This window comes from Vicia villosa, unplaced genomic scaffold, assembly GCF_029867415.1.
Source record: "Vicia villosa cultivar HV-30 ecotype Madison, WI unplaced genomic scaffold, Vvil1.0 ctg.001383F_1_1, whole genome shotgun sequence".
Lineage (NCBI taxonomy): Eukaryota > Viridiplantae > Streptophyta > Magnoliopsida > Fabales > Fabaceae > Vicia > Vicia villosa.
The window spans coordinates 313826-385914 of NW_026705601.1; the positions used below are offsets into that span (position 1 = coordinate 313826).

Below are 72089 nucleotides of genomic sequence, written 5' to 3' on the forward strand. Positions count from 1 at the left end.
CATTTAAGGGTGAAGATGGAATTACACAATTATTATTTGTATTCTTCATAACGGTCAACAGAAGATGGGAGACAAAAATGGTACTATAGTACTGTCCTTGCGCCACAAAACAAGCGTAGTGGAAGGAATATTTGATTTGTAGCATATACTATTTCTCTCACGTAAAAAAACCCTTGATCTTATCTTCTAATATTTAGAGGCTTCATAATTTAAGTTGATGAAGCATGTTTAGAAGGATCAAATGCTGAATCAAAGTCTTCAGAACCTTGTCTTTAGAATCTTCAGAACTTTTTCTTCAGAACTTTGTCTTCAGAGTCTTCAGAACTTGGTCTTCAGAGCTTATGCCAAATGTAAGAGCTTGAGAATCTTCAGAAGCTCCCTTATCAGAGTCAGAGTCATAAGCCATTTGATGAGCATTCTATTAGAATCATAGTCAAAGAGCGTTCTAGAACTTGACTTGTCTTTAAAAAGCACACGCTGTAATCCTTCATGGTTAGAGTGTGTTGATTCTAGAAACTGATGACATCGCACGTCATACTATTAGAGTCGTAACATGTAAGTAAAATCTACACACTAGAAAAAAACCATTAGGGCACAAAATTGTTCTCTAAGAAACAGTGTATTATTATCATCAAAACTAAAGGACAGATGCAGAACCAAATCTTGTTCTTACAGTCTTATGTTATGTTCATCTTCGAATTGAAACATGTAATCGCCAAAAGATTATGCAATAAAAAGTATTGTGATAAGTAGTCAGAGTCACAAAATATACAAAAAGATACAACTATCAAATCAAAAATATAAATAGGCCCCTAACGGGCTATGTGTGGTAGTCGAGATAATATTGTAAAAACCTTACCATCCGGGTTTACCAAACCCATGAGGTTATCCACAATAACTTGTACCTCAGCATCAGAAACCCTAGCATCAGAAGACCCTACAGTATGTGGTATGATGTGAGGGTGTGATATAGTTAAATACCACTCCAGGTAACCATACTCACATTACGAAGGGTGCTGAACCCTCACTGTGTTAGATCTAATGTCACGGGCATAGCTGATGATGTGGCTCTAAAGTCATCTATCAATGCCCCCTTCTAGAGCCTCTAGAACTGGTCGAGGGATTCCCTGGACATAATCATACTGTCACAGAAACCTCTCTGGCAAGTGTCTAGCCACTGAGGTCTCCCACCTCATATGCCCTAAATATAAGGAAGCGTCGTCGAATGCACGTTCGGCCTAGTGAGTTGTGTATGGTATCCAGATGACATAATCTACTGTCAAAGCATCAAACATTCTCCTCTACTCTGTCTTTGTAACCCCACCATGAACTGCTTGCCTAGCCTTCCATCTCCTCGCTCATGGAGAACTCCCTGGAGAATGCTGCACTCTCCTGTCACAACACTGGAGAAATAAAAACTAATTAATGTCGCAAACAAAAGTTAAATAAAAAACAATTAAGAAATGCTCGTATACTAGGAATAGACTTAAATAACTAGCAAGTTGTCTGGTCTCTGGCACAACCACAACTTCAAGTGTAGTATAAAGCATGGTCAACACGACTACTTCCCATGCCCGGCATGGAGTCTCTAGGCTACTAAATATCCACAGGTATCGAACATCAATATAAACACCTAACTAGCTTTGTTCGCAAAGAGAGTACATGCCATTAGATGAAGCATGTACGCAGTGGCGGAAATCTCATACCTCTTTGCCTCCACAAGTTCTTGGTACCTGTCCCGCAGCCAAGACATCTGAAGGTGAAGTCCCTTGTTAAAATCATACTCTGCTAGCACGACATCCTCAGTGACTTGCAGATCCTCTACAACCTGGAGCAATGTTGTGGTCTGGTTAATGACAGGACCAGTAAAGAATCTACTGGAAATCGGGAGATGAAACAACAAGGAGTCATCATCCAAAGTGATAGTCATATCCCCAAATGAAAGATGAAAGGAAGATGTATTTGAGTGCCACCGCTCAACAAAATCAAACAAAATGGAGGCGACGAACATGGACAATGAGCAGTCAGCAAACTTCATGAGACTAAACTAAAAAATAATATGCATGACCTACTCAGGCATCGGACACTGGGGGAAGTTCTTCAACTTCGAACCGTGGAATACAACCTTCAGCGCCGGACGTTCCATTAGGAAACAAAGTTAAAAATATTATCAGTAAACTTTCAACACATCACCGAACCATAATAAATATTTTGAAAATAAAAAATATAACATATATACCTCTCCCTTCCATACTCTATATGCGACATGGTCAGTATACCCTGTGAGCACAGATCGGTCACTAGGTCCTCCCAGGAAGGCTCCATTTGTGTGAACAGATACCTCTGTAGAAGCACGAGTTCTGGCGTCTATATCATTAGGAGTATCATCATCATTGGTAACAAGAACCTCCACAACAACAGGAACCTGCTTAGGCGACACATGAACCTCCTCAACAGCAACAAGAACCTGCTCAGCCGGCATAGGTACCTCCATAGAAACAGGTACCTTCACAGGAGCAAGTACCTCCACAGTAGGAGAAACTCTAGTAGCTCGTCATCAGGGTGCACGGAACTGGGCATGCGCCTGCTCTACCATAATTTCTGAAATTTTTGTGAAAATCTCTCAAAATTCTCAAATTTTCATGAAATTCTTCTGGTAATTCTGAAATTTCTGATATTCTACTTACTTTTTTCGAATAATTTTCTGTGTGCACGTAAAATTTCCGACATCAACCTAGAGATTTGAAATTTTTAGTTCCTAAACGTGAATTTGGCAAAATGGTGAAAACTTTGAATAGACATAATGATCTTTTCATTCGTTTTTGGGATGTCAGAATCAACTCAGAGGGTGAAAAATTAAATCCTCCTTTTTTTTGGATCTCTTGTACCTATGTATGTGAGGTCTCGTTCTAATGTTATAATTCTTTGGAATCTTTTTGTACACTCATATACCTTCTTAGGGACCTCTAGCAAAATTCGTTTTTTATCCCCAGAGTTCGAAGGTGCATCTCCGAACGCACCAAATTTAAAATTTTTGGTGTTTTCGGAGATTTCGTAGATGCATTTCCGAAATATCCAAATATTTGGTGTTGAGATTTTTCGGAGATGCATTTTCGAAGTAACACAATATTTTTTTTAAATTAAAATCAAGGTGAATCAATTGTATTAGTAGTATAATTAATTGTATTAATCAAATATATACCATTATAATCAAGAAATAATAATAATTTGTAAATAACAATGATCAACCTAATAAATATTTAAATCAACACATTATTCTCATATAAAATTAAGTAAAGAAAAAAGATAATATAAATTAAAAATTATAATTCTAATAGGAGGATATTTTTAACATGATAATTTCATTAATTAACAACATTACTCTAATTTTTTTGTATTGATTAAAGGGTTCTTCATTGCACCCTTAATACAAGAGATTTTAAATTTATTTGAAACACACCAAATGCATAATGTATAATGTTGTAGTCATTTAAAAAATAATTACTTTTATAATTTAAAAAAATTTGTGACAAATAAATTATTACAAAATTAAAATTTTATTTAATCTCTTTATTTCTTATTTATAACAATTTGTATTTAAGTTATTCTTTATTAATAATATCTCACTTTAATTATGTTATAACTATATTATAAATAAATATCTTTTCAAAATAAAATTTAAATTAGAAAAATATGGATATTGGTTAATTCGGATCCGAAAACCCCTGAAACTGAAATATTATGATACTTCAGATATACACATGCGAAGGGTATTTTGGATTTTTGAGATGTGTTTTTCACCATATATGGATGTACTAAGAGATTATCTAATTCTTCTATGGTGGGCCAAATTATGGCAAAACCCCTTTTCTTGAGGAGGGTGATTGAATATGAAGTTATTAGACGATTAAGTTAAAAGGGAATTTTATCATAGTTGGGCCTTTATTTTTAACCATTAGGTCTTTATGTTACTACCCACTAGTACTATTATATATGTACTCTCATTAAGAGATGGAAAAGAATAATCAATGAAATCAAAGAAGTTTATTTTTATTAGTTTAGTTTATCTCTTCCATAGTGTAGAATTTTAAAGTTTTTTTAGGGTTTGATAGTATTCTCTTTTAGAGCCTATCAATTGGTGCTCTCATTCTTAAATTCAATCTCTCCCATTAAGTATTTCAACTTCACACCCCCACTTTACGAATGGAGCATTTCTCCAACCTATCCCACAAACCACTCTCTTACATCTCCTATCAATCCCTTGTTTCCACATTTCTCATGGGAAATATTTACACCTTGTTACACTCATGTTGGATCATCATCACCAAGTTTGTATCTAAATAATGGGTATTCACCACATACACTTAATCTTAACCCATATTCATCCTACTCAACATCTCATTATTCATACCACTACAACAATTATCGCCAACAACTACAACCAACAAACACCTTCACAATCAATCATAAATATCAAACCCACTCTAGTAATAGAAGATATTTTGAGAAGCATTTGCAAGTGTCTCATCCCTATTTTAAGAAAATATCTCACAAAACCATATCACCTACATCTCGTTACCAACAAAAACCTAAAATTTCTTATCCAGAACTAGAAATCATCCAAAAACTGCCACCACTCTCGAAACCACCTGACATCACCTTATCTCAATCACCACAACCAAGCAAAGTCGTCAGGGAAGCCGAGAGCAATGTTGTCGAGGTTGAAAATGAAACCCATTTTAGCAATGTTGTTGAGGCGATTTTACGATTCCTCTGAAACCACCAGATCAGATTGGTTTTGGGTCTTTGTATTATGCAACAAGTGAGTCAAGAAATTATAATGAAATTTGACTCTCATATGTTGTCCATAATGTATTTGTTGAAATACCCCTACCAACCATTTCCAAGGCTGCTAAGCTTGTCAAGTCTATTAAGGAACTTTCAAATGTCAAAGAGGATGTTTATGGAGCTCTTGATACATATGTCGCTTGGGAACTAGAATTTCCTTTAATTTCCTTTGATTATGAACAAGTTAGTGATAGAATCAATTTAGTATAAAGCAGAAACAGAAATGAACACAGTATGAAAAATAGGGAAAATAGCTTGATTATTTAGTAGCTTCTACTAGAGTTCAAATGAGATCTAGTAGGTACAAGAGTAGTACTGAAATAGCAACAGAAAGAAAGAAAAGAAAATGGATTTAGGCAGCTTTGAGAGGCCTATTCTCTCCCTAGGGTTCAGTAGCAAAATCTACCATACTGTCACAATGATTATTCCTTCTATTTATGACCAATCCTAAAAGCTTTCCTCCACTCACAGCATGACACCTAGCTCTGCCATGTGATGTGTACTAACAGAATTTGTTTTATTTGCCAGCTGTCGACCTGTCCACTCCTTCTCTCTCTTGCGTGTTCTCTCATATACTTTTCCAAATCTACCAATTCTCCCCCCTTCCAAATTCTCCTTGACCTCAAGGAGATATTCTGGTAAAATTCAGATTTCAGCTTGCTGACCAATTCCCAAGAGTTCTCAAACTCTGGTAGTTCCTTCCATTTGACCAGGGCTTCTAATTCTCCCTGTTCATTCTGTCTAAACTCCAATATTTTCTCAGGAATGGGTTCCAAATGCCATTCCTCATTAATGCAGCTAGGTAGAGGTTGAGTCTCCACAGTAGGTGAAACAACCTTCTTGAGCAAAGTGGCATGGAACATAGGGTGTACCCTAGTATCTTCTGGCAATTTCAACTTATATGCTACTGTTCCAATCCTCTGAATTACCTCATAGGGGCCATAATATCTGGGACTCAATTTCTGGTTTAGTCTCTTGGCTAATTTCTTCATTTTATAGGGCTGGATTTTCAAAAACACTCTATCCCCCACCTCAAACTCCACAGCTCTTCTATGTTTGTTTGCTTGGCTCCTCATCATATCTTGAGCTCTAAGCAATTGCTCTTGGAGCCCCGTCAACATTACATTCCTCTCAGCAATTAATCTATTAACCTCATCTACTGCTGATGGATGATTGTCTCCTCTTACCAACACAGGAGGAGGTCTCCCATACAATGCCTCAAATAGTGTAGTTCTCAAAGAAGCATGGTAGTTAGTGTTATACCAGTGTTCTGCCCAAGCTAGTCATTTGGGCCACTGTTTTGGTTTCAGCCCAGTGACACACCTCAGATAAGTTTCCAAGCATCTGTTGACAACCTCAGTCTGTCCATCAGACTGAGGATGATATGCACTACTGTACTTAAGTCTGGTTCCTGCTTGTTTGAACAATTCAGACCAAAAGTGACTTAAGAAAACCTTATCTGTGTCAGAAACTATGGAATTTGGAAAACCATGTAATCTAACTACCTCTTTGATGAATATCTCAGCAATGTCCCTAGCTGTATAAGGGTGACTGACAGGTATAAAGTGTGCATACTTGGTCAGTCTATCCACTACCACCATGACTGTATCTACTCCTAATGCTCGAGGTAATCCTCCAATAAAATCCATGGAGATGTCACTCCAAGTCTGAGTAGGAATAGGCAGAGGCTGCAGCAAACCCCCAGGGCTGAGTGTTTGATATTTTTTTCTTTGGCATACCTCACAAGCTTGGACATAATCTTTTATAAGTTCTTAGATAGCCAGAATGTCCTCCAATGGCAGTATCATGAAACTCTTTTAGAATCCATTCAATCCTATGGGATTGTCTAGGAATCACAATTCTGCCTTCATGATACAATCTGCCTCCCTTTAACATAAAGCCTTTTTGACTGGAGGGATCAGCCAAAATTGCTTGTACTATAGCCTTCAACTTCTCAACCTTCTTTACTTCTTCTTCTAACCCTTCCCAAACTTCACATTGGATGTGTAGCAACGTGCCCTAAAATTAATGTTTTAGAGTCACCACCTATTCTGAAGGGCGAATAGGAAACCCTACGCAGTTTAGAGATCGGGGTAAGTTATTATAATCAGGTTGAGGGAAGGTGTTAGGCACCCTCAACCCTTTCCTATTGGCTTTGAATCTAGGGTAACAGTTTTATGGCTAAATTTATTGAGGTTTAATAGCTAAGAAAGTGAATAGGGGAAAAATTGAGATTTTAGGGAGGGGGACTCGCCTTGGTTATCCAAGTGCCTACGTATCTCCTTAGGGAGAATCAGAGTCAACGTAGTTCGGGCACAGGGTTGTACGCCTTAGAATTTGAATTTGATATGGTTTTAAGGCTTTTTGAATTGCCTGGTCATAGATTTGAAAATCGCAGTTGAATGGATGAAAATCCATAGTATCGTGGTTTAGTGTATTTTGAGATTTGGGCGTACAACCCTGATTTGATATGGCACCGTTAGATGCGATGACCAATAGATTTGATCAGTATAGCTAACGGATTAATGGGCATTGCTGGTTACTCGGATCGATAGATTGATCGTCGCGGGCAGCAAATTAAATGTGTTTTGGATTTTATGTATTTTTTATCTCTCGTCTAAAGCGACTAGTAGGTTTAGTCGGGTCGAGGAGAGAATTAGTAAGAATTAATTAAATTATTAAATAATCAAAAAGATTATTCCTCGTCTACTACAACTAATAGATTTAGTGGGTTCGAGGAGAAAATTAAATTAAGAATCAATTATATTATTAAATAATCAAAAATCATTTCTCGTCTAGTGCGACTAATAGATTTAATCGGTTCGAGGAGAAAGTTAGATTTAATCACCAAAAGCAAACAAACAATTAAACAATTACAAACTCAAAATTAATTAATTAAGTTCTATTTTTTAATTTACAGGGGTGTATATTTGCTAATAGGCAGAAAATTGGGGAGTGTGTATAGCATGGGGTCTGGCCCATTAAGTTTTTTAGTCTGTTCTGATTCAGCGTGACACAAGCACACGCGTTGGAGTGTGCCACGAAATCAGGAGCATTGGATTTAGATCTAAGCTAATCGTATGGTCTGTATGTAAAGATGGCGCAGCGCATGATAAGGAAGTGCACAAAGAATCATGTTCTCTCATGCCAGACGTGTGGCCATAGGAGGGCCACGCGTATCATCCTTAGCATATGTGTGTTTTTTTATAAAAACCCAGAACTGAATCCCTCACCCCTTTTTTTCCTTCCCTTTTCTCTCTCTTCATTTCTTACCCTCTCTCAATTCTCTCGTTTCTCTCTTCTTTTCCCAGACAAACCCAGAAACATAAGAATAGCCACCGTGAACCACCACATACCGCCCCTCAAACCACCCTGGAAACCCAGTTTCCGATGAATATTCATCGGAATATTCATCACCATCCCAGACACACCTCCTAACCTAACCCAGAAAGACGAACCCCAGATGAAGATTGTTACAATCTTCATCTTCTCCCGACCTCACCTTCCTCAATACAACCCAGAAACACACATAACTCATGAACGCTAACCCCCAAACACAAGAACCCTAAGAACCCTAGGATTCCATGATGAACCTTAACCCCAGTTAAACCCAGATTCAATCAAGACAAAAACGCGAACATGCAATGATTCAACAATCGATCTTAAGCTAAGTGGCAAATTCGGTTACCTTGCGTTTTTGATTTCTGGAACGTGTAAGCTCCGAATCTTCTTCTAATCCCCTTCTCCTTCTTTCGTTTGCAGGTATGAAGACGAAGCTTCTAGTGCTGGGTTCGAGCGGCGCCTCCACTTTTTTTCCAGAAAAATCCCCCCTTCTGTTCTTTGTTCTCTCTGATTTATAGTTAGGGTTTCGATTTGTTTTAGGGAATGTTAGATTAGATTTAGGTTATATTGATTGTAAAGAAATCTTTGTAATCATGTTATTGATTCAATAAAGATTATATGATTTGATTTGATTTTGTTAGAATTAGATTTGATTTTTCTCTTTTGAATATTTGATTTTGTTATGAATTGATTGTGATTCGATCAAATTTCGTTGAAGATTTCCTTGCTGGGATTTGATTCAGATCATGGGCCTGGGTTCCACTTGGTTGAATCTAGGGTTGCCGCGGCGCTTGGAGGAAGGAAAGAGACGGTGAACAGGACCGGGTTGGGTCCTGGGTTTGACCCGGTCCAAAGATCCGGTCCACACGAATTTAGCCCAATAGCGTTATCATTGTTGGCCCAACAATTGTTATCCACTAAGCCTTATTACTGACTAATAATAACAATTACCCCTAATCTTATTATTATTATTAGTTAATCCTAATAACCATTAACACTAATATTTACTTAATATTAATAATCCTAATACTAAATAATAAGAGTTAATAATAAAACACTAATAAAACATAGTTAGTAACAATGGAATTAATAATAATAATATTATTTTTAAAGAATAAAAAAGATAAAAATGATTAGATAATAAAAGAACCTAATTAAAATCAATATGAAAACCTTAATGAAAAAGATTAATTTTTACTAATAATACTAACATAATTTAACTCCTATTTAATTTACAAATAAAAGGTTAATACTAACTCTATTACTAATAATGGTCCAACTAATAATCTCTAATAAAAATGAAAGGAATAATGGAAATTAAATAGTAGTAAAGATGAGAAAATAAAAAAAACCTTAGAATGAAGTAAATGGGCCCAAATATTTGGGCCTGAATATTTGATAATTACAAGTCTTTATTTAATTAAAGGGTTTTCATGAGAGGTCAGGTTTAACAATAGATATGTTAAACCCCATGGCTCTTAATTTTAACACCCTTAGTAAATAAAAAGATGCGAATCGCATCGGGTAAATTTTGGGGTATGACAGCTGCCCCTATTTAATTACCTTGGATTGAATGGCGTGAGAATACGCAGGTCTCACGCTTTTCGGATCGAAGAGTTATTAAATAATGGAGGACCCCTAAATTTACCTTGCAGTTAGTGTGAGAGAAAAAATAATCGCCTCGCTAAAGCGTGAGACTTACATAGCGAGGACTTGTAGTTAGTTGTGATCAGTTTGCTATAGTGCTAGCAAAGCTTTTCCCGCACCAATAGGAGTCACTTGCCCTGATTCGGACAAGTTTACCTGTATAGAAAATCGTTTTGTAAATGCGTATGCATTGTAGATGTATGAATGCTTACACATGTAAATGTTACGTGTATGCAAATGAATATGTATGTATGACAACTCCAACGCCTTATCTCCTTATCACCCATTGAATTTGCTTAACCTTTTTGAGATGTTTGCGAACCTTAGTTCGGATTGAATTTGAGGGGATATGATGTACTGTCTTTCATAAGGTTTCCTGAAGAGATTTCCTGAACAGGGTAGATCTTTGGCAGATATGAAGGAGATTAGGCTTTAAACAAAGCTCGAGAAGAATTGTCTTAGAGAAGACTGACTGAGGAAATTCTTTGAAAGAGCAAGATGTGTTTTTTTTTTTAGAAAAGATTGGATAATTTTTGAAGAATATTACTTAAAGAAGTTGAGATATGTCTTAAACAAGACTAAACTAGAAAGGCTTTTATGAAACGTTTTAAACAAGATTACCTAGAAAGGCTCCTAAAAAGATATGAAACGTCTTAAACAAGATTACCTAGAGAGGCTTCTGAAAAGATATGAAACGCCTTAAACAAGATTACCTAGAGAGGCTTCTGAAAAGATATGAAACGTCTTAAACAAGATTACCTAGAGAGGCTTCTGAAAAGATATGAAACGTCTTAAACAAGATTACCTAGAGAGGCTTATGAAAAGATATGAAACGTCTTAAACAAGACTGTAAGGCTAACTTGGATATGTCTCAAACAAGACTGACCTGGAAAGGCTCTTAGATGGGAGATGACATGTCTTAAACAAGACTAACCTAGAGAGGTTCCTTGAAGGGATATGAAATGTCTTAAACAAAACTAACCTAGAGAGGTTCCTAGAAAGGATACGGAGTGTCTTAAACAAGACTACAAGGTTAACCTAGATATGTCTTAAACAAAACGGACATAGAAAGACTCCTAGAGAGGATAAGGAAGGTCTTGGCGAAGCCTACCTAGAAAGGTTGATAAGCGTCTTGGAGAAGACTACCTTGAAAGGTAAAAAAAAAAAAAAAACTTTGATTGTTTTTTAATTGCCTTTGAAGAAAGGCTCGGAATGAAGCATCGAAATTGTTAAGATTAGATCGTTTAAACGATTGTATTTGCACCGTGTTTGGATGATGATATCCTTTTGACTCTAGAGTGACCTGAAAAGGCAAATGTTGATTTCATGCAATGTTATGATGCATGTGTCATGTAATGAGATTCTCAAAATAAATGAGAATTATGTATGTACGACAATCCCACATTGTAGGTTGTGAATAATACAGGCGTAGGAAGGCCAATTATGCAGCAATGCTCCTTGTGTGATACTAGCGTGATTTCCTCAATATCAGAAATTTTGAGAGACGCACCATTTGACTTGAAGGAAATATCCTTAGAGGGAACTCGAATATTACCATGTCATGCCATGAACCTGATATACACTGCCCCAAGTATTTGAATTCTTGAAAGATATGCCCCAGTCAATAGGATCATTGATTGTATGCCCCTGTTTAGGAGAATCCCCTAGATGTGGTTCCCCCCGGTTCAAGGATCTTTATTAGCAATGATCGCCTTTGATTAACCCAATCTCCATGATGCTAAGTATTGATTCAAATGTGAAGCAGATGCTCTTCAGAATTAGTCATGCGTCTTGGTCGTGTCCGATGGACAAAAGTTCACTGAATACTCAGAATGAGATGATGTCTTCTAGGAGATTATCTGAAGAGGTTCCTGGAAAGGATATGAGATTGTTTTGAACAAGATTGTGCTTTAAACAAAGCTCGGGGAGGCACGTTTGCAAAGAAGGTCAAAAGGTTGTTCCTATAGGGGATTATCGTAGTGTTTCAGACAGAACTTGAGAAAATACATTTTGAAGAAGATTACCCTAGGAAGGATAGGAGACCGTCCTAAAGAAGACTGTACTTTAAACAAAGTTTGCCAAGGTTTTTGGAGGTATAAGAGAAATCATGGACATGTCTTAAGAAAAACTATCTGAAAAGATTGACGGGTGTCTTAAAGAAGATTACCTAGAAAGGTTCTTGGAAAGGATGAGGGATATTTTAGGGAATATTACCTGAAAAGGGTAAGGGATGTCTTAAAGAAGACTACATGAAAAAAGTTAAGAGATGTCTTACAGAAGACCATCTAGAAAAGGTTCTTAGAAAGGAATGTGTCTTAGAGAAGACTATCTGAAAAGATTTCTTAAGATGACGAGAGACACCTGGAAAGGTTTGTAGAAAGAACAAGAGGATGTGTCTTAAAGAAGACTATTTGAAAAGTGGTCCTAGAAAGGATAATAGATATTTGAACATGTCTTAAAGAAGACCACATGGACAGATTGAGAGATGTTCTATAAAAGTTCCTGGAAAGGACGTGAGAGTGGTATTGACAACATTTGATACTGAGTGACCTTTTGCAACGTGCCCCCTAGTAATGGACTTGCCCCATGGGCTATTCAGAGTCCTTGAGAGATCCCATGGATCTTGATTAGATTGCCCCAGATAAATAGGATAACAACGGGCTATGCCCTGTATATACAGTAGCCATCCGAGTCAGGCGTAAGAGATATTTCTTCTTTGATATGCTTTTAAAGTTATTTCGCCTGTCAGTAGGATTTTTAGCCATTAGTCATGCCCCATGCGACTTCTCCCTGATGTTAAAACATTGGAATCTATATAGACCAGTGTGCTTTACGATGAAATTCATAAGATACGAATGCATATGTCTGTCTTGAAAGTTTAAAAACATTTTTGAGTAAAACAAAGTTTTTTTTTGTAAGAAAGTGATATCAACTCAAGAGTTATAGTAGACCTTAAGGAGTCGGGATACCTTTTTGTAACGGTATGCTTTCGAACTAACCATGTTTCAGTTAGGACTTTTAAGGGTTGTAACGTGGCCTTGGTTCAGGGTTTTAAGAAACAACAGATATAAGGCTCAAAATTTATTTAACCCACCCCTTTCTTCGTGATGTTCTCCAGTCCTATGCTCAGTTAACTATGCATCTAAGCTCCAAAAGACTTTGGATATTGTAATACTGACATTTATGATGGTTCAAAAACCGAAGGTTTATCTGCAAAGGCAGTCATTCTCCTTTTTGTAATATCTTCCTTTTGTCGAGGGTATGTAGTGACCTCTTTCTTTTTTTTTACTTTATTATCCCTAATTTTTGTCTGCACTGTTTACTTACAACTACAGTCAACGGGATGCCCCAATTTTGCCTAAGTCTCCTTAATAGGTTTTGACTTAGCAGGCCTTGCATTGTTTTTTCTTTTTCTTTGCGGACAGTGACTGCCAGGCTTAATTATGACGGAGAACCATCAGCGATTATGTTCAAGGGAACAATTTGGAATAATCAAGTTAACTGAACAGCTACCCTATCCCAGGTTATATTTTGAGGGTTTTTATTTTGTACGTGAAGGGAAACTCCTACTTCTTAGGCTCGAAGGGGTTGACGAGGGATTAACATCCTTATATCTCCACTGTATTGGAATTGAAACAATGCCTGTACATCGCCAACACGGTCTGTTTGAAAGCGTACTGTATGAGATTGTGGTATCGTTTTTGTCATTCTCCCTCTAAAGGTACACATCTTTGAACAAAAGTTGAATATCACAAATAATAAAACCAAGTAAAAACACAGTTTTGAATATAGCTAAAACACTAGGAATAAACCAAGACAAACGTAAGCAATGCATTAATGATTATTGTAAAGTACATAGCGTATACCGCAAAACCAATGTTTAAACAAATAGAAAAGAAATTGCGAATGAAAACAAAACTAATGATCTAAGAAACCCTCCTTCTAGCCACTTATAGCATTAGATTTGCGAGGCAGTTCGAACTCAATGAGCCCTTCTTCAATTAAATCTTGGATCTTGTGCTTCAATGGCCCACAATCCTCTGTATCATGATCAGGACTATCTGAATGATAAACGCATCTAGCATGATGCTTGTACCCAGGAGCGGGGTTAGCTGGAGCTGAGTATGGAGGCAGCAGAGTTACCAAGTTCTGACTGAGCAGATGTTGCAAAGCTTGAGATAGTGGCATGTGCAACGGGGTGAATGATCGTTTTGGCTTTGACCTCCAAGTGCGTTGGCCACCCTGTTGTTTTTGCTGATCCTTCTGTTGTAGTGTCGGGGTCTAATTAACCAGGATTGCCCCCACAGTGTTGGGTTCCTTTTTCCCGTCATATGACTTCTTTGCGTGATAGGAACCTGAGGGTGCCCCTTGTATCTTCCCATTTTTTATCCCATTTTCAATCCTTTCACCAATGACTACCAAGTCCGAGAACCCTGAAGATATGCTTCCGACCATCTTATCATAGTATGGTCCTTGCAAAGTGCTCATAAATATGTCCACCAGTTCTTTTTTCATCAATGGAGGTTGGACTCGAGAGGCCATTTCCCTCCACCTTTGGGCATACTCCTTGAATGATTCATCCTTCTTTTGTGACATATTTTGTAATTGCATCCGGTTGGGTGCCATGTCCAGGTTGTACTTGTATTGCTTCAAGAATGTGTTAGCAAGATCATTCCAGCTTCGGATATAGGATTTCTCCAATTGCATGTACCAGTCAACAGATGCCCCGCTTAAGCTATCTTGGAAGAAATGTATCATCAGCTTTTGATCGTGGGCATAAGCAGCCATTTTTCGCACATACATGCGCAAGTGGTTCCTCGGACATGTGAGTCCTTTGTATTTCTCGAAGTCAGGAATCTTGAATTTGTGTGGGATAGTCAAGTCTGAGACCAAACTCATTTCGAAGGCATCCACATCGAAAGCATCGTATCCTTCTACCACCTTTAATCTTTCCTCTAGCGCTTTGATATGTTCACTGTCCTTGAAATCTTCCCTAGAGTTGGGATTAGACTGCTGCGTCTGAGGTGCTTGGTCTGTGTTGTCCACCTCTTGTACTCCGTATTGTAGATTCAGGTAATCATCATCCTTAGGGACATTGTTAGCAGGAATGCGAACCGTTCGGGTTGTCCCTTTAGTCTGTGGAGTGGGGACAAATCCTTCTTGAGAGTCCTCTCCCTCCTCTTGGGTCGTAGCGACCTTCTTAAAAGAGTGAGCCTTTTTCTTGTGAGGGTCATAGCCTCGAACATATCCTAACAACGGGTTGCCATCATTCGGTATCTCCTCATACTGGTTTTGAACCTCCTTAGCCTTGTCTTGCTTATCCTTGAGATCTTTCATGAAGCTCAGCATTTGGGTCATACCTCCTTTAACTTCTTCTATACTAACTTTCAGTTGATCCACCTCCTCACGAAGAGCGGCTTGATTCTGTTCTAGCTGATCCATTGATTTCTTTTGCTGAAATCTTGTCCGATAAGACGGTCGGGATGTTAGATTATCCTTCCCAATGGTCTCTTGCTCTGAAGGAAAAAGAGAAATCTTCTTTCAATGCCATGAAAATGATATGCATGTCATGAGTGATATGTTTTATTCATGTTTATGTCTTATCCACATCCATTGATTAAATATAATAACTCCTTTTTTGTTTCTCATTATTTTCGTGGATAAGACATGATGCAAGAATGCACATGATGCATGATGAATGCCACAGTTATACGATATATATATATATATATATATATATATATATATATATAATAATGAAAATGTATAATTAAACACATAAGCACATAAGCCTTAGGTTCATAGGTTCGATGTAACGGCTTAAGGTGCCTACCCTTCCCATTGGTATGTTCTAGAAGGTCTCATGGGATCGTTCGTAGCCGCCGAGACTTTTTGTCTCTTTGGATTTTGGAACAACTCATTGGTCCATGAGGTTCGAATTTTAGGGGTTGGTTCCCAGAGAGATCAGCTAAATATCCAGTCCAGCCCTCAACAAGGTCGAGCCTCGTATCAGACCTTCCCGAATATCTAACCCACTCTGAGTGGAATTATAATAAGACTCGTAGGCGATGTAATTCCCCTCTGGTCTTAAATATAATTCCCACGCTTAGGTTTTAACGTAATTTGTAATCCCAGCAGAATACGATAAAACACAAATATTCAATTAATAAAAAATATTTAAATAAATCGATATAAATGAATGAAATTGTGAATGAATAAATAAATAAATAAAAATTTAAATATTTAAGTATAACACCCTAAATCTTAGAAATTGTAAATAAATATATAAATATTTAAATATTTAAATATAAAAAGAAATAAACCTAAATCCTACTCCAAAACCTTAATTTTGGCAAATTTGCCAAACCCTAAAAAAGTTCGCCAAAACCTAAAAAAGTTTGCCAAAAACCTAAACCCTGTCAAAACCTAGGAGCATAATAATTTACAGTTTTGTTATCACTATTCCCCAGTAGAGTCGCCAACTGTAGCAACCTGCCCTAAAATTAATGTTTTAGAGTCGCCACCTATTCTGAAGGGCGAATAGGAAACCCTACGCAATTTAGAGATCGGGGTAAGTTATTATAATCAGGTTGAGGGAAGTTGTTAGGCACCCTCAACCCTTTCCTATTGGCTTTGAATCTAGGGTAACAGTTTTATGGCTAAATTTATTGAGGTTTAATAGCTAAGAAAGTGAATAGGGGAAAAATTGAGATTTTAGGGAGGGGGACTCGCCTTGGTTATCCAAGTGCCTACGTATCTTCTTAGGGAGAATCAGAGTCAACGTAGTTCGGGCACAGGGTTGTACGCCTTAGAATTTGAATTTGATATGGTTTTAAGGCTTTTTGAATTGCTTGGTCGTAGATTTGAAAATCGCAGTTGAATGGATGAAAATCCGTAGTATCATGGTTTAGTGTATTTTGAGATTTGGGCGTACAACCCTGATTTGATATGGCACCGTTAGATGCGATGACCAATAGATTTGATCAGTATAGCTAACGGATAAATGGGCATTGCTGGTTACTCGGATCGATAAATTGATCGTCGCGGGCAGCAAATTAAATGTGTTTTGGATTTTATGTATTTTTTATCTCTCATCTAAAGCGACTAATAGGTTTAGTCGGGTCGAGGAGAGAATTAGTAAGAATTAATAAAATTATTAAATAATCAAAAAGATTATTCCTCGTCTACTACGACTAATAGATTTAGTCGGTTCGAGGAGAAAATTAAATTAAGAATCAATTATATTATTAAATAATCAAAAATCATTTCTCGTATAGTGCGACTAATAGATTTAGTCGGTTCGAGGAGAAAATTATATTTAATCACCAAAAGCAAACAAACAATTAAACAATTACAAACTCAAAATTAATTAATTAAGTTCTATTTTTTAATTTACAGGGGTGTATATTTGCTAATAGGCAGAAAATTGGGGAGTGTGTATAGCATGGGGTCTGGCCCATTAAGTTTTTTAGTCTGTTGTGATTCAGCGTGACACAAGCGCACGCGTTGGAGTGTGCCACGAAATCAGGAGCGTTGGATTTAGATCTAAGCTAATCGTATGGTCTGTATGTAAAGATGGCGCAGCGCATGATAAGGAAGTGCACAAAGAATCATGTTCTCTCATGCCAGACGTGTGGCCATAGTGGGGCCACACGTATCATCCTTAGCATATGTGTGTTTTTTTATAAAAACCCAGAACTGAATCCCTCACCCCTTTTTTTCCTTCCCTTTTCTCTCTCTTCATTTCTTACCCTCTCTCAATTCTCTCGTTTCTCTCTTCTTTTCCCAGACAAACCCAGAAACATAAGAATAGCCACCGTGAACCACCACATACCGCCTCTCAAACCACCCTGGAAACCCAGTTTCCGATGAATATTCATCGGAATATTCATCACCATCCCAGACACACCTCCTAACCTAACCCAGAAAGACGAACCCCAGATGAAGATTGTTACAATCTTCATCTTCTCCCGACCTCACCTTCCTCAATACAACCCAGAAACACACATAACTCATGAACGCTAACCCCCAAACACAAGAACCCTAAGAGCCCTAGGATTCCGTGATGAACCTTAACCCCAGTTAAACCCAGATTCAATCAAGACAAAAACGCAAACATGCAATGATTCAACAATCGATCTTAAGCTAAGTGGCGAATTCGGTTACCTTGCGTTTTTGATTTCTGGAACGTGTAAGCTCCGAATCTTCTTCTAATCCCCTTCTCCTTCTTTCGTTTGCAGGTATGAAGACGAAGCTTCTAGTGCTGGGTTCGAGCGGTGCCTCCACTTTTTTTCTAGAAAAATCCCCCCTTCTGTTCTTTGTTCTCTCTGATTTATAGTTAGGGTTTCGATTTGTTTTAGGGAATGTTAGATTAGATTTAGGTTATATTGATTGTAACGAAATCTTTGTAATCATGTTATTGATTCAATAAAGATTATATGATTTGATTTGATTTTGTTAAAATTAGATTTGATTTTTCTCTTCTGAATATTTGATTTTGTTATGAATTGATTGTGATTCGATCAAATTTCGTTGAAGATTTCCTTGCTGGGATTTGATTCAGATCATGGGCCTGGGTTCCACTTGGTTGAAGCTAGGGTTGCCGCGGCGCTTGGAGGAAGGAAAGAGACGGTGAACAGGACCGGGTTGGGTCCTGGGTTTGACCCGGTCCACACGAATTTAGCCCAATAGCGTTATCATTGTTGGCCCAACAATTGTTATCCACTAAGCCTTATTACTGACTAATAATAACAATTACCCCTAATCTTATTATTATTATTATTACTTAATCCTAATAACCATTAACACTAATATTTACTTAATATTAATAATCCTAATACTAAATAATAAGAGTTAATAATAAAACACTAATAAAACACTAATAAAACATAGTTAGTAACAATGGAATTAATAATAATAATATTATTTTTAAAGAATAAAAAAGATAAAAATGATTAGATAATAAAAGAACCTAATTAAAATCAATATGAAAACCTTAATGAAAAAGATTAATTTTTACTAATAATACTAACATAATTTAACTCCTATTTAATTTACAAATAATAGGTTAATACTAACTCTATTACTAATAATGGTCCAACTAATAATCTCTAATAAAAATGAAAGAAATAATGGAAATTAAATAGTAGTAAAGATGAGAAAATAAAAAAAAAACCTTAGAATGAAGTAAATGGGCCCAAATATTTGGGCCTGAATATTTGATAATTACAAGTCTTTATATAATTAAAGGGTTTTCATAAGAGGTCAGGTTTAACAATAGATATGTTAAACCCCATGGCTCTTAATTTTAACACTCTTAGTAAATAAAAAGATGCGAATCGCATCGGGTAAATTTTGGGGTATGACAGGATGGTGGTGATGGTGGCATACAACATCTGCCTAGCTAAGGAATTTGCTGCACTGTTTTCCTTTCCAGGCTTATACTTCACTTCAAAATCATACCCCACCAATTTGGACAACCATTTCTGTTGTTCTTCCCCCATGATCCTCTGCTCAGTAATAAACTTGAGACTTTTCTGATCAGTATGCACTTTAAAATGTCGTCCCAGCAAATATGGTCTCCACTTCTGAATTGCAATCACCATGGCCATTAATTCTCTCTCATAAACAGACTTTTGTTGTGCTCTAGCTGATAATGTCTGGCTCATGTATGAAATTGGTCGGCCTTCCTGCATGAGAACAGCCCTAATTCCTTTTCCTGATGCATCAGTCTCAAGTACAAATTCCTTCTCAAAATCAGGTAATGCTAATACTGGAATAGTAGTCATTTCCATTTTGAGAGCCTCAAAAGCTACTTGAGCTTCCTGGTTCCATAAGAAACTATCTTTCTTCAACAGCTGAGTCAGTGGCCACGCAATTTTTCCATAATTCTTTACAAACTTCCTGTAATATCCAGTTAGTCCTAGGAAACCCCTCAGTCCCTTCAGGTCCTTAGTACTAGGCCACTTAAGCATATCTTCAATTTTCTTTGGATCAGCAGAGACTCCATCCCCTGAAATTAAATGTCCTAAATATTCAATTTCCTGCTGACCAAAAGAACACTTTTTCTATTGGCAAACAGCTGTTGTTCTTGGAGCAAGGACATAACTGCCTTCAAGTGGTTTTGATGTTCCTCTTTGCTCCTACTATATATGAGGATATCATCAAAAAAACCAGACAAAATTTCCTCAAGTATGGCCTTAAGACTTCATTCATTAAGGCTTGAAATGTTGAAGGGGCATTTGTCAACCCAAAGGGCATCACCAAGTATTCATAGTGCCCTTCATGAGTTCTAAATGCAGTCTTAGATACATCCTCCTCCTTCATCCTGATCTGATGGTATCTAGCCTTCAAGTCTAATTTGGAAAAAATCATAGCTCCCCCCAATTCATCCAACAGTTCTTCAATGACAGGTATTGGAAATTTATTGGGGATTGTTACCTTGTTCAGGGCCCTATAGTCAGCACAAAATCTCCACCCCCCATCTTTTTTCTTGACTAACAGTACAGGGCTTGAAAAAGGGCTGGTACTATGCCTCACAATTCCAGCTTGCAACATATCTTTAACTATCTTTTCAATCTCATTCTTTTGATAGAAAGGATATCTGTAAGGCATGAGGTTTGGAATGGCAACATCCGGTTTGAGTCTAATGGCATGATCATGTGCCCTAATAGGTGGCAGCCCTGATGGTAAATTGAATACTTCTTCAAAAGGTCTCAATATCTCCTCCCACTCCTTCTGCTCCCCTATTGTACTCAGCATATCAAATTCCATGGACTGCAAATAAAATCCCATGCCCTCCTCCTTCAAACTCTTGAAAATAGATTTCCATGTGGACTGCCTTACACATAAAGCAGGGTCTCCTTTGATCTCATAAAGCTGACCCTCCTTCTCCCATTTTAGGCTTAGCTCCCCAAAATTGGCTTCAATTTTTCCCAAACTAGCTAGCCATTCCATACCTAATACCATATATGTACCACCTAACTCCATCATAAAGAAATGTTGGTTGAAATTCACTCCTTGCATCTTGAATCTCAGCCCTTCACACACTCCTTTATTTCTCACCCTATCTCCATTTCCCACTTCAATCACATAAGTAGGGGTCTCCACCACCTTCAAAGCTAGCTCTGCTGCAACTTTTGAATCCAGAAAGTTGCTAGTGGCACTTGAATCAATTAAAGTAAGCAGCCTTTTATCTTTCACTTCCACCCACACCTTGAAAGACTTATTGGAAGTAAATCCATCCCTACTTTTCATGGGCAGTTGCAAAGTTTGTAGCTCCTCCACCTTCTCCACTATTGTCAATTTATCTTCACCTAACACTTCTTCTTCACCTTCTTCTCCACTACTCTCCTCACACAGTTTTAAACACATATGCTTAAACTTGCAGACATGTTCCCTATTCCACTTATCTCCACACTTGAAACAGAGCCCTTTTTTACTTCTCTCTTCCAACTCTGCAGGGTCCAGCCTTTTTCCTTTTCCCTTGTCATTTCCTCCTACTTGGTTCTTCTCATGATCCTTCTTAGATCCTCCAGCCTCAGCAGGATCTTTCAGCCTGAATGTGCCTCCTCTATCATTCCAAAAACTCCCCTTCTTTGTAATAACTTCATTTTTTTCCTCAATCAGCAGTGCTCTGTCCATCAACTCAGCTAAATCCTGACTTTCATGTAGTTTCAACTCAGCCTGGATCTCATCCTTGAGTCCATTCAGAAAAATGGAGTCTAGCATGATTCGTTCTTCCCTTCTTAATGGTGCCACCATCATTTCAAACTTTTCTCGGTACTCCCCTACTGAACCTTTCTGTTTCAAGCTCAGTAATGGTCCTAAGGGATTATGCAATAGCCCTGGTTGAAAACGTCGCATCACAGCCAGTTTAAATTCATCCCATGTCCTCAATGGTGTTTGTTCCTCCCACCATTGGTACCAATGCAATGCTCTCTCTTCCATCGCTAACATTGCTACATCCAGTTTGTCTTTGGTCCTAACCTCATTCAGCTGGAAATAGCGTTCTACCTTCACCAACCATCCATACGCGTCCTCCCCTTTGAACAACGGAACCTCCAATCTCCTACGATTCCCAAAAATTCTGGAACGACCCTCACCTCTATAACTCTATTGCGACGGTGACGTGGCTTTGAATCGCGCGAGAGGGAGCTCCGGTCACTTCCGTCTTTGTCTTCCTCATCGTAATCGCCACCTCTTCGTGGTCGTCCATTTCTTCCCTGATTACGTCGCGGTTGCTCAAGAATCAACTGACGAATCTGCTCCACCGTGACCTGCGGCCTCGTCTGTTGTTCCATCACCATCTAACGAATTTGTTCCATTGTTCCCTCAAAGTTATTCATCCTTTGTTCTATGGTGTCGATCCTGTTTTCCATGATACTCCTCGTTACTACCATTCACGACGCAGCTGGAAACCAAGGCTCTAGATACCAAATTGATAGAATCAATTTAGTATAAAGCAGAAACAGAAATGAACACAGTAGGAAACATAGGGAAAATAGCTTGATTATTTAGTAGCTTCTACTAGAGTTTAAATGGGATCTAGTAGGTACAAGAGTAGTACTAAAATAGCAACAGAAAGAAAGAAAAGAAAATGGATTTAGGCAGCTTTGAGAGGCCTATTCTCTCCCTAGGGTTCAGTACCAAAATCTAGCATACTGTCACAATGATTATTCCTTCTATTTATGACCAATCCTAAAAGCTTTCCTCCACTCACAGCATGACACCTAGCTCTGTCATGTGCTGTGTACTAACAGAATTTGTTTTATTTGCCAGTTGTCCACTCCTTCTCTCTCTTGCGTGTTCTCTCATATACTTTTCCAAATCTACCAGGTAGTAATTTCAAGAGAAAGTTAAATCATGATTTCTCTATGGTTCTATATGGCCGTTTGTCGAATGTCGATGGTGATTTTCATCTTTATGGATTTACACATCAGCCTGACTTACATGAATTTTATCCATCGGGATTGGATTTAGATTGTTATACTAAGGAGCCATATTTACGTGTGCTCGAGGTTGAGGATTGGAAGGATCTTATGGCGACTAAGCTTGAGGACTTACTAGTGAGTAATTTGGATTCGATTTTCAAAAACCTTATTATTCTAACCGATGAAGAGATACCCACACCAGAACCGCCTGATGGAATATCGATTGTGACGTCAATGTGTGGTGAATCAATGGCTACTGTCATTAAGGAAACTCTTGACTCCAACCCCTCTTTCTACTTTGATTGGCCACTGCCTCCTTGGGGTTTTTCACTGCCACTTTATAGAAAACCCCTCTGCACTATAGTTGATGATCCGGGTATCGTCAATGGGGTTTTAACAGTCGTCGACACAATCGGTTTCTTAAGTATAATCTACGACTTTGCCATCATCTTTGTAAGTTCAAATATGGGTTGTTCTTTATGCTTTATGAGCTTCAACACTGTAAGCACTATCATGGTTATAGAACTTCTCATGAAATGGGAAATATTATTCGAGATAAATTCACAACCATCATCCAAAGAGATAACTCAACCACAATATCTTTTAAATAATGTTTTCTCTATTTCTAGTTGTCTTGTGACTGCTTTTGCCATTATGCAACCCATAAATCCTATTTTTCATGAGTTACTTGTTACATATACTTGGATGTATGGGGAAAACTATTTCTTCTATTATTAAGCTATAAGAAAATGCAAGTTTTAGCACAGGATGGAATAACTAATTCAACATGTGTTGTAGGTGAATCAGTTGATGTTGTTTTCCTTGTTACTGAAATACTACCCACTTCTACATGTGATCCATATATTAATGATGCATGTAGTTATTGTGATTTGTCTACAGATCTCTTTATGCTCTGTTATGCATTTAAAGAGATATGTTATGAACTTTATGGTTCCAATTTCTTCACAACGGCAATTTTCTTCCCTGTTGTTGGCTTGGCCGATGTTTTAACGACCTTTGCTGGCCTCACCTTGGACTTCAGTTTCACAACTACCTTGGACTTACTAACAACTTTAGTCTTCCCAAAAGTAGATTTGGTCTTAGAAGCTGCGGTTTTTCGGCTTGGCAGCTATAACTTTGGACTTTGAAGCAACCTTTGGCTTGACAACAACTTTAGCTTTTGGCTTAGCGACTAGCTTCTACTTCTTAGCCTTTACCTTTGAAGTTGGCTTTGCCTTTGACATGGAGACTACGGGCTTTTTCACAGCTACCGAAAGCTTGAACAAACTTTTACCCTTAGCGGGCTTGCTAGAAGCAATTTTTTCTTCAAATTATGGAGATACAATTTCTTGAAGGTTGAAGGAAGCTGTCTGTATTTCTCTGTGATAAATTTTGCAATCGCGTATTGGCTTGATTCGTTCTTCTCCTTCAGCGACAAAATTGTGTTTTTGGAGGCGTGTCCATTCACTACACCAACTATTGCACAATGGTTTGAACATGTCATTTGTCTCTTTTCTGCACCTAATGTAAAGTTGATGTGTGGCTTTGAAAGAATAGCAATGGTTTACCACCAAGAGGTAACAAATATTGTTGAGTGTCTCTTCAACAAATTTCATGGATGGTCTTTTGCTTCCACTCTTTCAAGTGATTTACTACTTTTTGGAGAAGTTTTTAAATTAATGGATGAAAATGGATCAAACATTCTGCATCTTTCTAATAAAGCTAGCACCACTGTGTTTGATTTTAACAAATGTGCTTGCTGCATTTTTCAATGCCCAATGCTCCTTATCCTTCAAATTGAGAAGTTTCTCTTGGTGAAATGGAGCACTTGTAGGATTCTTGAACCCCTTGAGGTTACTTTAGGGGACTTTTTGGTTCTACAGTTATTTTGTACAAGCTTGAGGATAAGGTTGTTTTTGAAGATGTGAGTAATGATAGAATATGAAATTATTTTTAGACAATTAAGTTAAAAGGAAAATTTATCATAGTTGGACATTTATTTCATATATTATTTAGATGGACTTTTTAGCCATTAAGTCTTTATGTTACTACCCACTACTACTATTATATATGTACTCTCAGTAAGAGATGGAAAAAAATAATCAATAAAATCAAAAAAAATTTATTTTTATTAGTTTAGTTTATCTCTTCCATAGTGTAGAATTTTAAAACTTTCTTAAGGTTTGATAGTGTTCTCTTTTAGAGCCTATTCATATTATTCCATTTATTTAATTTTTATGTGGTTGGGAAATTGTTTTTACTCGACATGATATATATAGGTAGGTGGTAGGTGATGTCTTCTAGAGTTGTGATATGATTAGAATTCTATATGTATTTTAGAATTATCATTGAATATTTTTGTGTTTGTTTGGATTCATATTTATAAGGATGATGGCACCATCTCCAACTCCAACCATGGTATGGCCTCTAATATGGCCAGTCAACAGAGAATATGCAAGAGGGTGGAGACGACAAACAATATCCCTCTCTTGTAATAGGGTTATCACATTCGGGTTAATAGAACATATATGTATAATCATTAAGATACTAGAAAATGTGATTAATACAATTTAATCTCAATATTTTAATCTTACTACTAATTCACATAGTAATCTTATTGCTTTTTTTTTTTTTTTTTTGGCTTTATACCACCGGTTTAGTCCGGTTCGGGGGCGAGTTCTGGCATCAAGTGGTTCCATCCCCCTCCCGATCGCAGTTGCGGGGGATCGAACCGTGGTTCTCCCTACCAAGACCAGCGCCAATCACCACTGGACCAACTAACGATTGGTAATCTTATTGCTTTTTAACTTTTACTTAATTTAATAAAACAAAACCTTATAATTTTCATTTAAGATTATAATTATTGTTCAACGGTATAATATCTCTCAAGTCTATGTAGATATAATAAGAGTCAAATACTTGTATTAAATAGTTGTTACATTAGTACTTCTTCCCACATTCTAGAGTTGGAATATAAAAGTCTTTCAACTTATAATTAGTGTTAAAACCAATTAGCGAAAGAAAAGAAAAATTGATTAGTTGATTTATGACTATTTCTCGAGTAGTCGTATACTTGTCTATTCATGTGAAGAAAATTGTGTTCTTGGAAAGTTTAACTTTTTATTTCCAAATTAAGTAATTTCTTCTATCACTTTAAATCTAGACTGAATTTAAACCTCACATATTTTTTGGTTAGTTGACCACTATGCCCTCATATAAAAAATTTCCATATGTTTGAATTTGATAGTGAAAGAAGAAATGAAACATTGACTATATTAGTATATTGGAAGTAGTAGTTAAATAATACATATAAAAAGTTTAGTGTGCATTGTAAGACACATTGATTTGGTTGATTAAAAAAATGGTTAGGTCATTCATCATCAAATTGTCAATGTGTGACACACTTTTTGGCCTAAATTACTAACTCAACAAACCAATATCATGGTTTGAATTTAAAGGATGTTCAATATCGCTGTTAATCAGTTTTATAAATAAAGATTAGTTAAAAATATCATTATCTTTACTTTGAATTTTTCATAATAAACTTAGAAAGGATTCCAAACAATTTGTATAGTCTAGATGCACACTATCATTTACATTGAAAACAAAAATTGGACTCTGTCAAGTCAATAGTGGACTTTTATTATGGAAGTTGTGTGACAATGAAATGTGTTTCACAAAATAATTATTAACAAAAAAAAATGAAGAAAGAAAATTTGTGTATAATAACAAACAATATACAAGAATTGACACTTTCAAAATTCACAAACGCGTTAAGCGTAAGGAAAAAGTGATTGTGGAAAACAATTCACTCATAAGAAGAAACTGTGGTAGTAGAATTGGACCCACAAAGAATAGGTTCTGCCAAACAAGCCTCAAGTGCTTTTTCCAAACTACTCACAACATGGCTCATGTTTGGTCTATCTCTCCCTTCTAAACGAACACAATCACAAGCCAAGTAACCTACAAAAGCCACACCTTCAATCTCAAATGGTGTTGGTGGTGGCAACTTTGGATCCAAAACCCTATGAATCTCATCTTGAACTATAAATGGTACCATAAAATCAACCACATTTCTTGGCACTCCATTTTCATTTTTGTGTATAGCTTTGTAGCCACTTAAGAGTTCTAATAAAACAACTCCGAAACTATAGACATCGCTTTTCGTTGTTAAATGTTGTAGCCTATAGTATTCGGGGTCCATGTAACCTACGGTCCCGGCTCCTAGAAGTGAGAGATGTGACTCTTCGTCTTCTGGGCCGATTAATGATAATCCGAAATCCGAAACTTTTGCGACGCATTTTGAGTCTAGTAAAATGTTTGAGGATTTAATGTCACGGTGAATGATCGACGGTGTAGCGTATCTATGTAGATATTCTATACCTCGGGCCGCGTCTAAGGCAACTTTTATACGGACGCTCCATGACATGATATTCGAGGTTTGAAACTTGTGGAGATGGTCGTTTAAGCTTCCGTTGTTCATGTATTCATAGACTAAGATTCTCTCGTGTTTGTCTTCGTAGAAACCGAGTAGTTTTACCAAGTTTTTGTGGTGGAGTCTCGATAAAGATTCGAGTTCGTTCACAAAGGCGTTGTCTTGGTCTTCTTGTTTTCTCGCGACACCGAAATGTGCAGAAGAAATTGAAGTTGATGACAATTCAGCTCTTTTTATAGCGACTTCGATTCCTTCTTCTTCGAGTTTTCCATGGTACACCGACCCGAAACTTCCAACGCCGATCTTGTTCTGTTCAGAGAAATTGTTAGTGGCTTGAATTAGTTTTTGAAGGGAAAATTCCTCCAAAAGTGTGCCTCCGTTTCCCATGCTGATTACATGGCTTAACCGTTTCTCAAGAATCGGGATGCCACGAGGAGGCTCCGATTCGGTTTCGGGATCAGGATCGTCTAACCTTCCAGAGTCATGAACTCTAGACTTGCATCCCAAGTCTTTGCAGTGTCTGAAAAGAAAGTAAGATAAAACCAGTAACAACGAAATGCATCCAACGCAACCGATCACGAGAAACGCCACCATTTTCCCGCTCCAAGTACTACTTTTCGACGAATTTCCAACCACCGGAGACGGAGGATTCGACGGCGGTGATGACGGAATCTCAATTATCGGTAAACAAGCTTTACAAATGACGCCTGGCGAGACACAAAGCTTAGCAGAATCCGATAAAGGCCCACACGGACATCGACTCTTACAAGGTCCTGGAAGCACATTATCAAACACCTTGAACGCATTTTTCGACTCCTCGAAAACCTCATTTCCCCAACAAAACAAAGAGTAATTAGAAGCTAAAACACCACAAAAAACACTTTTTTTAGCCACAATTGATTCAAAAAAAGCACTTTTTAATCTCGATGGCATGGTGAAGTTATTCAAACCCCAACATTGAACTAACCCATCATACCCAAGAGCACAACTTCTCTTCTCTCCCAAAGCCAATCCAATGAATCTCCCTTTTGGTTTCTCACCAACCACATCACCCCAACAATCCAAACCACCATCACTAGAAATCACACAAACATGATTCGAACCGGCTTCGATCACCGAATAATTCCCACCGTTCTTTGGTTCATTTCCAACTACTTCTTTGTTACTTCCTTCGCAAGTAACAGAATTCCCTTTTCCATTTTCTACTATCCCACATACAAAATTCTCTCCAACTGCAATACTTGAAAAATTCAAGCTTAAATTGAATGAACTGAAGCTCTTCCATTGCCAACACTCGACGCGTAAACCGTTATTCGCTTTAACAAGACCACAAACATGGGAATTTCCGCTATCTATGTCTTCAATGAATGATCCATGATAGATTCTTTTAAAGGGAACAATGGTGGAATTTGAAGAGTTCGAGAATCTCCAACAACCTAAGATGGAATTTGAAGAGTTTGATGATGATGATGTTAATGCACATAGAAAACCATTTCCACCAACAATTTGAGAATATGAAACATTAGGATTCACTTCAAGGTTAATAGTAGTACTAGGAGGAAAAGTACTACAATTGAGATTTGAGTGTTTTTGTTTGTTTTGAGGTTGTTGTTGTTGTTGTAAGACACAGATTAAGGTTTGGTTTGAATTCGAAGAGTCAGAAATTGAAACAGTTGAGAGTGTGTATATGTTAGGAAGAAAAAGAATAAAAGAAGAGAAAAATAAAGAAATGAACAAGTGATTATAGTGAAGAGCCATGGAAATTATTGTTAAAAGAATTCAATAATTTCATGGTGTGTAAGAGAAGGTGATTTGAGAAGGGTATTCATAAGATGAGGTTTTTGATTATTAATGAGAATCTAAAAGCTGAAAAGTTAATTTTATAAACGCGGTTTCATAATTGAGAAATGGTATTATTAAGAAGTTTTGTTCATTTGTTGAGGACTTAGGACTAAGACTAAGTCAATATATCGACTTTTGTATTCAATGAATAATAACGTTATTTCCAACTCAAAATTAAAATAGAGACACATGAAAAACCACTGTTTTCTAATAAAGAGACCATTGATGCCAAATATTCACCGTCCATTGAGTAGTTATTATATTATTATGTGTTTCATACATGCAAAATAATTAATACTAATTTGTAAGATTTTAAATTTTATAAATTATTGAAATAAAAAATAATTGTATATAATTTATGAAAAGAATTCTATTGACAGTATTAAACAAAAATTATAGTTTAAGAAAACATGAATAATTAAATAATTTTGTTATATATATTTGATATGAAAGATGTATAGTAATACATAAACAGAAAATTACCTATGCAAAGAAATGTTATTTAATTTGTTAAAAAATATAAATTATATTTTAGAGTTTTTTATATTTCTAATAATAAATATATTTGAATACATGAATGGAAATACTTTTATTTTAAATTCACATCAAATTATTTTTTATTTTATATATATATATATATATATATATATATATATATATATATATATATATATATATATATATATATATATATATATATATATATATATATAAATTTTATTAGATATACGACTGCATTCAATCTGTTAAAAAAATAAAATCATTTTTATAATTTTTCAAATTTTAAATTATAAATTGAATTTTTAAATATATCAATTTCAATAAATTAATTGTTAGTTTTTTATTTTTAAAACTAATATCAAATTATATTTTATTTTTAATTTATATCTAATTTTAAAACAAATTCTCTGGTCCTTTAATTTTTGTTTATAACAAATTCTCTTTTTATTTTTTGTCAATATCAAATTGATCTTTTGTCATTCAATGTTTATCACGATACTCATTTTCATATTATATTGATTATGAAGTACTAAAATATTATCAAATTTTAGTTATTTATGAATACTAAAATATGATAGAAACCCCCAGGATTCAACTTCAATTCCACTCTAATCACTCCAGTGTTGGGAAAAAAAATCAATTTCATATAAAATTATCCAATAAAATATATATAGTGATAATCACAACAAAACAAAAACACAAAAACAAATACAGTGATAATTAAAAAGTAAACTTCATCAAAATTACTAGATAAATATTAATTATTTTATCTTCGATTTAATTAATAAAAGTAAACTTTTGACTCATGTAAGAATACATAAAAAAAAATATAGGTAGAAAATAAAGGATGCATAAACACAATATTTAATTTTATCTTAATACGTTGAAACAATCATAATTTTGAAACAAAAATTAAAATAACTTATAAGAAGGAAGATTAAGGATGAAGGAATTACTATATTTGCTGATGACAAGAAGTCAATTACAAGCCATCATCTTTATCATATTTTTAATTTTGAAAAACAACCTTTATTATATTTTAATTATCGCATATACTATTTACAAATCATGTTTATGCATATTCGTTGTCGTGAACATAAAGGGTCAAGACACACATACTTGGATTGCAATGTATGGATAACATAAGCCATAGAAACTTTCATAATATCTACAAAGAAGATTCGCACAAAATCTAGTGTTTCTTTTTAATTTTTTTAAATGACCAAGTAAAATTGAGCCTAAATGCCGTAGGAAATTAAACATGATTAAGTCTAAAATTTTACTGTTAGCACAATGAAAGTAGGATATATCTCTTTATAAAATGAATATTTAAAGGAGTACAGTATGAGGCTTAAAAATGATTGTTACTATGCAAGTCTACTAATTTAGTATCTCTATTCACTAGTATGCCTCTTTATACAAGCGAATTAACATTGAATTTTATTTGTTAATTGGAGCTAAAACTTGTGGAATCCAACAATAGCTTGTTGATGTAGAAAGTGATTGAATGAAAGATCTTCTTTTAACTAAGGAAAATGATTCAATTGAAAAGTTTTAAAAAATAGTATAGCTTAGATATTCTTTACGCGCAATTGCTGAAATTAATCTATCGAATTAGTGACAACAATAATAAACGGAAAAACACTCCTTCAAGAGAATTGAACACTTCTGCGTGTCCAGAGCTAGGTTTAAACCTAGGACTTTGACTAAGTTGGAGTATGCTTCGTGTGCAACTCCAAAGACTAATCCTTCGAGCAAGTGACAACCACAATAGATAGCAAATCTCTTCCCCAAAAATATAACACTTTCGCATATACAAAACTAAATTCGAACCCAAAATCTCTGGTTAAACTAAAAAGATCTCTAACCATCTCTGTTATTTTAGGTACAGACTAAGTGCGAACTATAAGAAGTTATTTATTTTAATACAATAATAACTACAATAGCTGACCTTTGAACTTCGATTACTGCCTAAACTTATAACAAAGTCAACAAAGAAAACATGAATACACACACAGTTACTAGTAACTTGAGAAATTATACAAATGATTTGTTAAGATATTCAACATGTAATTGCTAGTTATTATACTGATAGTTACATGAAACTCAGAACAGAGGTGGTTGAAATTTAGTAATGTTTGTGAAGTCAAAGATTCATCAACGATACAATAAAATACAACTAATCTATTTTCTATTTTGAAAATTTTGACATTAGTTGTTTAAAGTGGGTCGAAAATACTATATTATTTTCAGTTTTCAACATAAGAGCTTAACATATGCCAAAAAAATATATTAAATGCTTAACTACTCTTACCACCTCCCACAAACAATCTAATAAAAAAAAAAGTAATTTGTGAAAAAAGGTAGGCACAGCTCTGCAAAATACATTATATTAATGAAGGAGTGAAATAATGACTTAAATATCACAAGAACATAACATTGAATGGATGATTTTCCTTATTTTTTTATTTTGCTTCTTAAATCAAATACATAATTTCCAGTGATAATATACAGAAAATGGTAAAGAACACAACATACAGACCAGAAGTAACACGAGGAATCAAACCAACAAACTACGACTCACTACATCCGCCGTTTTCTCACTAATAATAACTTGTACAATTTGAGGCGGATTTTACTATCACTGAAAATGAGGTCCAATACAACACTGTACTATCGAGCTAACGATGAAATGAGGCTTATTTTGACTCTTATAACTGATTTAAAAAAATAACTATAAAGTTGTAAATCCATTACCTCCATCAAGACACCACCATGGTACATCAAAATGTCGAACGATGATCTTCTATGCTACCATAGATTCTGAAGATGATTTCCTTTGCTCTAAAAGATTTGTAAGTGCGGCATCAATTTGAGTAAATACATTCTCCTGAGAGGCATTTCCGTTAATCTGTAAACAACAAAAGCACCTTAGAAGTGGTTTATCGCACACTAAAATATATGGAGCAGAACCTGCTGAATTATATATATTTCATGTGTCTTTGCATTTATGTTAGCAGGAACTTATTGAACTTGAATAAACTGTCAAATAGCAACGATTAAAAGAATTATAGAAACACGAACACCAAGTTTAAATTAGTTAAGCAACAAATAACTGTCACCCCATACAAATGTTAAAATGCATGTATCCATAAAACATTCTCTATTTTATCGTTAGTTCAAATACATAAAAGTCAATTAATTGCATGTTCGTTTACAGAGAAAATATTCTTGGCTTCCACTTGATTAGTTTAAAATGAGGAATTAGACAAAGATAAAATCTAATTCGGGTTCTATTTAGTGGTGTAATGAGTCAGTAAAAAACTGTGTTAGTCATCGATTTAACTAATGCCCCTTTCTTAGTGTCATAATATGATTGGAATTCATACAATTCCTTATTCAGTATAAGTTGACAGGTTGTACAGTAAAGATAACAGCAAATAGTAAGGAAAGACAAGAAATTGAAATGAAATTCTTGATACATTCATCTGTTGAGTCCGAACGTTACAAATATATGAATTACATATTCGTATTATGCTATATGCAATACTTTATGAACAATGACAGATTTTCAGCATATTTATTCTCCAATCATTTTATCTCCTCATGCCAATCTTCTGGGTTTTCTGGATGCTCTAACTGCCTTAATTTTAAATCGGTTATATTCTGTTTTATGATTTATAGATCATGCTTTGTCGTTTTCTGTAGTATGACTGTAGATCAAAACTGAGGTAGGAAGGAGGGTCATGTAATAATATTAGAAATATGTGGATGAGAAAAGCAGCAATTTGCAGTAAACCAGTGGGAGGAAGAATGAACAGTGAACATGACATGTGAAAAGTATGAATTAGATAGAAGGATAGAACTCTTGGATAAGTGAGACAACTATAGAAAGATATGAATATTTAAGATTAAGGATAGAAGCAAGAACAGTGGCAGAGCTTCACAAAATTTTATGGGAGGCCAAAACAAATTAAAAATATATGAATATTAAAAACTATTTCCCTACAATATCTAACGGAATCAAAATTGGTCAAGTGGTTGCGAGAAAGTAGTGACACTTAAGATGCGTGTTTCTTGAATGAAAAAAATAAGGATAAAAGCATGTGATAGTTTTAAACAAAATATTATCGAAACAATAGATCCAACGGCTAATAGTTAATCCTCTCACCTCTTACTTGATAATGCCACCTATACAGACATATATATTGCACAAAAAACATATAGCATAGAACAAAGAGTGATTTCCGTATTTGTTTTTGTTTGTGCTGTGTGATGACCACCAAACAGATATACTACAACACAAATGTCTACCCTGGTTTTTGCTTATACTACAACTAGTCAGAGACCCGTGCTTCCGCACGGGTGATTTTTTTTCTGGTGTAGTATTTTTGTAATGATATGAATAATATAAATAAAAGGAATTATAAGCAATATGCATAATTAAAAGGAATTGTTTTACTTGAATAGAGTTTGAGTTTTATTGATTGCTCTGTTATACTCCCAATTCTTTGAAAATCGAATATCCATAGGAATCGTTTTGAAATTTGAAAATAAATACTTTAGTTTTCAAATAAAAGTCATTATTGTTTAAAATAAAATAGGCATTGTATTGAAAATGACCCTTAAGATTAAACATTATTATCGTATTTATGTGCTAATTTTGTGTGTAATAAAGAACCATATAAAAAAGAGCATGTGAGTTGGAGAAAAAAATAAAATTTTAACAAATGCAAATGTAAAATTTTAAATATAAATGAAAAATATGAAATAATTTACTTAATTGTAAATTTAACAATAATTATATAGAAAACAATGATCCACAAAAAAATGTTTAAGATAGGTTAAGAACACAATAGCAAAATTGGGTCAGGTAATTTAATAATTGACGGTCCAACAACAATTAAAAGAAAATGATATAGATCACTATGGTTTAATTATAAATGAAAAATGATCATATAAATTCAATTATATTAAATAATCATATAAAAAATACAATAAGATGGAGATAATAAAAATGAAATATTAACATTTAAAAATAAAAATTATCTCTCAATTAATAGTAATTGTTGATTAAAATAAAATAGCTACTATGTTGATAATGACACGTGAAATAAAAAAATAATTTGATGCGATATAAAATATATTTAAAAACAAATGTAAAATAAACAATAATCATGGAAATTTAATTGTATTAAATAATGATAAAAAATCGTGAGATGGAGAATTTAGTGCAAATAAATTTTGGTGAAAGGGTAATTTAGGCAATTTGGTCAATCTATTATTAATGAATAGATAGTAGATTAATTGTATTAAATAGTGATAAAAAATCGTGAGATGGAGAAAAAAAATAAAAATAAAGATATTATCTCTCAAATAAAGACAATGATTGATTAAAATAAAATAGACATTATGTTGATAGTGACCCGTGAGATAATAAATAAATAAATAAATAAATAGAGAAAAAAATTAAAATGAAAGTAAGAAAGTGTGAAAAAATGTGAGAGAAATTTGAAATTTTAATTAAGATAGAGAAAATGTGTAATGATTGATTAAAAAAAATTAAATATTGAGTTGATAGTGGCCCGTGAAATAATTAAATATTTTTGGGAATAATAATTAAATGATCGAATATTAATATTTTTTGCGATAATAGATAAATGTTGAAAAATTAAAATGAAAGTATGGAAAAATGAAATGCGAAAGAAATTTGAAATTTTTAGTAAGATTAAAATTTAAAAATAGATTATTAATATTTTTTGTGATAATAAATAAATTAAGAAAAATTAAAATGAAATAAGAAAGTGTGGGAAAATGAAATGTAAAAGAAATTTAAATATGACTTCCATCATCCATGGCTTACATGTGATGTCATCATTCATGCAATAAAGTTGTAGGGAAAATGTTATTTAATTCGGACCAATGAAAAGCTAACACTTGGTGCATCCATTCAATAAAGTTGAAAGAGTGAATACTTAATTTGTTAGTTACAAAAATGACCTTTTATTAGTGCAAATAAATTTTGGTAAAAGGATAATTTAGGCAATTTGGTCAATCTATTATTAATGAATAGATAGATAGTAGATGGAATGTGCAAAAGCACCATTGGCATCTTGTCCATAAAAACAAGATATGAATGCCCTTAGAGCTTAGGGCGTGGACATCCATGCTTTCTGTTAGAATATTATAAAATATTCTAAACTAATATAAAAGATATTATACGATATTTTATAATATTCTAAGACTTTCTAATGTGGTGACAGATTGCTTATTCCATATTGGTAGCATACAGTACTAACAAACACGATTGATTGGTAATTATTCATTAATGATATCTATTACACAAACAACAAATAAGATTACTTTTGCATGCAGCATGCATGTCTCTGTTGTGTGGACAGGTGTACGGGGATGTGTGACATAGAGATAAAGAGAACAAGTTAAGTCATAAAGCATACCTTAATGGTTATATCTTTAAACATGGAAAGGACTGCCTCCACATTTTGATGATGGGTGTTCAATCGCAACTTTACCTAAGTCAAAAGCAAACAATAGCGCAAATAACTTTCAGTTGTACTTAATTCATAAAATCCTAAAGTTGTCAACAGAGAGCATGGAGTATTTTCTGATTAAAGAATTGAAATTTTTACAGAAAAAGTACATTGGAGTTTCTAATAGCTTACATACCTTCTCTTCAGTATCATCAAAACGTTGAGTAAGCCTATCTGCAATTTCTTTTGTTTCTGGAGGAGAATACTTCAAATGATATATTTTTCCAGTAACAGGATCTAATCTCCTTCCAACTACTCTCTCCACAAGAATATCTTCAGAGACCTGAAAATTTTAATGAAATTATAACTATAATAAAAGATACATCGACTCTTTTTTTTTTCTGCATTAAGACCAATGGCGTCTGATGTTTATAGCAGTTGAGTCTCCCCTGCAAGGCCACAACAGCGTAGTTGTTCAAATAATTGTTCAATTTTTAGATATATGGTAAAAACTGTTAGGGTCCGTCATAACTCCAGATGGAAGGTGTTGCTGAGAGATTCCGAACCAAATCTTGTTCTTATGGATGATACTTTGCTGAATATTACTACTTGACATCAATCTCTTTCTTCTTTTAAAATAACATTCGATTTAACTAATCAATGACTGATAAATTAAAGTGAAGCCAAGGCAGAAAATATTGAAATATCAACGGTAGAAATATAACAACACATCTTTACCTCTAGAAGAATAAAAATATCAGGTTCAAACCCTAATTCCTTAAGTGCAGTAGCCTGTGATAAGCTCCTGGGATATCCATCTAAAAGCCAACCATTCTCTACTGAATCTGGCTTCAAGAGACGATCCTTGACCATCTATAAAATAAAAGAGTTATTAACAATTAAGACAAAACGTTTTTGAATAGAAATTGAACAGTCACTTCCATTTCCCCTACCATACCATGACAACTATTTCATCAGGGACCAACTGTCCCTTCTCCATATATTCTTTTGCACGCTTTCCATTTTCACTTCCGGTTGCAATTTCTGCCCTTAGTAAATCTCCAGCAGCAACATGCACCAAATCGTACTGCATATATGAGATGTACTTGAATCAATTTTGTATTTCAATGCACACTAAAAATAAGAGCATAATCTACTAGTGAACCAGTAACTTGTCCCAAAGCCAAGAAAATCATCTAGTTAGTAACTAGTAAAGGTGCAACAGCTACAAAGTTGTTGCATTTAAGTCACAAGTTTTTCTCCTAAATCCAACGACTTTGCAGCAACTGCACTGCTAGCGCAAGGGATCTAAATACTCTAGTACAAGACACTTAGAGTTAGGGATTTCAAAGGGTGCGGGCACTGCGTTAAACCCCTAAGCATCCTGAGGGCTCATTTGGTTCAAACGAGGGGAGGGAAGGAATTTAACGAGATATTCTATTCAGTCATGAGGCGGGGAAGTAAGTCAAATAACCTATATTTTGTATGGTTCACAAGGGGGGGAGATTTTAACTAAGGGAAGTCGTAATCTACTTTACACACTCTTTTAACATACTACTTGGCGTTTAATATTTGATAATTTATTAGATGATACAACAACAACAATCAAGCCCTATCCCACTAAGTGGGGTCGGCTACATGGATCAACTTCCGTCATAATGTTCTATCCAAGATCATGTATCCAAATTGTTAACCTCGGGATCTTTCTTAATTACTTTTAGATGATACATTTAATATTTTCTAAAATCGTCTTACCTCCCCTCCAAATCCCCCAATGTTGGAGGGAAGCCAAAGTTTAGTTACAAGACATTTTCCCCATTCCCATCTCCTCTCCTCTCCTTCAAAAAAACGAACCAAACAAAGAATATTTAAAATAGTCTTTTTCATGGCCACCATTTTTCACAACCAAACACTGAGAATAGGTCAAACCTGACCCAACCCAACCCATGGATGGATCAAAATGCTTATCTCAAATATTGTTGTACTTCACTATTTACACCCATCATACAATTCAATATACCACATAGGATTTCAAATAAATGTTTGCAACCACAATATAGCTTGTCATATCAGACACATTTGATCTAATTCTCCACAATAATCACAATTTAAAACATTGATGTATCAATGTAGCACTCTAGAGCGAAGCTTGGGACATTTATACAAAAAAGTACAAGTCAATTACACACAAGTAAATAGCAATTTCAAAGGAAAACTAAATAAAAAAAGAGATTAATAATTGATAACTAATGACAATCATAATAGTTGAAAAGTTAGGTCAAATTGAAAAAACAGACTATAAATCAATAACAGTTGAAAAACTAGGTCAAATTGAATTGAATAACCTTACTTTGTTAGCAATAAGCTGACACTGAGTTCCTTTACCAGAAGCCGGAGCACCGGAAATCATAACACGCAGCGGCTCCTCCGTCTCCGCCACCGCCTTCACAGTCTGAAAAAATTCAACAACCACTAAATCAATCGAAATTCAAAATCATCAAAAAGAAAATCGAAGAATGAAACGATAGATAGTACCATAGAAGAATGAGAAAGCGATCGCGTGTAGGATGAACGGAGAGGGAACACATCGGAAGAATGAAAACGAAGGTGTAGTGGTTGACGGTGGTGGTGGTGAGTAGTGTTAAGTGAAAATGAAGAAGAAGATGAACGCGCTTTTTGTAGCTTATGATTATGGATATTGTTAGTTTGAGTTGCGAATAACGATGATGAAGCGGCGGAGAAATTCGAGATTGTGTAACCCATTTTTTTCCGTCACTCTCCTGCCGCTGTGTTGGTTGCTCTTGTTAGTTACTGCTCATGCGTGTCCATATATCATCGTCTTTTCTACCAAACATTGCTATATGTATTTGGAATTTGGTTTGGAAGTAAATAAATTCCTTTCAAAAATGGTCACCTTAATAAAACACAATGATTTTTTTTTAACATTGATACTAGGGGTGGCAAAACGGGCCGCCCGCCCCGCCCGCCGCCCGCCCGCCTTATGACCGCCAAAAAAGAGCGGGGCGGGCATGCCCGCCAAGTAAAATGGGCATCAAAATCATGCCCGTCCCGCCAAGATGGTGGGTTGGCGGGCGGCGGGCTTACCCGCCTATTTTTATTTATATTTTTTTAATAGATTAATATGCTTTCTTTTACCTTTTAATTAAACTTTTCACTTATTTTTTAAAACAATTTTTTATAAAAGTAATTTTTTAACAAATTTACTCTAAAAAATATTACATATATTTATAAATAAATGTATAAAATAAACCATCAAGAATTGCAATTACTAGAATTAACTAAAAAAAGAGTGGGTTTTGGAGGAGGAGCGGGTTTTGGCGAGCGGCGGGCTTCGGCGGGGCGGGTATGGCGGGCGGCGGGTTTTGGCGGGGCGGACTTTGGCGAGCGGCGAGCCTAAAATCCCAACCCAACCCGCCAATTTTTGGCGGGTGCGCGGGCGGCCCGGCGGGCCCCGGCCCGTTTTGCCACCCCTAATTGATACTAGTAAAAAACCCGTGCGTTCGCACGGATTCTGATACGGGACACACATTTGTTTCAAATACATATTTTTTTTATAGAAAAAAATGTATATTAAAAGTGATCGTACCTGATCAGACGAAACTTCGTGGCCTGTAACAAGCTAGATCTTGTGAGCTGGGGGTGTACCTACAAGGTACTCCAATGCCAAAGTGAGAAGAGAGAGAGCAATCAGAGTGCAAGTACAAGGTAGAGAGAGGATGAATAAATGTGTTACCTAACCCTCTAGTGAAAGAGGGTATTTATAACCCTCAGCGCTGGGTCACGATCTCTTAATTGGGCCAAATATGTTGGAGGCCCACGTGCTACGAGACTTCTAGAATCCTAGCTGTTAGGGCTGAGTCAGCACATGACTCATGTTTTGGGTGAATGGAGCGTGAGATCCGGAACGGCCTGTCTGAATCTTCCGCTAGTGGGTTTTGACAGCGTGCCCCTCTAGCGTACGTGGAATTGTCGTGCTCAACGGTTAACAACATGCGTGCTTATTGGGCCTGGAGTTGAAATGGATTTGTTCGGCCTTGGCCACAAGGTTGGGCCCGTTCGGCCATAACCTAGATGTTAGGTCTGCTCGGCCCAGACCGGAACAGGAGCCCCCCAAGTCTTTGTTTCTAAGAGAAGCAATGACTTAAAGTTGTTTGGAATCGTGGTCGGCACGAGTTTCATGCTCGCGTCTTTTGCCCGCGGAGAGCCACAAAAGCGTTCCTCCTCGACATTCTTCGAGGAACCTAGGTCCGAGGAGGTGGATCATTCCCACAGACGGCGCCACTGATCGTACCTGATCAAACGGATCTTCGTGGCCTGCAACGAGCTGGATCTTATGAGCTGGGGGTGTACCTGCAAGGTACTTCGATGCCAAAGTGAGAAGAGAGAGAGCAATCAGAGTGCAAGTACAAGGTAGAGAGAGGATGAATAAATGTGTTACCTGAGCCTCTAGTGAAAGAGGGTATGTGATCAGTAATATTCAATATAGTGATCAGTAACTTCAGGTTCCCGTTAATATTCAATATAGTGATCAGTAACTTCACGTTCGTGTTAATATTCAATATTTTAATCAGTAACTTGAGGTTCTCATAATATTCAATATTGTGATCAGTAACTTCATGTTCCCGTTAATATTCAATATTCTGATAAGTAATTTCATGCTCCCGTTAATAGTCAATATCAGATTCCCGTTAATATTCAATATTGTGAGCAGTAATTTCATGTACCCGTTAATATTCAATATTTTGATCAGTAATTTCATGTTCCCGTTAATATTCAATATTTTAATAGTTGATTAATTTTCATATTTAAATATTTGAATTAATAATTTCATTTTTCCATTTTATATAATTTTCATATTAGAAGAAAATTAAATTGATCAAAAATATATAAATTCACTTTTTTCATCCATCTTCATAGAAAACCATTATTTTAACTTAAATATATAAAAGAGACAATATATAAATTCACTTTTTTTCATCTATCTTCATATGAAACCATTATTTTAACTTAAATAAATCAAAATTGATTCACACCAAACAATTTAAACTATCATTAAATGTCTTTTATTTTTGATGAATTTTTTAAACGCAAATGATCAATACTCTATGAATAGAGTAATATAAAAATTAAAGTAGTGTTTTAATAGAATATGTATAATAATTATGTATGATAATTGTTCATTTTATCATACGTCTTCACAAATGTCCCACCATTTTTCTCCCACCATAGTTGATGGAATGAATTTATCTTAGTCAGACCCATAGTCGATGAAATGAATTTATCATATATAAATCAATTAAATAATAAATTGAAGTAACTTTGCTACATATTCATATGAAAACAAATGAGTAAAGGTTGTAGCATAATATTTAATAAAGTTCATGAAAAAGAATCAGAATACTTTTGTTTTTAACACATGAGTTATTATTATATCCATTTCAACCCCTTTAAATTAACTCTTTCTATTAAAAATGGATGTAGTCATTTCCATTTATTTTCTTTTTTTTATTGATACCATCAAAACAACAACACACATCTATAATTACTTTCAAAATATAAAGGAGAAACTAAATAATGCAACAACCAAAAGAAGAATAATTTTTAACTTTTTTAATTGCAAATAAATATAATTATTAAAGAGAGTAAAATGAAATATAAAAATGAGAAAGAAGAGAAAGAAATAAAAATTATTCATAACAAAGTGATAGGAAGAAATCAAGAGAAAAAATATTTTGAAGATATTAAGACAAGGACTATGCTTTTATAAAGAAAAATAATGTTTGAAGTGTGGAGGAGAAGTTTGAAGTTTTATAAAGAAAAATAGTGTTATAAGAAAGTGTGTAGTGGAAGTTTGAATAAATTTTAAAATTTAAATTTGAAATAAAAAGATGTTAGATTGCATTAAATGGTCTCCAGAATTTGTGTTGGGAAAAAACCAAATATTAAAATATTAATATTAGACGGTACTGCATCACATGCATTAAATGATAGAAAGAATAAAAAAAGTGTATTTGGTGAAACAACCAAAAGATAGTATAGAAACAAAATCCATTATTGAAAGAAAAAGAATGAGAATTGATGAAGGCATCCACGTGGCAAGGTGGTGATCAAGCAGGACAAATTGGTAATTTCTAGAGCATTCAATTTTCTTATATGATAGATGTGTGTAAAGACTTAGTTCGAACTAAGAGTTAAAGTTAAGAATTTAAGCTAAAAAAAGTTGGGGATTGTTTAAGGCATAAATGAATTACTACCACATTCTCGTTAAAATCCTAAAATACCGATAGATTTTAGAAATGTATCTTCAAATCGTCCAATTACACACAATACATTTGTTTTTTACCCACTCACTAAATAATAGGTTGATTTTATTTTGGAAATGTATCTTCGTAAATCATAGGGAGGTACATTTCTGAATTTTACAAAAACACAGAGCCAAGGAGAAAGATGCAGATTGAAGCTAAAATTAAAATTGATAACGTGAAAGATGAAACATTACATTTCAGCATCGAGGTGGATGTTCCAACACCCTAACAATATCTTTGACAGGTCTCTCTATTGTCGCATCCAGCTCGATCGGGCTTTTTTTGTAACGGGAAAATGAATTACATATAGCTCTTACATCTGCACCAGTCTTCAAATCAAAGTTGTTGAACTCAAGCTTGCATTCGTTGTCAATCGAGGGTAAACAGTACTCGAGCTTGAAAATTTTTTTATTGCCGGAGTATGGTAGGAGATTCTCCATTATGAATTTCAGATCTGCAAAAAGGGTGTACTCATTGAGCTTAAATGCAATCGAGGGCTTCGCCTCGTTAAAAAAGACATATGTGTATGCTAACAAAGCAATGCGTAAGAAGTAGGAAAGACCTTTGCAATTGAATTCATCAACGTGGTATCGCAGTCAGTCATAATGACCTTAGGCGTGTCTTCTTTGTCCTTCAACATTGTCCAGCACACTTCTAAATCCCAAGTAACATTTTCCTCTTTCTTACTCTCCAGAAATACAAACCTGGCAGAATAAGTCTTATCGATAGAGGTAACACCAAGAATTTCTAATAATGGAAGCTTATACTTGTAGGTCTTATACGTTGAATCAATGATGAGCATAGTAGGAAACATGTTGAACAACTTTATCGAATCGGGATGACATCAAAATATATCTTAAACGGTTACTCCAATCCCGCACGTTCGGTACCTAGACACATAATTGTTATCAACCAGAAGTTTCAACAATTGTTGCATTTCAATTATATCCCCCCTTAACGCCTTAATGTTATTGACACGAATATTGTACACATGCTTATTATGTGAGATATTTCGGGTCTTTTGGATTTCAAAGTTACAAGTATGTTTTTGGGCTACACCATATTCAATGTCATGCCCGTAATGATTTCCTTCTCTTCCGGCATAAGGCGACATGCAATTGGATACTCGGATAACTTGTTACACATGTCATGGCTATGTAAACCATAAGTGACATCAAAGGGACACTCACGTTTTCTCAAACTGGTGTCATCTCGTTGGAATTTCCTGAAAGGAGTTTTATATGTCCCACTTCTTTCATATATCATTATCACAAATGCAACTCTTCAATCCGAACCATTATCGGACCTTCAGATTACAACACCAAACCCCAATTTAGATGCCTCCGTGCAAATCCATTGAAGCATATGATCACAAAACTCAAACTCTTGTCCATTTGTAAATTGTTTGCCAATATCTACCTCCTTCACATCAACGTGTTTGACACCATATCTAATGCAAACAATAACAGAAAATATTTAAAAACTAAATGAAATGAACACTAACCTATTTCGGAAATGCATTTTCATATGAGTTCATCTAGAATGTGGAAATCCATCTCTGGACTCAACGTAACTTTTACAAACAAAAACAAGATTAATGTGAGCAATAAGAAATGAAATAAATGATATTTACCTTGGATTTTATTTTCTTTTACTCCTTTTGATGTGATGAAACACAAGACTGGAGTTTGGAGAGAAAATATTGATTGAGATTGGAAGGATTTTTTGCAAGGGTTTTGAAAAAATATGGCAATGGAGTTTGATCATGCGATACGCTGTTTTATTAAAATAACGTTTGACATTTCCGGAAATGCATCTCTGGAACGAAATGACTTGCAAAGCTGGAAGGTTTTCAAATTCCTGCTTCATAACTCTGGAAATGCATCTTCCGAAAAGTCGTTGAGTTGTTAAATTATGAACAAATTGTTAGGGTTGGTCTGAAGATGCATCTCCTAATTAAATTTTGGAAAAATATGGGGTAAGACTCAATTGAGGTGTGTTTCAGTGAGGCTCAAGGTGCATCCGGAGATGCATTTCCGAAATTTGAAGGGCATTTTTTGATTTTCATAGGATACATTCCCACCATATAGGGTGGGGTTAGAAATTTCTAAAAAAAAATCCATCTTTTCGAAGGGTTCTTAATATATTCATAAGTTTAATTGTTGGTTTTAAAATATCTCTGAATTCAATTCTAGTTGTATGAACTGAGTCTCACTTTAGTCTCATCGCCCTTTCAAGCCTCATGTTAGAGAGAATGTCAAATAAAATTACTTTGATTGGGCCTCAAAGAGCTTGATCCATTAATTATGTAACTTGTAAGTAACACAGAAAGGACTAGGGCGCAAAAGGGCGGGTGTTGGGAAGTGAGCACATGATCTTGTTCGACCCAATGCTCCTTGGTCATTGATCATGGTATAACGTGTTCTGCCACTTATTAGGGGTAATTGAAGTCATTCCTAGCTGCATAGATTAATGTCACTACTTAATATGGGAGATGAATCATTTCATTCTCCCCACTATCAAGTCAAATCCAATAGGCATGTGGTCGAACTCGTAGGCATTATAATTGGTCTTCCTGGTAGTTTATGGATCAAGTAATTAAGTCTATAAATACCTTAGTTAGGAAGATGGGTAATTCATTCACTCATTTACATATCTCAACATAAATTCCTCTTATGCATCTCATCGCGGGTAGGTTGACCCTTATTGTACTCACTACAAGTACAGTCAGCGCCCATCATGAGGCCTAGTAAAACTAACATGTACCACACTTTCATTAGAAATGTTTTTTTGTAATCATTGTTCCACAACGCTGAGGCAAGGCACCACTAGCTGCAACAATGGTAATCAAGGAATCATAGTAGAGATGAAAGCTATTGTGGGAGAATTATGTCACCATAATGAAACCCTACAAACCAGCATTTTACTTCTCCAACAATAACATGAGAATGACCTACCAAAGGGCGTGGAGAACTTATATCCCCAACCCCACTTCGATAAAATATGAGATGCGCTTGTTTTGGAGAGCTTCAAGATGACGTCGTTGGTAACCTTTGACAGAAAAAAAATGAACCATAAGAGAACATCACTACTATCATCAACACTCACATGGTGATAATAGGATCAACTAATTCCCTAATGTATAAGTTCATGTATGGTATGTTCAAGGAGGCAACATTAAGGTAGTATATGAACCTACCTAGGTTCTCGGTATCAAGCTACCAAGATATCTCGAGAAAATTGATTCATCAATTCTCGGTGTGCAAACATTAAAGGATCTCAACAACTAGTTTGTTCAATTTCCTCCAACAACACTCTAAATCTCTGAGAGAGTAACCTGCCATGTTCAAATAGGGGACCACTAAGGTGGTTCATCCCAACCAAAAAAAAATGTGTGAGAGCTTTCTATAATGGTTAGAAAGTCTGGAATTTCAGTAAGTCTCACCAAAGATTCAAACACAAAATTTCAATTAAACTTCTTCTGAATCCCAAATTTCACACAAAAGCACATACTTATTCACACAATTATTCGAGCTCTTTTTGTTTTTCTATTTCAAAGCTTTTTTCATTTTTTTCTTTCTTTTTCTTTTCATCTCTTTTTCACTTTTTCTTTTCTTTTCAACCTCATAGAAATCAACCACACGTGAACCACCATTTTTCTCCCCAACTTGAATTCAACCATCATCATAATATGAATACTCCCTACTTTTTAAGGCAAGGCAAAAATTTTAAACTATAAATCATAGTTGAGGGTTCAAGAAAACAAAGAATCAACATCCATACAAAAATGAGAACCAAACACTCATAGACAAGCATTTAGCAAAAACAACATCGACATTGACAAAAAGGCTCAAAAGGGATACTAATGATCACACACTCACAAGGTGAATTGACTATTTGGCCAAGGTAGTTGTGCTCAAAATGGAACAAAAATGCCTTGATCACTTTCATGCATCATATAATCAACACAAACAAAAGATTAAGCATAATAAAATCCAGTTAGAACAAGAATTATGCTCTCCAGCATATGTGAACAATGGAAAGCTACCTCACAAAAAGGGTGGAAACTAAAGTGATTCACAAACGAACAAGTATACGAAAGAATGAATGCCATAGAAATTGTAAAAAGCCTAAGTATCATGAATATCCTAAAGTCAAGAAAGAGATAAACACATACCGTGAAAGTGTACAAAAATTTAACAAAATCATTACCATACACTCACAAGTCGAAACGATCAAACTTGGAAAATCATCTCCAATTCCATAACTTACTCGAAACGAGCTTATTGGCAAACACACAAAGTATTAATATACACAAACTAAAAACCAGATGAAATTGTCTAAACAAATTTAAAAGTGAAGATTTGAAATATAAGAACTGGTCCGATCTAAATTTGTTTAGACAATTGCATCACACTACCTAAACTAAACAAAATCTAAAAAGAATAAACATGCTTGTTTTACGTTGTAAGCTCGACGCCTGTTATTTAAGAATGTTCCTCCAAGTTACTTCCACCCGATAATTCCTAACCACACAGAAGCAAATGTGAAAGGAAACAAACGATAATATAACAAATTCACAATTATAAAGAAAACATGTACAAGTGTAGTAAACATACTCAAGTATCAATATAAACAAGTGAGAATATACAATATGTGCGATATATACAAAACTCAAAACATTAGAAACTATTGCGATGCAAGTTAAATAAAACACCAATCCCCGGCAACGACGCCATTTTGCTGAAGCACTAAAGCAGCAAGCAACAAAAGTTTTGGAAATATTTATCCGGGAAATTATCGTCTCCCCAGGGACTAGTGCATTGAACTGCCGTTCAACAGTTTTCACAGTTATGAGTTTAGATTGAATTGGTAAAAATTAAATATGGGAATTGAACATATGAACAAGAAAGAATACATTCTTTGGAGAGGAGAAACTATCAAGCATGAATTTACACTACTCAAAACAAACTTAAACATATCAATAAGTCACAGTCAACATACAATACTCATCAAAATCATCACATATCGCTCGCAATAGTACCCATCTCTGCAACACTGAGCTGAGAGAACAACTGTATTACTCTTGTCGACAATCTCTCAACCGACTCAAACAACACAGAATCATTAAGCTTCGATACCCACGTAATTATCAGCTCTAAATTTATCTCTAGAATCTAATAACTAATAGATTTTCTTCCCTAATCAAGATTTGTGAGGTCTATTTCTACAACAACACAAATCCAAACATAAATGCAAAGGAAAGCACAAAATTGATTTGTAAAGCATATATTATACCACATCATGATCAATACATATACATATGTTCAAAGTAAATATACAAACATACCCAAAAAAACAGAGTATACAAAGAGAAGAGAAGAAGAGGAACCAAACATTTCTTGGTTTGTCAACACCAATCAATGAGAAATTCGACCTCTAATCATCAAGATGCAACCCCATTTGATGTTTCTAAGCCTCCCTTGTAGCGGCCGGCAAAAAATATTCGAGCGTTTGAACATTCGAAATACAGAGTCGCCACCAAATTTTATTTATTCCAAAAAGGAAAGGGAAAATATCGATAAAACCCAAAAAGATAGAAAAAAAAGGATAAGATTGTCGTCGCAACCAAATTAGGATTCGGGAGTCGGTTAAGCAAGGGGAAGGTATTAGCACCCCTCATCTCCATCGTACTCGACGGGACCCATTTAGTTAGTCTTGTGATTGATTGTTAGCTTATTATCTACTTGCATTCTTTATTAGGTTGGAAAGGGACAAAATTAGATTTTTTATTATTGTGCTCGCCAAGACATTTGTATCTCGTGCCTACGTATTCCCTCGTGCAATGGGAAAGTCAGAGCAATCGTAGTTCGGGGTAAAAAACTACGATTTTGGTTGATTGGTTTTAATGAACGATGTGTGAATCGCTCTTTATGAAAAAAAGGTAATACGAACTAAATTAAAGGGTCTTTAATGGAATCCAAGCATTTAAACAAAAGCTTAACGGCCATCGCCTAAATGCTTTTAGAACAACTTGTACAAGTACGTACAAACCCTTCTTAATTCATCCATTACAGACCAAACTCAATTCGATTATTAGAGGTTTTTTTATTATATATATAAAAAGAGTTGGAAAGAGGAATTTAGTGTTAACCGATATTTGTTATGAAAGGATAGATTTAACGAGTTGAAATTGTTTATTTAGTGGTTTGTAGAAAGGTGAGATAAATAGAATTTTAAAGAGTTTTTAATGGAGTCTAAGCATTCAAACAAAAGCTTAACGGCCATCGCCTAAATGCTTTAGAGCAATTTGTACAAGTACGTACAAACCCCTCTTGATTCATCCATTATAAACCAAATTCGATTCGATTATCAAAAAGCGTTTTGTAGAGAAAGGTGAGACAAGTCAATTTTTAAGGGATCTTTAATGGAATCTAAGCATTCCAACAAAAGCTTAACGGCCATCGCCTAAATGCTTTAGAGCAACTTGTACAAGTACGTACAAACCCCTCTTGATTCATCCATTATCGACAAAACTCGATTCGATTAAAGAGGTTGGAAAAGGCACTGGGTATTGACCAAAATTTATTATGGAAATTGTTTAAAATGAGAAATGTGTTGTATCAATGACTTAATTAGTTTATTTGAGTTAATATAGATTAAAAATAGGAAGAGGTGTATTAATGAAAAAGGGTTTGTAAATAAAAATGAGCTAGGCCCACTAGCAATCATGGCCCAAACACACAAAAACCTAATTAACTTCTAAAAATTCTAAATAATAATAATTAAATTAATAAAGAAAAAGAATGAGTAAATAAAATGGAATAAATAAAAATGGTGAGATGGCAGTAGCGTCCCTCCCCCTTAAAATCTCACATAAGTTGTTGTTTTTTTTCATTTTTTTTAATTTAATTAAGAAAAAAAACAATTATAGTTTTCCATATTAAAAGAGGAAGAGAAAATAAAGTATGGGAGAAAAAATAGGGACAAACCGTCCCACCACCACAAAAATCTCATGGAATGTTTTTATTTACTTTATAATTAAATAAATGCATTAATTGAAAATAAAGAATAAATTAAGTAAAATCAAAATAAACTTAACAAAGAGAACCCTCCCTTTTATTTTCATTACTCGTTCCGCCTCCTTCTCTCTCGCTCATATGAAACAGAGCAAGAGAAACACTCTCAACCCTCAACTCTCGATTTGTCTCTCTCTCTCTCTCTCGCACGAATCTCTCACACTCGCGGTTCAAACAACAACGTCAAACATAGCAAACAATATCGATACCCTTATCCCCACAAAACCCTAAATCCCCACTATTACTCTGTTCATATTGTTACATATAAAAGGCAAGAGCTATAATTTAAACAAGAATGAAAAGCCTGTACCGAGCAACAATGAAAGAAAGCTCCAATGGATTTACCGAATAACGATGACTCCGACGATAGCTTCAAGGTATTTCTTCTGCTCTCTTTACTTTTTCGTACACCGATGGTTCTTCTTCATCTTCGGCTCTCTGCGTACGTGCTTCATTCTGTCGTTTGGCTGTGCGTGTTTATTGTTCTGTTTGTGAGATTTGAGTGTTGTATTAAGTTGAGCATTGGGTTGCTGTATTTTCTGCAGGTGTGAAGGTTATTGTTGGTAGAGGTTTGTGGTTCAGATTTTATGGGGTTACTGAGTTGAAGGTTGAGAGTTATGGCTGAGATTGAGTGAGGTTTTGAGCAGAGTGAGGTTTTTTTGGGTGTTGTGATGTGTGTAGTGATGTAGTAGTGTAGAGGAAACTGAGTATGGGTTGAGGGTAGAATTTCAGTGCAGATGTTTTTGTGTATTTGTTTCTACGGGGTTTTTGAACATTTTCTGAAGATTATTGTTGGTGAGGTCGGAACAGAGTTTTTGTAGGGTTTTTCTGTGTAGTTTTTTTTTTATGAATTGAACAGAGGTTTGAGAGGGTTTTGGGATGAGTTCTCTCTAGGGTTTATGACCAAGTGTGGCTGCCGCTCTCCTCAATGAAACAGTAGATATATAGTGCTTAGGTTTGGGAATGATTTTAGGGTTGGATAGAAATGCTTAGGTTTGGAAACTGATTGGGAAAAAATGCAGTGTACTTTTGTATGGCAGTTTTTGTTTTTGCTAATTTTGTGCAATATTTTCTGATTCTTCATGTGCCAATGTTTGCATTTTCCCTCTCTTTTTCTTTTGAATTTAGGCTGATTTTGTTGTTTTTTATTTGTGTAGGTCTTATGCAGCGTGGAACAAGGCCTTTGCAAATGAGCATGGAAGATGTTTGGAGAATTGAAATTTTGAGGGCTAAGATTAGATTATCATGAAATCTCTTGTAATCCCTTTGTTATAGTACTTCAAAAATGAAGCACCATAATATCTTGTAACTATATTTAATAAACCTTGGATGGTAATTGATGACATATTTGAATGCAACTTGAAAATTTGAATAATGTCTTGAATGAGTTATAAACAATGTGATGAATTTTGGTACTTGTAACTTGACCATACATTCCTTTGCTTATTTGTACTTTATATACCAAGGAATTACATGAATGGATCTTCTTACCTTAGCCTCAAATTTAACATTGATAAATCATGACTTTCAGACCTTGAATCAAGATTCGTTCTTTCACAATATTGCATCCAGTAAACTTTCATGTTATGTTTCAATCTTAATTCCACAATAATCGCCTTGATACCTAAACTTTTTCTTTATTCATAAATGTGATACAAACCAAAAAGAATGCCTTGAATCAACAAATTCTCAAAAGAAAACTTAGTGCATCTTTTGTTGAGACAAACAAAACCTTTCTTCTAGTTGATGAAAATGCCTTGAAATGAAAATGATCCTTAGTTGAATTTTAGCAAACTCAATCATCATGAAATGTACCCTAATCCTCTGACTTTGAATGCTCAATGATGAAGAAATAAACTGGTAGGAACAAAACCCTAATTCTGCACAAAACGCTGATTATTTGTACCCATGCCTTATTGAATGAATCATATGCAAATGATCTAGTGGAATGAAATGTATGGGGCAAAAATTGGGGTATGACATCCCTCTACCAAAAAATGAAGGTTGATGGAGTTGGGAAGAAATACCCCAAAACCATAACCTAAAAAATATGTTTTTACCCCTTTTAACGCACTTCTGTCCTGCCAGAATCGTCGGGCGAACGACACCAGTAGCAACATCACTGTTTTGGCCATAACTTGAGAACCGTAACTCCGATTTGCGCCCAGTTTGAAGCGTTGGAAAGCTTATTCAATTTCCTATCTAACAATGACAAAATATCAACCAAATTGATGATTTTTATTCTTTGATTTTGAGTCTTATTTGTTGATGACTTGGTTCCGTTGCTCAAAATCGCGTGTTTGAAGTCGTGTCTTCTGTAACACCCTTCTAAACCCCTGCAGCAATTATTAAAATAATCAGAGTAAAAACATGCAACCAAGGGTGCCACAATTCATTTTAAACCAAACATGTGTCAACTGTCATGCATTATTAGAAACGATTCATCAAATAAACAACATTATGTTTAACACAGCGGAAAATATGCAGCACAGAATACAAGTAATTGATCAAAATCAGAACCATTAAATAGAGTACGTAAATTGAACTCTAAACTAAATCGTTCCTAGTGTTACACTATCAGAGCATGACTGACACGACACCAACTAACGGATGAGCTCTACAAGCTATCCTCACCGAGCTATGAGCCGCTACTCCTCAATCTGAAAATATCAACATGTAAGGGTGAGTCTCATTCGCAATTAATCAATTTTATAAATTCACAAATAACAAGATATCATGCATATTATCCATTCAATTGAATATATTCAGGTTTACAATAATAATGCCCCAAACACATCAATTAAATCAATCACACCAAGTTATAACATTGGACATCTTCCATTCATGTTATAACCATACATACATCCTAATGCAATGCAACTACATGCATGTGGTACCATACATGGGCAAAACCCATCCGATTGATCTATTCATCACCAAGATACAACCCAACCGGCATAAATTCCACACAATGGGAATTATGCCCACCATTTGATTCACAACATCACCGGGATCCATCACCAAAATGCGTATGAATGAATGCACACATATAACATACTTATAACATCACCGATCCGATGCACCGTATCGTATCACCATAACTCACCATTTTCATCACCGATAAAGTATGTACATGTCATCAGCATCATTCAAATCAACCACATATCATTCCAACAATCATTACAATTGCAGCACAATCATATCATAACCACATTATCACATTATAATCATGTTGTCACAACATCACCACTGGATCAAAATGAACAATGTCATCATCAATAACTCACCAAAAGCAACATCGAACGATATATTCAGTTTCAACACCATCCACAATTATATCATATATAATTCACACCGCATATAACGTCAAATCACAATTATATCATTACAACATCACCACATTGTCACATTAACCAAATCATGTACACAATATACAAAACACGTCATAAACGAAATAAATCGAGCTTTTCAAAAGAAACTCGGGTCGCTGCCCATTAAACCATTTTATTAGATAGAGTACTCGATTACCTTCCAAACGCATAAAACGACAACCAAAACAGACTTACAGTTTGAAAGTTATGAATTTTAGAAAATAAAATATTTTTCAAAAAGCTTCAGTGGTAACCGGTTACCATAATTGGGTAACCTGTTACCCTGTTCAAAAATTAGATTTTTAAGCTACTGTTTCCCTAGTAACCAGTTCCCGTAATTGGGTAACCTGTTACCCCATTCAACAATTGCACTTTCTACGCCTCTATTTGACAGGGTAACCGGTTACCATAACTGGGTAACCGGTTACCATAACTGGGTAACCCGTTACCCTACACCCAGAATCAAAAATTCTGCAGCTTCTTGCTGCTACGAAATTCACCCCTTTTACCCAAAATTCCAACTTTCAAACAACAAAAAATCATCCAAAAAGCATATGAATCGTACACATACATAACACAACAATTATAAACGCATCATTGCATCAAATTCTCCAATTCTAATCTATTTAGGGATTAATTTCCATGACCACTTCTACGAACTTCCATGAACAGTTCTACCCCAAAACCTAACATATTCAAATCAAATTAAACAACATACCAATCAATCCTACTACTCATGAATACATAATAGAGATTAATCGGAAGAGTCTCCTCTTACCTTAGAGTTTAGTTTGGTTCTTCCCCTTCCTATGCTCTTCAGCTCTTTCACGTTCTTCTCCTTTCTCCAATGTGCTCTTTCTCTTCTATTTAATTTTCTCTATTTTCCTTCTTTTATGAAAAATAGACCAAACTTTAGTAAAAGGCCTAACAAACAACCTCCCCTCTTTACTAACCACAACTCTGGCCCAATAACATTATTTCGCAATTTCTCCAAATAATCCAATTAAATTAATTAACTTTAAATAATTAATTTAAATTCCAATTAAATTAATTTATGAAATTATGGGGTGTTACATCTTCGACACTTTATTGTTCATGCTCCAAATACGCATCACTACCTACAAAATAAATTGAAAACTATGAAAAGGTACACAAATGAATCAAAACACAAGTATAAACAAACTAAACGTATTTACACACTAAACGGGGGATTATTCAACGAAATTTACACAAAAACATGATAAGTGCCACAAAATTATATATACAAAAGCACTACAAATTGGCACTTATCAGTGTTTTAAAAACCGAGGTAACAAAGCTATAAGTGAGCATCATTTTTTATACATAAAAAAATAATAAACCTATTCTCTCGGTTTTTTGGAAGAACCGAGGTAATATAGCTATAAGTTATCTCGCTTTGAATCCCTGTTGCCGCATTTAAAAAAAATTCAACGATTTATCACTTGGCGTCTTTTCCAAATTCCATGTTTTTCTATGTTAATTAGTAATTCTCAAAATCTTTGCTATCAATAAATAAGAATAAGAAATAATAGAAAAAAGAAATATTTTATTGATAATAAAATAAACAAGAAAATAGAGAAAACTATTCCACATATTCAAACTTCTCAGTCCACTCAACTTCAACATTATTCCTAACTATCCCTAACTTAGAGAAAAGTTCATAAAGAACGCTTCCATATGGTATAAGGAAAGTCATTTCCTCTCAAGAAATGCTTATCATTTCCTTCAAGAAGTTGAAAATGGTAAGAGAAATATTAACTCTGACGCTATAGGTGAGGAAGTACAAGAGATGCTTGTCATACCAAGTAAGCGTTTTCAATTGTTTCTCTCTTGGGCGGAGATTTACCACTATAAGTTGAAACCAAAATTTTGTAATAGGGCGTAGAGAAGCAGGACTGGTGAGCTTATCTTGGTTGGCATAGATTCGGTGAAGGTAGGTTGAGTAGACATTGTTGAATTGATAATGTTCAACATAATTACATGTCTCTTGACAATTGATTGTCATAGTAATTAGTGATGGAGTAATGATGAAATGAGAGCCACTGACATAGGACTAGATGACTTCATCATGACCAGCTGGCAAAACGAAGGCATTTATCCAGAACTCTTTAATGAGATTAGTGTATATAGGTCCATGTAGAATGTGAAAGTAACCATTCAACCTTTGTTTGTTAACAACTTTTCTTAGTTCAAAATGATCGAAATCATTGAAATCAACAAACTTTTCATTGATAAAGAACAAAATAAAATTATCACACATAAAAAATAAAATTATCTCACAATCAAGTGTTTTTAGAGAGAAGCTGGAGTTTCTCTCTCTAGGAATAACTTAACGTGTTTTTCCCCTCCCTAATCCTCGTGGATTGTGGTGGTTGTTTCCCTAGTTTTTCAGGTTTCCTTTTCCCAAACTGGGTTTTGGTCACTTTTTCTGTTTGTTTTATCTCTTCTCAAAAGTTTCTTTTTCTCCCCACTTTTCCCTTAATCCCACCCGGACTTTATGCAGCAAAAATTAGATCTTGATAATCCTTTCTACAAGTCCTACCTTTAGATCTATTCTTCATTTGCCGTTTTTTTGTCGCCAAAGTGAATCTGATTCAGTTGGATGGAGCGGTGGAAAAACATTCCACTCTCGAAGGAGGAAGAAGAAGGAATCGGAGCGTCACCTGAGGAGGTATGCGGGGAGGAAAGTTTTAACAAATCTCTTGTTGGCAAGCTGTGGACTGACAGTAGTTTTAATATCCGGGCTTTCAAGAGCACAATGTTATCATCATGGAAGCTCAAAAAACTCCGTTGAAATTCAAGATCTGAACAAGAACCTTTTTCTCTTCAAATTTGGAACAAAGATAGAAATGGAATATGTGATAAAGAGCGGCCCTTTGAGCTTTGATAGGGCTTTGCTAGTCCTTGAAAAAATTTCAGAAGAGGAGCAACCATCTGAAATCAACATGCATCAAGCTCCTTTTTGGGTTCGTGTTTATGAACTTCCTCTGGCTCTCTAAAAGGAGGCTATGGCAACAAAAAATTGGGAACATTCTTGGAGAGTTCGTAGAGATAGACTCCAAGGAGGCGTATAAAACTGGTAAATTTCTGAGACTAAAGGCAATGTTAGATCTTCGGAAGGCGCTGAAGAGAGGAACCATGGTAAAGTTCAAGGAGAAGAATCTAAGAGTTCATTTCAAATATGAGCGATTACATACCTTTTGTTATATTTGTGGAATGATAGGACACCAGCTTAAAGATTGCGAGGCTCTTGAAGATTTAAATCAGGAAGGTTTCGAAGATATAGATGAGCAAGAGCTTTCGTATGGCCACTAGTTGAGAGCATCCCCGCTTCCGAAATAGGAAGAAGAACAGAGAACAAAGGAATCTAGCTCCGGTACATGTAGTAGAGGTCTTTTCAATGCCCCCTCGAGTCTAAGCAGATGTGGTCTGAAGGAGAAGCAGAAGGCTGAGGAACCTGAAGTGAACCAGATTCAAGAGGTGCTTGAAGAAGGTTCAGGTAGTGGAATGTTGAAATCTTTAAAGGAAGGTCCTAAGGAGATGGTGAACATGGAGGATGTAGCAGAATCTTTAGGAGCTGTAGCTCTGTCCTTGAATGATAAAAATTGTCAGGTGACGCCTACTGTGGTTCTAGCAAATCAGAAAAAGTGGACCAGAAGAAAACCTAATAGGAACTCAGGGGAGGTAAAGAAAATAGTCAAGGAGATCGAAGGGGGGAAGCGACAGTTGGTGGATGTCCATATTGCTGAAGGATCTCTGATGGACATAGAGAGAGGGGAGAAGAAAAGGAAACAGGTTGGACAAGAGGGTTAACGCACAAGCAACTTTACCCCCCGAGCCCGTTTTCTTTTTAAAAGGTCTTTTTCTGTACTTTTTACCTTTCCTAAAATTGGACAAAATAAAAGTCGGTGGCGACTCATGCTCACCGCAACATTGTTGCTTATAAAAATAAAAGTCAGTTCACCGAGTTACAAACACCACAGACGGATTTTCATTTTTGATGAGCCTCTTTAAGGCTCGAACTGCACGGGTACACCCCAAACCCCGACAGTTCCAAATTCAGATCTTTTTTTATGTAGGCAGTGTTGGTCATCCAACCCCAAACCTGAAACATCCTGCTACTATCAATACGAACAAATTTATAGTTTATGCTCTAGTTATGGTGTACACGATTCTTCACGTGGAAACTCCATTCTAAGGGTTCAAACCTTCCCTAAACTGTACCAGGATCTCAAAAACATCATTAGTTTGTGTTAAACAGCAAGCATATACGAGTAGCAAAAAAAACAAAATATGCAAGAATATGTTAATCATGGTATGCCATTCTTATGCGTTAAACTTCCTGGTTTTTTGCTTAATCCTTACCCTTTGACGTCTCAGGGAGTGAATGGGACAGATTGATGCTCTGGAACGTATTGAAACGAAAATACTATGTATGCCCTAGTTCTTGAAATTTTTTGCAAGTGTGAGGGATGTGTTTGAGGCTATTTTTTCGTGTCCTGATCTGAGGTCATTATGCACATATATGAGAGATGATTTGGGTGAGAAAGACGGAAAGAAAACATGTCCTTAAATGCCATGAAAATCAAGGATTCTTTCCTTCTTTTTTTTTGAAAACTTCCCAAGTTTACGAGACCATTGCTTTGATGGAGATTAAAGGCATTGAATAAGTTTGATTCACCTTCTAGAATCCCCAAAAAAATAGGCGCCCACCCTTTCCTTTAATATTTATTTTGATTTTTTAATCTTTTTAATAGTAGTAATAATAATATTAACACTAAATCAAAAAATTAAAAAGTACTAAAAAAAACAAAAATTTACTGAGTAAAAATAAAATAAATAAAAGAGATTTGGATTTTTTTTAAAAAATATTTTATGATTTTTTGGGATTTTTTGTGAATAAAATATGAATAAAGAAAAGAAATTTTTTTTTAATAAATAATAATTACGAAAATAATATTTAAATATTAAAAAAAGTTTTTTTTATTTATTTTGAATATAAGTAAAAAAAATGAATATTCTAAAAAAAACCTTAATTAAAAAATGAGAATTACAATTAAATGATTAAAAAGAAAAAACTTATTTTTTTGTGATTTTATTATTTTAATATAAATGAAAATTAAATTAAATCTATAGTTAGAAACAAATAAAAAGAAGAAGTGTTAGAAGTGGGATTCGAACCCGGGACCTTATACTTGCAAAGTTGCAAACTTACTTCCTTACCAATTGTGCTATATTATTTATTCAAAATAAAAAAGCCAATTGAAAGTGTATGAAGCATCGGCCAACATTTTGCTATTTATTAAAATATAAATATTTTAAGAGTAAATTATTATATTTTAAAATAGACTTTAAATCGAATATTTATAAAATTCAGGATATCAATGTAAATGAACCCAAGATTTTATAAAAATTCAATTTTGAAATAGTTTCGAAACTTTTTTTTGAAAAGTGCGGGCAAATTTTGGGGTACAACAGTGTTTCTCTCAGAAACACGTCTCAAAGTGGAAGAAGCTTATCGAGTTCAGGAGAAAATAAAGTTTGAAAACTCTAATACAGTGGAGTGTGTGGGGTAGTGGAAAGGCTAGGGTGGGTGGAATCGTGATGTTGTGGAGGGATTTTGTTCAAATTTCGGTTGTTTCTTCATCCCTAAACCATGTTAAAGGGGTGATTCACAAGGAAGATGAGGACAGGTCGTGGAACATAATTGACATCAATGGTTTCCTGGAGGAGCAGAACAAACGGAAAACCTGGGAGCTAATTGCAAGTCTGACATATGATAGTGATGGAAGTCTCATTTGTTTTAGGGATTTTAATGATATTACCAAAATGAGGATAAGAAAGGAGGAACAACGAGAACTCAAGCTCAGATGTTGTGGGGTAGGCAAGTCCTGGAGGCTCGAGGCTTAACTGAATTGGAGTTTAAGGGGTATCCTTTTACGTGGTGCATAGGCAGGCAGGAGGACGAAAACATTCAATGCAGACTGGATAGAGGGTATGTCAACTCTTCTTTTCGATATATTTTTCCCGAAGCCAATATAATCCATCTTCCCCGGTATGGTTCGGACCATGCGGTTGTTCGTATTGATCTCATGGATGATGTTCAGAGAGAAGATAGTAAAAGGAAATATTTGTTTCGGTTTGAGGAAGCGTGGGCAAAGGATCCAAGGTGCGAGGATCTTGTGAGAAGAAGCTGGTATAGTTCCTCGGGTTCTGTTAATGGCAAATTGCTAAATATTCAAAATCTGCAACATTAGTTTAAGGAGTACCGTACAGGAGGAATGGCAAAGGAAATCAAGAGGATTGAAGAGAGACTTAAAGATAAAGCTTGCTGGAGTTCGGATGTAGAAAGTATTGGGAAACATAGATCCCTTGAAAATCAAATAAGCAAACTCTTTAGAATCAAGGAAACCATGTGGAGACAACGTAGCAGAGCAGACTGGCTAAGAGAGGGTGATCGCAATACAAGGTTCTTTCATGGCAAAGAGGACCAACAGAGGAAAACAAATACCATAAAGAAGCTTAAAGACAAGAATGGAGAGTGGAAAGGGGATCAGGAATCTGTGAAAAAATTCTGCTCGATTACTTTTCTGAGCTTTTTAAATCCTCTAATCCTTCTGATTTGGTTCAGGTGTGTGACACTGTGCGGGGTAAATTGACTGATAGCCATAAAGATGTGTGCTGAGGTGTATACGGCTGCAGAGGTTAAGGAGGCTTTATGGTAGATGTACCCTACCAAATCTCCAGGTCCAAACGGTTTACCGGTGTTATTTTTTTAGATGTACTGGGGGATATTGGGCCAGGAAGTCACGCAGTTGGTGCTCTCGATTATTAATCATCAGGATGATCCTCAACGGCTAAATAAAACTTTCATTGCTCTTATTCCAAAGAAGAAAAACCCAACCTCTCCCCAGGATTTCTGGCCTATTAGCTTGTGCAATGTCGTTATGAAAATGGTTACCAAGACGGTGGCAAATCGTTTGAAGAAAGTGTTACCGAAAGTGATTGATGAAGAAAAAAGTGCATTCATGAGGGGAATATACATAACCTATCATGCATTTATTGTGATGGAAGGTTTCCACTGGTTAAAAAAGAATAAAAAAGGAAATAAGGGGATGATGGCGCTGAAGCTTGACATGTCTAAGGCCTATGATAGGATTGAATGGGAGTTTGTGGTGAGAACTCTGGAAGCTATGGGTTTTCCCGATCAAATGATCCACCTGATAAAGATGTGAATATCCACTGTGTTGTATCAAATCCTTATAAATGGTCAACCTAGTAGAATGTTCATGCCCCAAAGGGGTCTCCGTCAAGGAGACCCTCTTTCTCCTTACCTGTTTATTATCTATGCAGATGTTCTATCGGAGATGCTGAAGCGTGGAGTCCAAGACAAAACAATTCATGGCTTAACGATCGCAAGGAAAGCTCCACTAATATCCCATTTTTTTCCGCTGATAATAGTCTTTTGTTTGCCCGTGCAAATTCTACAGAAGCGGAGAATATCATGAGGATCTTATCTGGGTATCAGCGTGCTTCTGGTCAAGTTGTCAATGTTGAAAAATTAGAAGTTTCCTTTAGCCAGAACATGGAGAGCAACACTCGCGAGTCTGTTAGGAGCGCCTTAGGCATGGGGGTTGTTGGAAATCATGGAAACTACTTGGGCCTGCCAATTATATTGGGCCGGAAAAAGAAGGAAACCTTTTCTATGGTGGTTGATAGAGTTTGGAAGAAAATCAAAGGGTGTAAGGAGAATTTTTTATCTAGAGCAGGGAAGGAGGTGCTAATAAAATATGTAGCCCAAGCAATTCCCAATTATGTGATGAGCTGCTACTTGCTTTTAGATGGGATCTGCAAGGAGATTGAAGGTATTCTAGCCAAATTTTGGTGGGGAGCTAAGGAGGGGTTAGGAAAATCCATTGGATGAGTTAGGAACGCCTCTCGCAAACAAAATGTAGAGGGGGAATGGGTTTTCATGGTATTGAGAATTTCAACAAAAGCTTGCTTGGTAAATAATATTGGAGGTTGTTAAATGATGAGGATTCTTTCCTTGCAAGGGTTTTCAAAGGCAAATATTATTGTAGAAGCAATCTGTCTGAAGTGAACCTGGGTTTCTCTCCGAGTTACGCTTGGAAAAGCATTTTAAGCGCGAGGGAGTTGGTGGAAAGTCGAACAAGGTGGAGGGTAGGTGATGTGTGGAATATTATCGGTATTATCATATTTGGATGTACGATAGATTGTATCCAGGAAGACGTACACTTAAACAAAATTTTATAGATGGAGTTAATGAGTTTATCACGTGGGCGTTTGCTCAGGAATATTATCGAAGCGTAGGGAGAGTTAGGTGTCCTTGTCTTAAATGTGAATGTAGAGCTATATTTAGTGACCTAGAGGAAGTAGAATGCCAGTCACCTCACTCGGTCACATGTCCTTCCCCGCAGAGTCAGGTTGATCCTATGTCAATGTCTAGTACTCAGTTTTTTATGCCATCACTCTCATCTCAGTATCACATCAGATGATAAGAATGATATGGATGATGAGCATGAAGATTTCGAATAATGAATATGTATTGATGAGAATGTGTTTTTTATAATTTTACTTAATGAACCATCTATTGAATGTGTTAATGAATATGTATTTATGAGAACGTGTTTTCCAAATATATTATAAATTAATTGTGTATTCTCTATAAATAGGTAAAATGATGTCCGACCTAATAAGAGTAAGGGTACACGTGGTAAGAAGAAGTTCCAACGCTCGAGGATAATAGTATGTTAGTCACCTCACTCAGTCATGTGTCCTCCTCTGCAGAGTCAGGTTGATCCTATGTCCATGGCCAGTACTCAGTCTTTTATGCCATTACTCTCCTTCAGTATCCTATGTTCCCAACTGGGAGTCTGTTTTTTATTAGCCATGCGGGGGGACCATATTTTGTTAGGCCACCTGGTTTTCCATTCCAGCAGACACAGATACCCTCATCCTTCTAGCAGAAACAAACACCCTCCTCCTTCTAGCACACACACACGCCCTCATCCTTCCAATAGACACATATGTCCTCATCCTTCCAGCTGACCAGAGTATCTAGTTCTCCACCACCCACACTGGTCGCACCCCACATCCCACACATGTGCTCTCATCATTCCAACAGACTGGGGGATCCCATAGCTCACATCCCACACATGTACCTGCACATAAGGATGGTCATGTGGAGTCGGATAATAATGATATTGAGATGGGTGGAGACGATGATGAGTTGGATGAGAGCGATCTTTGAGGGGCTGATGATCCGAGATAAATTCATATCATTGAGAGGAGATTTTGGATTTGGCCCGAAGGAAGCTCGTAAATTTCTTATTTATAAATTTTTATTTAAGTATACATTTTCATTTTTAATAACTTTTAAAATTAATACTAATTCAATTATTGTTGTTTAGTTCCGGGCTGAGTCGGACTGTTGCCAAAATTATAAGTTATATTATTAAGCAGAATTTTGGAAGAGTTTTAAAGAAGTTAAGGATAAACATCTCTGGTTTAAGCAATTTCAGGTATAATTAATTTATTTTTTAAGTTATTGTTATATATATATATATATATATGACTTTTTCATTATAATTATCTAACTATTTATTTTAATGTCATACAACATTGCAAGAAAAATGTGTGTGGGATCCACTGAAAGAGAAGCAGATTAAAAAAATTATTATAGCAGAACAACAAGACAACTTTCTGACATGCTATGGCGTGTTAGAAAGCGTTGGGAACTTCTGGGCATCCGTCCCAATTGAATAGGCAAAGATGTCTTTGAGGATCTTCTTAAATATTGGGAAACAGATGAATTTAAGGCTAAATATGAAAAATGCAAAGAAGATTAGAGCATCTGAAAAAGGGGGTTGCCTTAATGCTGTTGGAAGTATAAATACTGCTGAGCATCTTCGACGCATGGTAATTATTTCCACTTTTAAAGTTATATTTTAATTTATAATATATATTATTAATTAAAGTTAATTTTATTATTTAAACCAAGCTTTTGGGGAGACCGCCACTGATGACTGAGTTGGTTTTAAAGACTCGGATAAAGAAAATGTGGGGTTTTGTTGACGATCGTACACAAAAAGCTATGGTAAGTTATTTAATTTACGTTGTTCATATTTTTTTATTCATTTTTTCGTAACTTTGTGGCGTGATTTTCACGTGGCAAGTGAGATGTTGTTGTGTGAAAATCATGTGGCAACTGAGAAGTTGTGGCGTGAAAATCTTGTGGCAATTGATAAGTTGTGGCGTGAAAATCGTGTGGCTATATTTCATATATTATTTAATTTAATTTACTTTAATTTAAATTATATTTTACTTAATTTTTTATGGTATGTGTAAGATGATTATCAAACAGTGCTTGGTGAATTTCTGACTCTTGATCCTCAATATACTCCGAGACCAGGAGAGCCGGTTCATCCATATCTGAATTTTTACATTTGGAGTTAAGTCAATGGCGGAAATGGGCCTAACAGGTGTTTTTTTGGTGGTGGAAATTATGCAGGCACCTTGAGAAGTGAGGATAAAATTCTATATCAAAGAGTTATGGACGGGGAGAGAGGGTCACATCAATTAAATTTGACAATGGAACAACAAGAAATAGTAAGACAATTGTCGTTAAATGAGGCGACACGCGAGGAGGCGCAACGTAAGGCGGCCTTGAAGGCCAAAATGGAGGCGACATTGAAGGTCCAAATGAAGGCAATGAAGGGTGAGCATCAGCAAAAAATGGAGGTCATGACGAAAAGGCAATATGATATGGAGTCGCAAATGCAGCAATTAATGCAATCGTTTGGTGGAAATCAAAACGTGGGTGGTCACGAACCGATGGATTAGAAGAACGAAAATAGTGTGAAGAAGTATTTTTTAAACATAAAATAAAAAAAGGATATTATATGTTTGTTATATTTTGTTTAAAAAAAAAGGATATAGTAGTTAATTTATAAAATACATTAAAAAATATATGTTTATAAAATTTTTAGTTAAAAAAACAAAAAATTTATGGTAATATATATTCAATATGTTTATTAAATATTTATTTATTATATATATTTATATATATAGTTTCAAAATGTGCAGTATGAAATATTATCGGTATTATCGTAGTTGGGTGTACGATAGTGTATCCAAGAAAGTGTGCACTTAAACCCAATTTTATAGAAGGAGGTAATGGATTTATCACGTGGGTGTTTGCTCATGAATGTTGTCGAAGCGAAGGAGGAGTTAGGTGTCTTTGTCTTAAATGTGAATGTAGACCTATATTTAGTGACCCAGAGGAACTATAATGTCATTTGCATAGAAGGGGTTTCATTGAAAATTACTGGGTTTGGACGTATAATGGTGAAGAATTGTCGAGTAACTTACCAGAGACTAGCAACACGCACGCTTCAAGTAGTCGACCACCTATGGAATATGAGGAAAACTTTAATCTTATCGGTGAGACGGTTGAGGATGTTTTTGGTGTGAACGTGACCTATGATCAATCTGAAGATTTTGACGGGGAAGAGTTGTTGAATGAGGAAGCGCGAAGATTTTATCAGTTGTTGAATGAGGTGAATACGCCGTTTTCACGAGGAAGATTGTGACATGATTTTGCTTGTTGTGACATGATAATCACGCCGTAAATAGCTTTTTTTTTTTGTAGTGAATTATGATCATGAAGCAATTGGTTACATGTAACTATCTAATAATGAATGATTAAATAATATATATACTTCAAAAAAATCGTAAGAATATCTTTAATTTTTATTTTTAAAAAATCAAAAAACTAATTTTAAAGGTGTATAATTGATTTTAATGTGTTTGATTATTTATTTAAAATATATTTGACTAGATCTTAAAAAAATAATAATTTTAAATTAAAATTTATAAACGGGAATAAGTTTAATATTGATTCAAATATCTCTATAAATAATGCAAAACGAAAAATAGTTTTATATATGGGAAAAAATTTACTGTTGATTAAAATAATTTTATAAACGGAAACAAGTTTACTTTTTATTCAAATATTTTTTAAAATAATGTCAAAAGAAAAATTTGTGTCACGAATAAAGGTATTGTGGCATTATCCAGACCAATTTTTAATGTGTTTAAAAGGCAATAAGACTGATGTGAAAAAGTTTGGCAAGTTTTTAGAAGATTTCATATGAAGGAACAATGCAAAGCAACTCTGGAACGAAATGTTAGAACAAGAATTGTTCTAATCAATATTCTGTATTTTGATGATAACATTATGTATGAATTTTGTATAAGATAATGTGGTACTCTAATCCTTTGCATTTTCCATTTCAGGAAATATATATAGAGTATGCACAAAACAGCGCTCAGAAGCAACTGACTCAGAAGGTTCTGGATGGCTTCATCAGAACATGCTCTGGCAAGACATCAGAAGATGGTCATGCAGAATCAGAACATGAACTGGAAAGCATCAAAAGAATGAAAGTCAGAAGAACAAGCTCTGAAGTTCTGATGGTATCACGCTCAAAGCTCTTCAAAGTAAGAAGACAGAAGATGCTCTGAACCAAAGTTGTTGACTTTGATATTCAAACGTTGTTATCTACAAAATCTAAGTCCGGAAGAAAGTACGAGATGAAAGGATGAAACGTCTAATCTCTGACTGACAAAAGGAACGTTAGAAGCTACAAAAGGCAAAGTCAGTAAAAGTAGCAAAAGCAGGGCTCGAGGTAGTTGACAAAAGTGTGAAACATTAAATGCAGCGTTGTACTATTCACGCAAAGCATTAAATGCTCCCAACGGTCATTTCCTCTCAACGCCTATAAATTGAAGTTCTGATCAGAAGCAAAGTAGAACACTTGCGCAAATATACAGAATTGCTGTTAAATTCAAAAGATTACGAACTTCATCTTCAACCTCACAAACTCTTGTAATATTTTAGTGAGTGTTAAGTTTAAAACTTAAGAGAAATATCACAGTTGTGATTACAGCTTTATTAGAAGCAAATCTAAACTCTTGTAAACTTTATTTTACATTGATTGTAAAAGATTTCCTAGAGTGATCAAGTTGTGATCAGGATACTCTAGAAGACTTAGAGTGTTTCTAAGAGGATAACCATTGTAATCAGTTGGATTAGTGGATTTAATCCTCAGTTGAGGTAAATCACTCTAAGGGGGTGGACTGGAGTAGTTTGGTTAACAATGAACCAGGATAAAAATCATTGTGTTGATTGTTTTTATCTTCTAAGTTTTTGAGATACACTTATTCAATCCCCCCCTTTCTAAGTGTTTTTCTATCCTTCAATTGGCATCAGAGCACCAGTTCTATGTGCAAGCACTTAACCGTGTTAGACAAAAGATTCAGGGAGAAAAACACAAAGTTAAAATGGTTGAAACAACTTCATCTACTCCTACTCCTGAACATAACAACAATGGTAATGGAAGCAATAGTTTTAATGGCTATAATAAACCACCAGTTTTTGATGGTGAAAACTTTGAGTACTGGAAAGATAGACTCATAAGTTACTTTATTTTTCAAGATGGTGACTTATGGGATCTAGTGCTGGATGGTTATACACATCCTGTTAATGCTCAAGGTGTCAAGGTTTCTAGACAAGCTATGAGTGATGCTCAAAAGAAAGACTTCAAGAATCATCACAAGTCTAGAACTATATTGCTAAATGCTATCTCTCATGCTGAATATAGGAAGATAACAAACAGAGAAACTGCTCATGATATCTTTGAATCCTTAAAGATGACTCATGAGGGTAATGCTCAAGTAAAGGAGACAAAGGCCTTAGCTTTAATCCAGAAGTATGAAGCATTCAAGATGGAGGAAGATGAAAACATTGAAGCAATGTTCTCAAGATTCCAGACTCTGACTGCTGGATTAAGAGTGCTAAATAAAGGCTACACCAAAGCTGATCATGTTAAGAAGATCATCAGAAGCTTACCCAGAAGATGGGGTCCTATGGTGACTGCATTAAGATCGCCAAGAATCTGAATGAAGTTTCTCTTGAAGAGTTGATCAGTGCTCTGAGGAGTCATGAAATAGAGCTGGACGCAAATGAACCTCAGAAGAAAGGTAAGTCAATTGCATTAAAATCTAATAGTAAAAAATGCACTAACGCTTTTTTAGGCTGAAGAAGAAGATTATGAAGAGTCGGAATCAGAAGAAGAAGAAGAAGAAGATGAACTATCTATAATATCCATAAGAGTAAATCAACTCTGGAAAAGCAAACAGAGAAAGTTCAAGAACTTCAAGAACTTCAAAAGGCCTGAAAGAGGAGAATCTTCTAGACACAGAAGATCTGACAAGAAGAAGGTGACGTGCTATGAATGCAAGGAACCTGGACATTACAAGAATGAGTGTCCAAAGCTTCAGAGGGAAAAGCCCAAGAAAAAGTTTGAAAAGAAAAAAGGTCTTATGGATACTTGGGATGACTCAGATTCTTCTGATCAAGAGTCAGACTCTGAAGATGAGCAGGCAAACATAGCACTGATGGGTACTGTTGATGATGAATCAGAATCTACATCAGACTCAGATTCTGAAGAGGTATTTTCTGAACTTTCTAGAGATGAGCTAGTTTCCAGCTTAACTGAACTTCTGGAAATCAAGGCTAAACTTAGTATCAAATACAAAAAGCTGAGAAAGCTCTTTGCATTTGAAACTAAGGAGCTTGAAATAGAAAATGGTGAACTTAAAGAAAAAATTTAAAAACTATCTAAAGATGCTGAATCATCTTCAAGTTCAGAAAATTCTATTCCAAGTGTGAACAATATTCTTAAGGAATATGACTTGAGTTTCAGGAAGTTTCTATCTAGAGGTATTGGCACAAGTCAGTTAGCCTCTATGATATATGGTGTAAGTGGAAACAAGAGAATAGGCATAGGCTATGAGGGTGAAACCCCATACAAACTTGAACCTGTTGATGAGATGGTTATTACATACAAACCTTTGTATGATCAGTTCAAGTTTGGCCATTCTCATGATATAAAGCACACATCTAACTCTTTGAGTTTCCACATAACACACACCAAGAAATATGTTGCACACACAAGAAAATCTTATGATAAATTCTGTGCTAAACCTCAGTTGAATCAGAACTTGAGGAGAACTAACCCAAAAGGACCCGAAAGAATGTGGGTACCTAAGGAAAAGATTATACCTGTTGCAGATCTCCTTCAAGGCTCAAAAGACAAAGGAAAACATGTCATGGTACCTGGACTCTGGGTGCTCGCGACATATGACAGGAAGAAGGTCTATGTTCCAAGACCTGGAGCTTAAATCTGCTGGAGAAGTTAAGTTTGGAGGGAACCAAAAGGGCAAGATCATTGGCTCTGGAACCATATGCATTGGTAACTCTCTCTCTATAACTAATGTTCTTTTAGTAGATGGATTATGTAACACGGTGGGAGAACTGACTTTTTTGAAATGTTGCGGATAGCAAGAGTCGCCACCGACTTTTATTTTATCCAATATATAGAAAGGATAAAAGAACAAGAAAAGACCTTTTAAAAAGATTTTGAGTTCGGGGGTAAGTTATACAAAGGGAAGGTGTACGCACCCTTTGTATCCATGGTTATCCATGGGCTCTTAATTGCTTAGCTCACTTTTGTTTTCAAAAATGTTTGTAGTGTGTGAATAAGAAAAGATTTTGAAGAAGAACTTTAGCTTTTAAATAAGCGTAGTCTTTTTGAATTTGATTTTGAAAAGGAGTGGGAAAAGATTTTGATTTGAATTTGAAAAAGAGCAAGCAATTAAAAAGCAATTACCCTTAAGTTTAGAAAGATTGTTCTTTAATAATGAACTGAGGGCAACATTCGTCTTGGTTAGGTATCCTCGGAATCGAGGGACTTGACTATTCAGAATTATAGTTAAAGGCAACAAATAATAAGGCAACAGGCAACAAGGCAACAAGAGAGGTTACCCCAAAGGTGTGTGTGTGGCACAATCACGTGGTTAAATTCAGATATTTTATCTTGTAATTAGTTATTCTAATTCAATTAACAGGCTTGCACTCCCTAGGGTTACTAACCACAGCAGTTATAACGAACAGTTAAAAATTCCTACGCTATTACAATAAACACTTGTATGCGGAAAATTAAAGGCAGAAAGTAAAAACCTAATAAACACCTGTAAATGAATATAGGCAAAAATAATAACAACCCTTAGGCTATTACAAGGCTTTGGGGCAGTTACAATAATATTGCAAGAATTAAATTAGGCAAGGCAATTGGCATAAGGCAAACAAAAAGTATTTGAAAAGATTAAAACAGAAAAGGTTTTCAGAAAAAGAAGGCAAAAGGTTTTTGAAAAAAGAAAAAAAATGGAGGCAAAAAAGGTTTTCTGAAAATGTTCAGGGTAAAACCCTGATTTTTAGGAAATGAAGTTTTATGAGAAAAATCGACACACTAGTTAATGGTCGACACCTACCTAAACCTAAGGCTACTAGGGTTTTCTAATTTAATCGAGGTTTGCAAACCTAAAAATTAATTATTGGTTTTTAACCTAATTAATTTTAAAATCAGCTAATCCTGATTAAATTATTCTTATGAACCCTAAATTAATTTTAAATTAACCTAAATTAATTAATTCTAATTTTTAAACTAAACAACCTAATTTTTAAACTAAATAACCTAACTAATTATTAATCCTAAATTAATTAAATTAATTGAATAACAAAAAAGTTAACTTTTAATTATATATAAGAAAAGGTTAGATTTAAATGATATAGGAAAAAAAATTATAAAAAAAAGGTTTTTTATGAAGAAGAAAAGTTTAAAATAAAACAAACAAAATAAATCATGAAAGAAAAAAAATTGTAAAGAAACTTGGCGTTGATCCTATGTGCCAAACTTCTAGAAGTGCATGGTGGACTTGCAGCTCATTGACGTTGGATCCAGGCTTGACATGATCCTAAGGCTCTGATATGAAGTCGTATGGTGAGACTCCATGAGTGCGGCGTACCGGATATGTCTTCATGATTTACTAAAGAAAATAACTCAAAAATAATGCAAGAGGCAGGGATCGAACCCACACCTTAGGACGCACACTCTTTCCACCCGGCCGTTTGTTGTTTGCTGTTTAACACACGATTTTAACTAATAATATAAAAAATAATGATAGCACATTGGGAAAACGCGCCAATTTTTGAATAAGCCAATGGGATGACGACAATGCATCGTCTTCTTCATCATGACCTGTAACAAACTCTTTTACAACGCTCTTTATAGGTTAGCTGTAAAACACCATATCTATTACACCTGCGAATTCATCAAATCTCCATACAAGCACAAAAATCACAAACGAGACCATGGTTGAACTCGCCTTGTTCATGCAATCCTAATGGCAGCATCAATTTGCCCTAATCGTACTTGTATAAAGAAACCCCAAAACAAAACCCTATATCCCGTTCATGGCATATTAAGATTCAAACACTCAAACAACAAACTAAACGCCCAGGATTGATCAGAACTCCATAACAACCAATAATATGCAATCAAAATGTATCCATATGCAATGATTCAATGAAAACGAAGTGGATTTTAGAACTTGCAAACCGTGAGTAATTAGAGTCGATTCTGAATGCTTGGCTCGCGTATGAGGATTGGAACAGCTTCAATGATCTCCTGGGAATCGTTTGGAACACTCACAATGCTTTGAATCGACCTCAAACTCCAAAAACAAATTTGAAATTTCTTGACTCTTGAGTGCTCGAATTAGGGTTTTCTGATGCTGCCAAAACCTTGTGCTTTAGGTCTGCAATGCTTGCTTATATATGGGAGAGTGAATTAGGTTACTAAAACCTTAATAAATCTCACTAAATCAATCACTGGAAATTTGATTGAAATATGATTTCAAACTTTCTAAATTAGGTCCAATTTCAATCTTTCCTTATCCAATCTTCCTTGCACGAAATTAGATGTGATTTTGTGATGTTTTGATTATTGGAACTGATCAAAATCAAGAGCAAATCAAATATTCCCTTACTCTTTCCAAATATTTTACTTATATTGTATTTTTCATGAATTAAATTCAATAAAAAATCAAATATTAATCAAAAATTCGTGGCTTTGGATTTGGACCTCTTTGATAACTTGAACAACAAGATTGGACCTTAAAAACTTGGGCCTATTTGCATGAAAACTTATTTTGAAGCCTTTTATTTCACATTTTTTCCTTTAAAATAGTCCAACTTTGACAAGGCATATCTCCCTCAATTTTTAAGATATGGAGGAGTTCTAGGACTTTTAGGAAACCTTAAGATGTCCTATATAAGCCACTTTGGAACCTTTTTTTCATTTGGAGATTTTATCTTGATGATATGGGCTTTGACAAAAAACTTCTTTTGGTTCACTTTCAAAAAGGACCTATAATCTTTTGATCCATACCTCTCAAATGAAGCATTTCTAGCCTTGGCATGTGATAGACAAAGTTGTAGGGAATTCAATTTCCTTCAAAATGAGCTTTGGATGGGAAATTTATGATGTTCCATGTGAAAGTTATGGCTGGTCAAAGTTCAGTTGACTTTAGGTTAAAAAACCCTAATTTAGAAACTTTAGGTTTTGTTGATTTCTGAACTTTCCTTGATGAATCATGATCAACCCTTGATCAAATGATGAATGATACTTCAAAATAAGGATGTTGACAAAAAAATCAGGAGTTTTGACTGTACTTTGACTACAGTTGACTTTTAGATCAAACTAGTCAAATGTTGACTTTCTGAGCAATTGACTGAGCAATCCTTGGAATTGAAGCCTGAATTTTGTCATAAAGATCATTTGAAACATCATAAGCCTTATGAAATCCCTTGGAGACCTTGATTAATTCATTTTCTTCATAGAATTCAAAACCCTAGTTCAGGAGGTCATTGTCTAGGAGAGTGTGCCCTGGAGTTTTGAACTTAGGTATGAGTTTTGAAAGGTGTAATGAGATGGGCAAATTTTGGGGTATGACAGCTGCCCGTGTTCAATCTTCTTAAACCTGAAGATGTAGATTGGCCTGTGTGCCTGTCTAAATCTGAAGGTGGAAGAGGATTGAACACTAGAATACCAAGAAATTTGCCCTTGCTGATGTAGGGACATTTTCTGGAGATGGGCTTAAAGATGCCATCAGTTGATGTATTGACGTGTGTTAGAATGAGTCGTACGTTAGACTATATATGTGGTGTCAGAATTAAATTGTTGGCTCGATTCCCCTTGAGCGTCGGGATCATATAAGTGAATTGATTGAGATGGGCTTAAAAGATGCCATCTGGATGTTGGGAGTATG

General features: G+C 35.2%; 3 protein-coding genes, 1 long non-coding RNA gene and 1 pseudogene across 4 annotated transcripts; 1 reads left to right on the top strand and 4 right to left on the bottom strand.

Moving 5' to 3' along the window:
• Window positions 1–19091: 19091 nt before the first annotated feature.
• Window positions 19092–22145, bottom strand: LOC131634920 (uncharacterized). The gene is made up of 3 exons (XM_058905549.1): window positions 21942–22145; window positions 20011–21852; window positions 19092–19880 (listed from the first exon to the last, which is right to left on the bottom strand). The coding sequence occupies exons 1-3, from the start codon at window positions 22143–22145 to the stop codon at window positions 19092–19094; spliced, it is 2835 nt and encodes a 944-aa protein (XP_058761532.1).
• A 1570-nt stretch (window positions 22146–23715) lies between these two features.
• Window positions 23716–24273, bottom strand: LOC131634921 (histone H1-like; annotated as a pseudogene).
• Window positions 24274–26183: 1910 nt separating this feature from the next.
• LOC131634923 (serine/threonine-protein kinase-like protein CCR4) lies at window positions 26184–29107 on the bottom strand. The gene has a single exon (XM_058905551.1). The coding sequence runs from the start codon at window positions 28960–28962 to the stop codon at window positions 26578–26580; it is 2385 nt and encodes a 794-aa protein (XP_058761534.1). The 5' UTR covers window positions 28963–29107; the 3' UTR covers window positions 26184–26577.
• A 2874-nt stretch (window positions 29108–31981) lies between these two features.
• LOC131634925 (adenylate kinase, chloroplastic-like) lies at window positions 31982–38919 on the bottom strand. Its single transcript, XM_058905552.1, has 7 exons — window positions 38574–38919; window positions 38389–38490; window positions 36997–37125; window positions 36777–36911; window positions 36235–36381; window positions 36006–36080; window positions 31982–32458 (listed from the first exon to the last, which is right to left on the bottom strand). The coding sequence occupies exons 1-7, from the start codon at window positions 38799–38801 to the stop codon at window positions 32354–32356; spliced, it is 921 nt and encodes a 306-aa protein (XP_058761535.1). The 5' UTR covers window positions 38802–38919; the 3' UTR covers window positions 31982–32353.
• A 10555-nt stretch (window positions 38920–49474) lies between these two features.
• Window positions 49475–50818, top strand: LOC131634928 (uncharacterized). The gene is made up of 2 exons (XR_009293692.1): window positions 49475–49820; window positions 50601–50818. It is a non-coding gene; the product is annotated as an uncharacterized LOC131634928 (long non-coding RNA).
• Window positions 50819–72089: the final 21271 nt, after the last annotated feature.

Bases quoted from the DNA above. Each gene is read 5' to 3' on its own strand.
- LOC131634925 (XM_058905552.1), bottom strand. From the start codon at position 38,801: ATGGGTTACACAATCTCGAATTTCTCCGCCGCTTCATCATCGTTATTC. The intron at 36,912-36,996 runs GTATGGTAGGGG...TTTATTTTATAG, and splicing joins CTGATGAAATAGTTGTCATG to ATGGTCAAGGATCGTCTCTT. The intron at 32,459-36,005 runs GTATGCTTTATG...TGTTGTTTACAG, and splicing joins TTAAAGATATAACCATTAAG to ATTAACGGAAATGCCTCTCA.
- LOC131634923 (XM_058905551.1), bottom strand. From the start codon at position 28,962: ATGGCTCTTCACTATAATCACTTGTTCATTTCTTTATTTTTCTCTTCT.
- LOC131634920 (XM_058905549.1), bottom strand. From the start codon at position 22,145: ATGGTGATGGAACAACAGACGAGGCCGCAGGTCACGGTGGAGCAGATT. The intron at 21,853-21,941 runs GTGAGGGTCGTT...TGGTTGGTGAAG, and splicing joins GTCGCAATAGAGTTATAGAG to GTAGAACGCTATTTCCAGCT. The intron at 19,881-20,010 runs GTTTTTTTGATG...TTTGGTCAGCAG, and splicing joins ACTTGAGGAAATTTTGTCTG to GAAATTGAATATTTAGGACA.